At 33.5% G+C, this 72,089-nt stretch overlaps 7 protein-coding genes and 1 pseudogene across 12 annotated transcripts; 5 read left to right on the forward strand and 3 right to left on the reverse strand.

Moving 5' to 3' along the window:
• Positions 1-4,587: 4,587 nt before the first annotated feature.
• Positions 4,588-19,615, forward strand: LOC142518082 (lysine-specific demethylase JMJ27-like). 5 transcript variants are annotated; one of them, XM_075621010.1, is made up of 14 exons: positions 4,588-5,845; positions 5,937-6,052; positions 6,475-6,574; positions 6,651-6,792; positions 7,192-7,255; positions 7,334-8,162; positions 10,658-10,987; positions 11,142-11,858; positions 12,073-12,145; positions 12,237-12,322; positions 18,081-18,200; positions 18,612-18,687; positions 19,061-19,100; positions 19,298-19,615. In XM_075621010.1, the coding sequence occupies exons 1-14, from the start codon at positions 4,775-4,777 to the stop codon at positions 19,302-19,304; spliced, it is 3,771 nt and encodes a 1,256-aa protein (XP_075477125.1). In that variant the 5' UTR covers positions 4,588-4,774; the 3' UTR covers positions 19,305-19,615. The 5 variants fall into 5 exon arrangements, with proteins under 5 accessions (XP_075477125.1, XP_075476976.1, XP_075477193.1 ...); XM_075620861.1 differs by having other exon boundaries at positions 19,061-19,089; XM_075621078.1 differs by lacking the exon at positions 19,061-19,100.
• Positions 19,616-20,456: 841 nt separating this feature from the next.
• Positions 20,457-21,247, forward strand: LOC142520717 (germin-like protein subfamily 1 member 16). The gene is made up of 2 exons (XM_075624162.1): positions 20,457-20,585; positions 20,639-21,247. Exons 1-2 carry the CDS (start codon positions 20,457-20,459, stop codon positions 21,245-21,247), a joined length of 738 nt encoding a protein of 245 aa, XP_075480277.1.
• A 2,905-nt stretch (positions 21,248-24,152) lies between these two features.
• Positions 24,153-25,196, forward strand: LOC142516158 (germin-like protein subfamily 1 member 16). Its single transcript, XM_075619840.1, has 2 exons — positions 24,153-24,385; positions 24,501-25,196. The coding sequence occupies exons 1-2, from the start codon at positions 24,259-24,261 to the stop codon at positions 25,076-25,078; spliced, it is 705 nt and encodes a 234-aa protein (XP_075475955.1). The 5' UTR covers positions 24,153-24,258; the 3' UTR covers positions 25,079-25,196.
• Positions 25,197-27,534: 2,338 nt separating this feature from the next.
• LOC142518363 (uncharacterized) lies at positions 27,535-32,032 on the forward strand. 2 transcript variants are annotated; one of them, XM_075621157.1, is made up of 3 exons: positions 27,535-27,919; positions 29,421-29,492; positions 29,778-32,032. In XM_075621157.1, exon 3 carries the CDS (start codon positions 29,878-29,880, stop codon positions 31,930-31,932), a length of 2,055 nt encoding a protein of 684 aa, XP_075477272.1. In that variant the 5' UTR covers positions 27,535-27,919; positions 29,421-29,492; positions 29,778-29,877; the 3' UTR covers positions 31,933-32,032. The 2 variants fall into 2 exon arrangements, with proteins under 2 accessions (XP_075477272.1, XP_075477341.1); XM_075621226.1 differs by having other exon boundaries at positions 29,790-32,032.
• A 2,321-nt stretch (positions 32,033-34,353) lies between these two features.
• Positions 34,354-40,262, forward strand: LOC142518493 (uncharacterized). Its single transcript, XM_075621304.1, has 13 exons — positions 34,354-34,498; positions 35,623-35,684; positions 35,772-35,863; positions 35,942-36,065; positions 36,614-36,700; positions 37,336-37,417; positions 37,548-37,655; positions 38,501-38,601; positions 38,831-38,896; positions 38,997-39,088; positions 39,300-39,356; positions 39,676-39,739; positions 39,989-40,262. The coding sequence occupies exons 2-13, from the start codon at positions 35,649-35,651 to the stop codon at positions 40,121-40,123; spliced, it is 1,044 nt and encodes a 347-aa protein (XP_075477419.1). The 5' UTR covers positions 34,354-34,498; positions 35,623-35,648; the 3' UTR covers positions 40,124-40,262.
• Positions 40,263-41,472: 1,210 nt separating this feature from the next.
• On the reverse strand, positions 41,473-47,935 carry LOC142516175 (isoeugenol synthase 1-like). Its single transcript, XM_075619841.1, has 5 exons — positions 47,698-47,935; positions 42,462-42,621; positions 42,124-42,358; positions 41,800-42,003; positions 41,473-41,713 (listed from the first exon to the last, which is right to left on the reverse strand). The coding sequence occupies exons 1-5, from the start codon at positions 47,874-47,876 to the stop codon at positions 41,514-41,516; spliced, it is 978 nt and encodes a 325-aa protein (XP_075475956.1). The 5' UTR covers positions 47,877-47,935; the 3' UTR covers positions 41,473-41,513.
• Positions 47,936-51,403: 3,468 nt separating this feature from the next.
• LOC142544364 (amino acid transporter AVT1I-like) lies at positions 51,404-55,870 on the reverse strand (annotated as a pseudogene).
• An 827-nt stretch (positions 55,871-56,697) lies between these two features.
• Positions 56,698-58,743, reverse strand: LOC142516191 (amino acid transporter AVT1I-like). The gene is given in 4 exon segments (XM_075619842.1): positions 56,698-57,361; positions 57,364-57,760; positions 57,840-58,447; positions 58,540-58,743. Coding segments are annotated over 4 exon segments (1,266 nt in total). The 5' UTR covers positions 58,685-58,743; the 3' UTR covers positions 56,698-57,245.
• Positions 58,744-72,089: the final 13,346 nt, after the last annotated feature.

The raw sequence follows: 72,089 nt of genomic DNA on the forward strand, positions 1-72,089 counted from the left end.
AAAAAACATAAAGGGTTAAACATCTATTTATTTTTTACAGAGATTTATTTTTTTTTTTTGAAATTTTACAAGGGAGTTGTATGTGTTTTACCAAGATTTTTGAATAATGATTCATGGCCTCGATTTTTTATTTTTTATTTTTTAAGAAACAAAGGTAAATTGTTGATGTGCAATGATTAGTCCATGTTGGGTAAAACGTTCAAATCATAGAGCTTGGTCTCTTATGAAATTTAAAAGATTTGAGTTGCACCATTACCATAAACTATAGATTTTGATAAAGTGATAGACGCTTGGTCTTGCAATCGGTATAAGAGTCAAGGTCATGAGTTCGATTCACATTGATTGTGCAATTATTGAGATACAAATTATTGAGTGCAATAATTGTCTATGCTGGGTAGAGTGATCGAATCATGATGTTTGGACTATTGTGTGATTTAAAATTTTTGAGTTGTGTCATTACCATCATATATATCTTTCGGTATAATGACAAATACTCGGTCCTGCAGTAGACAAAGACAAAAAAGCTCTACAGTCCCTCAATGTAATAGTGTCAAGCCCAAATTAGGGACTGTCAGGTAAATATCATGCTTTTGTACAAATGATTAAATATATAAATTATGAAAAAGTGAGAAAAATTAGAAGTTGGCAGTTTTTGAAAATAAAAGTTAAATGTGAAATTTTTGTAAGGTAAACTATTTGATAAATAAACAATTATTATTGTAACATTTTAATAAAATGACAAGAATACTTTATTAGATAACTCATATCTTTCCTCATTTATTATTTGAAAGAATGTAAAGTGAAATTTTAGTTTTAACAAAAAAATATAGGTAAGAATGTAGCGAAGAATTTCATTTATTTATCAATATATCATAATCACTTAATCAACACAATACCAATTTTGATATTTTACTTAAATTGATCAGAAACATAAATAAAATATAAAGGTAAGAAACACTAAAAACTGTTTTTTTTAATGGAGAATAATTTTTTAGTGACATTCACTTAAAATGATTTGCCCACATTAGTTCATGTAATTAGGAGTGTTCAAAGTTTGGTTTAAACTAAAAAAACAGTAAATTTAAATCGAAAAAACCGAAATTCAACCGAACTGAAAACCAAATTTTTTAATTCGTATATAAATTTTATAATTGGAGTTTCAAATTGATCTGATCAGAAAAACCAAAATTAAATTAAATTAAGTTAAATTAATAATTTTATCTATATTTTTATTTAGATTATATATTTTATGATATGATATTTTGTGAATTAATAATATTTTGTTGATTGTTATTTACTAAATTCATTTAAATGTTATATTTCAAAATTTTACCAAAAAATAACATATTATATTTTAATTACTAATTTAAATAATTATCAAAACTCAACCGAAATAACTAAATTGTTGTGTTAGAAAATCAAATCGAACTGAATAAAAATGTTTTAGATATCAGATTATATATTTTTTAAAATAAAAATGAAATAAAAAAAACCGAAAATCGAATCGAATCGAGCCAATCCGACCGATGAATTAAAATTTGGTAGGGTTTCGACAAATAAATTATTATAATACTAACTTTTTACCTTAATCACTTTTATAGCAGCAACGTCGATATCAATCTTTCTTGTAAATTGGGTATTGTTTGATTTCGGAATTCCACAATGCTTCTTCAGCTGCATTGCCTCAACCTCCTACCCCAACTAAGCTAGGTTTCATCTTTTAGTTGAGTGCCACGACCAATGGCACAGTTTTGATAGGATGTCGAGGCAGGGTTTGATGAGATAATGGACGCTTCTCGATTGGGGCGATCGTAGGGAATAGTGTTGGACGAATTATGGCTGCCAAGGCTTCTAAGGTTCATCATTCGGGGTCTGTGTTTGGGGGAGATGTGGATGTAAACAAACCATATGGTTCACGAGCTATTCTGAGCTCGACTCGATAAAAAATTCGTTTGAGTTCGTTTGTTAGTTATATAAAGTCAAGCTCGAAATAATCAAACCAAGTTCAAGTCTAAGGATATTCGACTAATAATCTCGCAAACATGTTTGTTAATAGGCTCGCGAGCTCGAGCCCAGCTTTTTTATTTGGCTCGTAAGCTCGAGCTTGGCTCATTTTTTGAGTTGACCTCAATTGTATGCTTTACGAGCTCAAAAACAAGTCGATCTCAAGCCAGACTTGTAAAACATGATAAACGAGCTATTAATGAACCAAGCTCGAGCCCGACTTGATTACCATAATAAACGAGCTTTTAACGAGTCGGACTCGAGCTTAATAATTTCAAGACAAGTCAAGCTCGACCCTGATAATAAAAGCTCGAATCAAACTCGAGCTTCTGTCAATCTTAAACGAGACAAGCTCAAGCCTAATACCGTTTAACTTAATTTGGATTGTTTACATTTAGGGGTGAATTATCAGTAATTCTTCATGGTATGTTGTTGTGTAACCAATGTGATCTCTTTTATATTTGGGTGTTTTCCGACTTGTTGGAGGCGATTTGAGCATTGACCACGCCATCAGAGTATCTTGGTTCAAAAGGCTAATTTTTTTTTTATCTATTATCAGAGCAGTGTTCTAAAAAGACTACCGAGTTTGCTAATTAGAAGTGTTCTAAAAAGCACGAAAAAACTTTGATTTGACGAAAACGTAAAAAAAGGTAACTCATTTAATTGACTATATTAAACGTGTAACAATATGATTTTTTAAACAAATAAACACTAAGCTTAAAAAAAAAAAAAACAAATAAACAATGCATTGAAATAAATTTTGTCCCTAACCATTTATTTCTTTGTAATAAAAAAATGACACTTAATCCAACAATATCGACAATTTACTCTCAAATTTGTGAATTTAAAGCTTATGTAGTTTGATACCACAATATATATTTATTGTAAAATTTTAAAAAGTCGTTTTGTATTCAAACTTGACTTTTAAAATCTCTACGAAAGTCTATAGATACTCAAAATGTCAATAGACTTTTAATTACTCAATGAAATTCTATCAAGCACAAGAATTATAGCATAAGGTACAACATTTAAATGTAAAAAAAAAATATTTGATTCAATCTAAAGATTTAGATGTACATTTAATTGAAAAATCATCCAAACTCACATACTCAATACAGACACTAAAATTTTCATTATTTTCTCATCTATTTATTTTATCTTGTAATTGTATTTTTTAAAACATATTTTTTTATTGTTAACAATAGTTTAAAAAATCAAAATTATTATCATCGTTCATTTTATTTTTAGAGTTCGAGTTACCAAACCGCATAAAAATTTAAAATTATATTTATTAATTTTTTTAAAAAATTATACCACTACATAATAAAAAAATTATAATATTTTATTGACATATAAATAAAAATAATAATATTTTTTAAAAATTAAAATTTAATTTTTTATTAATTATTATATAACATTTGATTTTTAATTATCTTCAAAATTCTTGCACATGATATTTTTCATTAACTTGAATGAGAATAATATATATATATATATATATATATATATATATATATATAAACATGTGATATTGATATATAATTTTATAAGTTTATCAACACACGTATATAAGAATAACTGTAATAAATTAAATATATTAAAATTTTATAAAGTTGCCCTAATTACAAATATTTTAAAATACTTATTATTTATTTTTTGATACAAATAATTGTCTTGTTTATTTTTTTATTTGACATATTATTTATATATTACAAGACTATTTATATTTTTCAAATATTATGTATATTATTCATGAGTTAATTAAATACACAAACATGATTTGATAGTTAAATATTTTTTTAGTGGATTATAGATATCTAAATCGACGTCAATTCTTGGCGTCTTTTCGAGATGTACATTATCATCTTCAAAATTTCACAGATCAAAGTCGTCACCTTGAAGAAGCTAAAGAGTTGTTCAATCTTCGTCATGTTTTTTTGAAGAATGCTATTGAGTGGACATTTGATATATTTAAATCACAGTTCAAAATATTCAAGATGACTCATCCATTTCCATATAAGACCCAAACAGAACTTATATTGGCTTGTGCTGGATTACATAATTTTCTTCGAAAAGAGTGTTGATTTGACGAATTTCAAACTGAACCAGATAATGAAGCTCAATTGTTTTTATTGACACAAGTTTATGAAGGTAACCAATTTGATCAGTTATTTGATACTCAACGAGCAAATGCTAATGCATTGAGGGATACTATAACTAATGAAATGTTGAGCGATGTTGATCAAATTGTCAATAATGATTGTATTTTTTTAATAAAAGACTACTCATTATTTTGATTGTTCCTTTAATAAAATTTTATTATGAACTTATAAAAATATTGTTCACTAATATATTGAATTTACATAAAGAATTGAAATTTTGATTTCAATAAACTGAATAGTTTATTCGTGGTTTTTCACAAATTAAAATGATTTAATTTTTAAGTAAAATTATATGAAATTAATAAAAAATAAATCACAAATATAAATTATAAAATTCTATAAAAAATTTACAAAAATTCATCATTTAAAAAAATCAATAAATACATTAAAAAATATAGAATGAATATAACCGTCGGTTTCAAAACAAACGGAGGAGCGTATCTGTGTGGCCCACTGTTTCAGGTGCAGGCAGGACCATCTGCGATTTTGAGAATCCCAAAGTCAGCACATATCAAAATTTCAAAACAGTTCATCCACGAATCTGTGTGAGTTTTGAAAAAAGTTCATGATGCGGGTTTTAAACGGAGTTTATTGAGAAGTGTGATAACATGGATTTGAATTTTCCGGCAGTAGTGGAGGAGGGGAAACTTGAGGCGGAAGAGAATACGGAGACTGTGACTAAAGAGTTAGAAGATGGGAATGAGGAGGAGCGAGAGGAAGAAAAGGGCGAAAAAGGAGGGAAACTCGGGGGGAGAGAAGAAATGGAGGTTGATGGAGTATCTGGGATAGTGGAAAGTGCGGGGAAAAGGAGGGGTAGGAAGAGGAAAGAAGAGGGAAATGCAAACGGGGTTGATGATATGGACGGAAGTGTGGTGAAAGATGGTGTTTTTAGCAAGAGGGAATCTTCAAGGAAGTGTAGTCTGCTGGCGAAAGAGAAAATCGTAAACTGGAATGAGGATGTGTACGACTTGGAATTTGAGGAGAAGCCGAAGAGGGGTTGTAAGAGGAAGATGAAGGGTGTTAGGAACGAGGAGATCGTGACACAACAGGAGAAGCCGAGAAGGAGGGGGCGTCCGGCAAAGATTAAGGTAGTCAAGAATAAGGAGAATGGTATTGAGACTGTGGCACAACGTGTAAATGAGGAGATGCCGGGAAGCAGTCATCCGGCCAAGAGAGAAGGTGTCAAGAACGAGGAGAATGGCAATGAGATTGTAACACAACAGGAGAAACCTAGAAGAGGTCGTCTGGCAAAGATTAAGGTACTCAAGAACGAGGATAATGGTTTTGAGAATGTGGCACAATTTGTAAATGAAGAGACTCCAGGAAGCAGTCATATGTCCGATAGAGAGGGAGTCAAGAATGAAAAGTATGATAATGAGACTGTGGCACAACAGGGAATTGTGGAAAAGCGGAGAAGGGGTCGTCCGGCAAAGAGGAAGGGAGTAGAAAACGAAGAGAATGATGGTGAGACTATGGCAGAGAGAAAAAACAGTAGCCAAATTCGAGGAAGCTGCAGAAAGGCAGCGAGAGCCGAAGAAGAGGAGGGAGACGAGGAAAAACGAGTGGGGGGAGTGGAAATTAATGGAGAAGGAATTTATTCATTTAGAGCTAAGAGGGCTAGACCTGATAATAAAGTCAAGAGCAAGGGTATGAAGAAGCTTGGTGAAGATGTAAACAAAGTTCTGGTTCCTTGTTAAATTCTTAGCAACTTGTGATATTTTACTAATTTTATTTACCGATTCTGGTTTGCTTTCGGATTTTATTTTGCAGCTTAAGGAGATAGAGCGTAACACGTGTCACCAGTGCAAGAGGAACGATAGAGGGAGGGTTGTACGATGCACCAAATGTGAAAGAAGGAGATACTGTGTTCTTTGCATAACTAGATGGTATGGAAGTTGTGATCATGTCTTACCAGTTATGTCTTCTATCTTCGAATTGGTAGCATACATCAATTGTATGTTGTGTGTTGTGGAATCTGTATGACAGACATATATCCTTTTAAAAGATTTCATTTTGTTGAACAAGAACGTTCTTTTCTAATCGAGGCATGAATTGAAAAGAGTAGCGGTGTAGCTACTGATATAATTGCATTCAATCTATTCAAACCATACAACATGGTTCCCTCTTTATTTGTTTATCTACACATTGTTTCTTAGTATGCTTATTCACCTACAAGTATAATGATACTACACATGATATTTAGCTGTGATTTTTTGTTTAGACGATATAGAAGTGACATGATCTCTTACTTCTCTCCTGCTTTCCTTAACCCATAAACTGGCATTGTCTCAATCTGGCACAATCATAGCTATCCGCTGTTGTCAGAAGAGGCTTTTGTTGAAGCTTGCCCGGTTTGTTGCAACAACTGTAATTGCAAGAGTTGCCTGCGGTTGGATACACAAATTGCGGTTGGTTTTTACTCCTTCCCCTTCTTTCTCCCTCCTCCTCCTCCTCTCTCTGACAATAAATGTGATTGTTTTATAGAGATCGAATAAATCGATGTTGACATTCAGTGATGAAGAGAAGATGAAGTATTCTAAATACATTTTGCGAATCCTTCTGCCCTTCTTGGAACAATTCCATGCAGAACAATTGGCTGAGAAGAAAATCGAGGCTAAAATACAAGGTATTTTTGTGATTTTGGGAGTGAATGGCTCTGTTTTTTTTGGCCGAATGTCTTTTCATCTGTGGGTTACATTTTGTATAGATAATAAAACAATTTAGTATCATATGATGTGAAAAATCATGGATTGTCTATTAATGAAGGATTGCGATGAGAACTGCAAAAGGGGTTTCTGTTTGTGTTGTTTGGAATGTGTGGTTCAAACAAGGGTCTCACTCAATCTGTGGATACTTTATATTTTCGTGAATTATGATAGCAGATGAATACACCTCTTTTCTTTTCTAATTAAATGTTTTATTCTCATCTGCAATATCAAATTCTATATCCCAACGATGTAAAGCTGATTTTATTTTCAACTTCCAATTTTTTGAAATATTTGACTATTGCAGTTTGTTTGAGCAGGGTTACCAGTGTCAGATATAAAACCAAAGAATTCAATTTGCCAGAAGAAAGAGAGAATATACTGGTAGATATTGGTCGAACTCTCTCTCTTTCCTTCATCCACAGTTTAGCGATGGACTTATTTTTGTATGAATCTATGCAGCAATAACTGCCAGACTTCCATTGTCGATTTTCACCGAAGCTGCCCACGATGTTCCTATGATCTGTGCCTCACTTGTTGCATGGAGATTAGGGATGGTTTTCTGCAAGGTGGTGATGAGGAAGTGGTCATGCAATATGCTCCACGTGGGTATCAATACTTGCATGGTGATTGTAATACTGCTTACACTACAACTAAGAATGAACCTAGTGGTGAAGTAGATGCAGTTGATGCCAGGGATCCTTTTGAGTTACGTGATACTACTTCACATAACAATATGACTTGTGGTGAAGTGGTTGACTCCATTGCTGGGGATGCTGCCGAGGCTAAATATGAATGGAGATCTACCGATGTAGGTGCCATTCCATGCCCGCCGCCAGGGGCTGGTGGATGTGGTGAAGGGATTTTGGAACTTCAATGCATTTTTCCCGATAATTGGGTCTCTGAGTTGTTACTGAAGGTGGAAGAAATAAACCGAAAGCAAGGCTTTAAGGATGTGCCCGAAAATTGTGAGCAGGAGTGTTCATGTTCGAAATTCATGGGTGAAAATTCTAACCGGGAAAACTCAACAAAAGTTTCTTCTCGAGAAAATTTATTAGAAGACAATTTCTTATATAACCCCGCAGCTAAAGAACTTCAGCATACTGATTTGAAGCACTTTCAATCGCATTGGTCCAAGGGAGAGCCAGTAATCATTAGTGATGTCCTTGAAACTACATCTGGTTTGAGCTGGGAACCCATGGTTATGTGGCGTGCTTTTCGTCAGAAAACTGGCAGTAAACATAAACATCTAGTTAATGTCTGTGCTTTAAATTGCTTGGATTGGTGTGAGGTGAGTTCACATGTTCATTTTTATTTTTGTTTTTTCAAGCAACTGAAAATTGAAGTCATACTAAAACAAGATTTAAGGTTGTTAAACTTCTAGGATTTTTATTGATAGATTCGGATTATTTTTTATGCAAATACTCTCAATTGGAGTGGCTGATTACTTTATGAACTCTTATGTACGTCTTTTCTCATTTGTTCCCATTAAGTTCCCCTTGTCTGATTCTTTTTTGTTGATTTTTTCATGCAGCGCCAGATTGCAAACTCCACTTCTTTGTTTAGTGCACCTTTGGGGCACTTGTTTTGTGCCATTATATAAACAGGAAACAATATATGAATCTAGTGAATTTTATTGCAATATGAAAATAGGGCTGTGTATAAAGGATAAAGAGTCCTTTATAAGATTAAACAGGAAAGTAATATCCCTAATGTAGAGAAAAATAAAAACTGATTACTAAAATCCTTTTTTTCCCTAAAATATTTCTACTAGCTAACTGTAAAAATAGCACCAAAAAAAAAGAAGAAGATATACAATGTTCTAATGAATCTTTCAATGCTCCCCATCAACCTGGCATCAAATATATTACCCACGGCAAGCTTGACAACCAAATTCTCATACCAAGCCTTAGAAGTCCTTTGCTGAGTATGCTGGCAACTTGACTTGTGGTAGGAATATTAGATATGCATATTATGCAACTCTCAATTTTTTTCTTTGATAATATGCGTATCCTAATTTACATGCTTTGTTATGTCACGTGGAATCAAATTACGAGCTATATAAATTGTAGCTTTGTTGTCACAATAGAATTTAATGGGTGTTGGTGTAGGAATATTCAATGCTTCTAGAAGTCTTTGAATCCATAACAATTTAAGGAATCCATGTGCAACAGACCAGAATTCTAGTTCAGCACTATTCCTTGCAACAGAACTTTGTTTCTTGCTTTTCCAAATAACCAGATATCCTACAAAAGGGCAATATTCTCAGGCAGAGCTTTTGTCAATGACATCACCCTTCCAAATCTCCATCTGTTTAGGCCTCTACTTGAAGATGGCCTCTATTCTTAAACAGGTGTCCTTTCCCTGGAGTCCCTTTTGAGGTATCTCAAGAGTCTAAACACAAATTCAAAATGAGCAGGTCCAGGTGCATGAATGAACTAGATTACCACCTACACTTATTGCAAAAGCTATTTATGGTCTATCATGTGCCAAACAGATTGATCTTCCAGCTAATCTTTGACAGCGTTCTTCGGAGTATCTGCTCTCTTACAACCAGTTCTTATGAAAAATGATAGGGCGAACATTTGTACCTCCTTTTATCAGATGCATAGCCAAGAAAAACACATTTTCAGCCTTTGGATCAAGTGTGGAGTCTCTGGACCAAAACAATTCGGTAAACAAAGCAAAATCTGTTAATTGGAGATTTGTAGTTATCTGAGATATAGGGAAAAACTTTTTTAAAACCTGTAAAGGTGTTATCCGAGATATAGAGAAAAACTTTTTTAAAACCTTGCCAAATATCACCGAGTTCTCATCTTCGCGAATTTCCCCAAGTCATAGGGTTAGCTCGTACATTTGGAATTTCTGTAATCTAAGTACATCTGTGAAATCTTGTCCCACAACTCCTTGGTTAAATAGCAGAGATAATTCACACTTGTCTCTGGCTATGGAATTGACCAAGTTCTGACCATTGAATTTTCTTCAGCATCCCATATGGCATAGGCCCGATCCATCGTTGACTTCTTTGTTTCTCCCGTGATATAGCTGGTCTTGCCTCTCCTCTTAATGTACATACCAAAAGATTGCGACCTTCAAAGAAATTTTTGCCTTTGAGTTGAATTGTAGTGATCTGAATGTAATGATTTTCATATGGACTCAGACGATTTAAGGCTCGGACTGAGATGGACAAGAAGTCTTGGACTGACCTTCGATGTTTTGGAAGCAAATTCAAACCCCAGGATCTTTAGCCTTGATCTGATACCATATATACAGAAAGCAATATATAGATCGATTGAGTTGGGTTGCAATATTAATGTACATCAGTACCTAAAGACTCCTTTTTGAAGATAACACAGGAAACTGATCTCCCTAATAAAGAGGGAACAAAAATTGATTACTAAAATTTCTCTGCCAGCTAACTATCTAAATATAGCACCAAAATATGATACATAACCATACAATATTCTAAAGAATCTTTCAACAGGTTCCTTTTTGAAATAAATGCAGACTGAATTTCTGCCGTGTATTGTATGGTTTATGTAGTAGTTTTATGTTTTGCAATGAAACTACTGAGTTACTGATTAAAATAGTGGCAGAATTTTGAAGCTTATAAGACTATAGGCTTTAGAATTTTCTGCTGGAAATTGCTTTGCGCTATGTTGTTCAAATTTCAGACTGTGTAGGCTTTTTCTTTCCAACTTACCAGCTATTAGAGTTTTTCATGCTTTTATCCGATGTTTAGAGGCATGAAATGATGGATAAATTATTAGCTGTCATTATGTGCAGGTTGAAATAAATGTTCGTCAATTTTTCCAAGGATATTCAAATTGTCAGTTTGACATTTATGGTTGGCCTCAGATTCTTAAGTTGAAAGACTGGCCTCCATCTAACTTGTTTGAGGAGCGGTTACCTCGCCATGGTGCTGAGTTTATCAGCTGCTTGCCTTTCAAAGAATATACACATCCTAGCTGTGGTTACTTAAACCTTGCTGTTAAACTGCCCAAGGACGCTCTTAAACCTGATATGGGGCCAAAGACGTATATTGCTTATGGGTTGGCTCAGGAATTTGGCCGGGGAGATTCTGTAACAAAACTACATTGTGATATGTCTGATGCAGTATGCTCTTTCCTTTAGCTTTCCGTTACTTTTGCTACCTGTTTATGTTAATTATGAAAGGAATTCATGAACTCCTTTTAGCTTCATAGGCTGGGGTTTTTATTTATGCTAACTCTATATCATGTAAAGTAATTTACCTGTTTTTGTCCGATAGGTGAATGTATTGACCCATTCTGAGTCAGTTAACCTTAACAATAAGAATATTTCGACTATAAAAGAACTGCAAAAGAAGCATGCTGCTCAGGATGGAATTGAATTGTATCGAAATAATCAGGCATCAACTGAAATGACACAAAGTCAGCAACACAGTGAAAATGGATTATCTAGGTTGAATGAAAAGGCTTTCTTACTGTCCTTTGGAAGGAATGATGCCAAGGGATTTAGAGCTCCTAATCTGTCAAAGGGAAACACACTAAATGAAAGACCTGATGGAAAAGCCAGCGTGGAAACTCACATGTCGGATCAGAAAGACGGTAAGGTTCAAATGCAGCTTAGCATAAAAAGTCATGAAGGTGAATCCTTAGATGGCCAAAATTATATAATCGAGACCAACAACTCCACCTACAAATCTGGTGGAAACTCTTGCATTGAGGTGGAAATGGTCAGTGTAAATGACAGGGAGATATTTAATGATGGTCGGAAGAAATTGTTGGAAGCTTCTGAAATTGTAAATGAGTGCCAAGAGGAAGACTATAGAAAGAAGGAAAATGACAGTACTTTTGTTTCTAGAAATGTGTTGGAAAATAGTGAAGAGATTGACGGTGGTGCTCTCTGGGATATTTTTAGGAGGCAAGATGTCCCGAAATTGGAGGAATATGTGAGGAAGCACTACAAGGAGTTCAGACACATCCATCTCAATCCCTTGCCACGGGTAATTTTAATAATGAAAAAATAAGCAATTTAAAGATTCATGAAAATCAGTATCTACTGTTTGTATATCGTGTTAAAGAGGAACTTACATAACTCACAATGTTATCATCATTTAGTATTGGTTAAAAAAATCAGTTAACCTTTGCCAGATTATGATAAGCTAGACAGGATAACACGTGAATTTTGTTCTTATTTTATGAGCTCATTTAATGCAGATTGTCCATCCTATCCACGATCAAACTGTTTACTTGACTATGGAGCATAAGAGGAGACTCAAGGAAGAATATGGTTTGTCTTCTCAGCTTAATGTATCTAATATCTGTGATTAATTAAAATCGTTTCTTTTGTATTCATTTTTTGCTTTGCTTTTTTTGCTTAGGAATCGAACCATGGACATTTATTCAGAAATTAGGTGATGCAGTTTTCATTCCTGCTGGCTGCCCGCATCAAGTCAGAAATTTAAAGGTAGATTAGTTTGTAGAAGTATTGTTATGTTATGAACTATCCATCTATTTATATTGATTTCATACTTCAACTCTCCATAGACCAACTGTTGGATGAGTTATTGTCAAACGAATAGGGTGAATGGGATAATACTTTAGAGATGCAAAAGGTGATCAAGGGGATCTGGTGTGCCAAAAAATAAAATAATCAACAGCGTAAGAAAATAAGGAGCTGAGTAAAAAATTGGCCCTTAGAGATTAGATTATGTTAAATGCAGTATATTTAGAAGCCAGAGTTTAGTTTTCCTCGCAAGGATTTTATCCTCATCAGAAAATAAGGAGCTGGGTAACAATTGGCCGTTAGAGATTAGATTGTGTAAAATGCAGTATATTTAGCAGTCAGAGTTTAGTTTAAAAGCCTCTCAGAGATTTTATTCTTAGCAAATTTAGGGGAAGAGTATTTTAGTGACTCTGAATGATGGTAAAATTTTGATTTTGTTTCCTACTCAAAATAATGACTTACATTCCTGCATGGATCTGAACTCGAGTCATGGTTTTCTAATTATGATACATAATCCCATCAATATGTAATCCGTATCAACTTGAATTATGTTTAATTTGAGTCTACTTGATGTAGGTTTGATTTGAAACTGCTAGTTTCACCTAGACTCCTGTTGAAGTATGAACTAACCCGTCTTTGATTTGCTAACACAGAGTAATTGTGCATAAATTGTCTTGTTTATCATACGAAATCAATTCCTTGCCACATTCACGTAAGTCACCGATCCAAGTGATTTATCCAATTGCGACCAGTATTCTAGGGGTAATTTTGTATGTTTGATAACAAATTGGGGTTAGAAAATACCCTATATTCATGTAGGATACTCTATAATTGAACCTATTCCGAACATAAATTCTATATGCGAGGCCTGACTGATTACACTTTCATTACTTGTTTGGGCTTAATTTTTCTGTAACATGTCTATTAGATGAAGAAGCCTATTGTTGGAATAAAAAAGGAAAAAAGAAGTCTGGGTCGTGCTTCCATCCATCCTCTTCACACATTTTAATTCAAACATGTCATATTGAACAGCACATCAATCAAGCTTTCCTAGGAACTTGCGCTTGAACCTTATTGAGCTAACTAGAGAAATTCGAGCATGAATTATTTTGTTGTTTGAGTTCAGCTCGAGAAAGAGTTGAAATTTGAGCTCTGATTGTATTGTTCGAGCTTGATGTCGGTTTAATAATCTAGTTATGGCTCATGTTCTTAGCTCATTTAATTGGTAATGATTTTACAAAATATTAATTAATTTATTAATTGATACGTGTACCTCGCAAGCTATCAACCATCCAAAATTATTTCTTGCTTTGTGCTTCAAATATATTGAATATATTTAAGCTTAGTTTGATTTCAATAATTTCAAATGTGTGTAACTCAAATCATTTGAACTTAGAACTGCTTCCACAATTAACTCAAACTTTTTGCCAACTAGTCCATTTACAATTAACTATAACTCTTTTCTGTGTGATATTTAAAAGTCATCTACCGAGAGCTATCCCCACCAAGATTGAGCAAAGAAATTACGCCAAGCAACCTACATGTATAGCCTTTGTCTTCCAACCATCTCATCTCTTCTACATTGCTATCCATGCTCGGCATTATGTTCGGAGCACACATCAAAGGAAAAGATTGACTAGTATATAAATTTTTGACTAATATGAAATTGTTCTAACCATAAGAATTATATTGCACATACCATTGTCATGATAAAAAATGTTTTCATCCTCGAGATGCAAAAGTAAAGCTTTCTTGAAGGTGATCTTAGTCTTGAGATTGGGAATTGCTTCATGTGAGGGTGTCTGTTTCGTTCACGAGCAAGAGATCCAGTTACGAGACTATTCATGGGGAATTGTCTACACGCAATGGTGTGAGGTGCTTATGGGATTTTCGCCCATGCCTCTTTATTTTGATAAATGTTGGTTGAGGCTCGTTGAAGGAGAACCTCACGATGTCCAAACTCTTTGATATAAGCAAAAAATTCAGATGTTTTATTTCCAAAACTTCCAACAAATAAACAAACGTCTCAGCAATCAAGAAAACTAAAAGGTAAAAATATCTATCTAAACCAAAAGATAAACCTCCTAGCAATTGAGATAAACTCTTATTTTAAAGAAAACAAATGAGAAGAAAATCCGAAAATCCAATCACTTCGAATAATTATCTAATCTGCAACTTTGAGTTTCCCATGTGTGTCTTCGATAAACGCTATCCTTCGACTCTGGTGGGCTGGACTCGCTGCTTGTTGCTTCCTGTGGGTTTGGGCTCGTTTCTGTATACTGCCGAGTCTTGACATTACACCTCTTTGGAGACATGTGATCGTCCTCGATTACAAATGAAGGAAACTCTTCGGCCAAAGTGGAAGCATCCTGCCAAGAAACCTCGGTGGGCGAGAGGCCGGCCCAAATCAACATCTCGCGGCATCCCTGCCCAACTCGAGAATCTATAATGGCTTGGAAGGTAGATGGTGCATTGGTTAGCCCGAGGGCATTACTAAAAATTCGAAGTGACCATGATAGTCCCGACTGCTGTCATGGGAATGCATGCTAGGTCCTTCAAAACTTGGCTGGTAACCTACTTGGAGATCGAGCCAGTAAAGTAACGGGCCCCATTAACCTCCTCCACCAACTCGTCAATCACTGGAATTGAGAATTGTCCTTCACGGTTCTCGAATTCAGAGTCCGGTAGTCCACACAGAACTGCCATGATTTATCTGTCTCGCTGACTAACAACATGGGTGAAGATAAAGGTGATGTACTGAGTCGAATAATTCCACGCCTTAACATTTCAGCGAACTGACACTCGATCTCATCTTTCTGTGCATGTCGGTAGCGGTAAGGCCGAACTACAACAGGATCTGTCCCTTGGATTAATAGAATTTTGTGGGTGTGTTGCCGTTGAGGGGGAAGATCATTAGGTTCCCCAAAAATATCTTCAAATTCGTCCAGTAGCTCTTGAAGGCTCGATTGTTCTCTTCCGTTGGATTCAGTTATTATAAAGGCAAAAGAGCAAGAATCCGAATTAAGATCTTCTCCCTGGAGGCTGATCGATCTTCCCTCGTATGGCAAATTCAATGATCATATCAGTGAAGTCCCAGTTATTGGCTCCAAGTTTGCACAATCAATTCACACCCAGGGCCACACCAAATTCACCCAACTATATCAAGAAGATGTCCACGGAGAGTCGGGCTCTCCCCAAAACAATCTGTACATCTCGGCACACGGACACCCTTAGATTTGGTCTGTTTTCCACTGATAACCGCAGCTTACTGGCTGCGAGTGTATCGATGAAGCAATGAGTGCTCCCTGAATCAATGAGTACCCTCAAAGTGGAAGCCAATAATCTCTCCCCAAATCTGCATTGTTTTTACTCCACAGGGACCTGATATCACGTGGATAGAGGCTCCAAATTCATCCGAATCTTCTTCGTCAGCGTGTTCATCATCGTAAGATGTGTCCTCTATTCCTTCCAAAAGAAACAAGTGTTTGCATCGATGTCCCGGTGCGTATTTCTCATCAAAGTTGAAGCAGATACCCTTGGATCGCCGTTCTTCCAACTCTGTTCTGCTCAATCATTTGATAATTGGTGTATGCTTCTGCTGCTGCTACTTGGAACCAGTGCGGAGCAAGGGTACATGCGTTTCCTCCCTCGGGGTGCGTGTCTCATATAATCTTGCCAGATTCACAAAAGTAATGAGAGTGGTTGGGTGGTCGACTTTAACTTCTATAGCATGCTCCTACACAATCCACTAATGAACAATTGGAATTCCTGCTTGGATGTTCAGGAACAAGAACTAGCCAGCAACTCCTCGAAACGTTCTTGATAATCATCTACAGAACTGGTTTGGCGTAGCTTGGACAGATCGCCAAAGGTATCACATTGAATGGGAGGCCAAAACCTAAGATCGCATTGTTCTGCAAAGTCGTCCCACTGAATTTCGGGCTGATCCTGTTTTAATTTGCGAAACCACAACTGTGCATTGCCGTCGAGGTGGAAGGATGACAACCCCACTTTTTTCTGCGTCGTGCATATGCTGATGTTCAAAGAAATGCTCGCAGTGATTTAGCCAAGCCAAGGGGTCCGACTTTTCATTGTAACAAGGAAAATCCAACCTGGTGTATTCGGGTACGAACTGTGAGTTGTCTCACCCTTCATTTGCGTGCGGGCTTGTAGAGTACCTGTCATGGGAGTCGTTGCGGCTGTTGTCTCCAATTTGGTAGTGCAAGTTTTCTGTTTTAGATGCAGCGACTTGGAGTGATAGCTCCTCCAATCGCGTGGTCACTCTCGCTGCCGCTAGTCACTCTCTCGCTGCCGCTGGTCACTCGCGATCCTGTCCACCTCGTCCGTGGCCATAAAGGCCTTCAGCTACTTTTGCATGACTTGCAAATCCCCCATAGCTCGTGGCAGCCCTGATGCTAAGTTGTTACGTTCACGAGCAAGGGACCTAGTTATGGAGCGATTCATGGAGAATTATCCACTCGCAATGGTGTGAGCATGCTAATAGGATTTTCGCCAACGTCTCGTTATTTTGATAAATGTTGGTTGAGGCTCGTTTAAGAAAGAACCTCACGATCCCCAAACTCTTTGATAGAAGCAAAAAATTCAGATGTCGTTTTATTTCCAAAACTTCCAATAAGTAAACAAACTTGAGAAAACTAAAAGATAAAAATCCCTGTCTAAACCAAAAGATAAACTTCCTAACAATTGAGGTAAACTCTTATTTCAAAGAAAACAAACAAGAGGAAAATTTGGAAATCCTATCACTTCCAATAACTATCTAATCTGCAACTTGAACTTCCCATGTGTCTGCCTTCGATAAACGGTATCCTTTGACGCTGGGCTGGCTGGGCTGGGCTCGGTGCTTGTTGCTTCCTGTGGGTTTGGGCTCGTTTCTGGATACTGCTGGGTGTGACGGTCGTGACAGTGTCTTGAGAGTTTGGTTCAATGCCACCATTTTCCATACACAGCTAAGCGAGCTAGATAACCAGCCTCCAGGTTGCAACTAGGAGGCAACGGGAGACATGGAGGAGTAAGTTTACCTCAAATAAAAAAGGTTGCCTGATAATGTTTTTCAAAAAAAAAAGTTTTGGCCTCAGAATTTTTCTACTTTATTTTTATATTCTCATCATGTTTAGTTAATTTTTTCGGTCATGTCCTAGAACTGTTTCATGTAAGATTAGTTTGTGAGGTCTCTAGTTTGAGATATGTGAGAAGCTAAAAATGTTTCCTAATTATATATTGATTAGCAAGTACTTGATTCTGAGGTTCATATTTTATCCATTGTTTTTCATATTTAGCTTCCGTTAGCTAACTTCGAGGATTCAGTTTCAGCCTCACATCGTCGGTTGTCTTGTGACCTTTCACCTTTGCATCTTGCTGCACTTTGGCCTTTATTAAGTATGAAACAGTGATTATGGATGTCAATATAATTTCAAAATTCTTTTAGTTATTGATATAAGTTATGATTCCTAGAAATCAAGGAAACATGTATCTTGTATTGCTAACTGAAATATGCAAATCATCTCTCTCCGTTTATTCAAACTGGTCTCTTTGACTTTCTTGAGGGATTTGTTTTGTATTTTTTTATGATTTGACATTGGAAATAGCTAGTCTATGGTCCATGCATATTTTCATGAGAAACAACTGTAGCTCATTAAGACAGGAGTTGCATCCTCTTTATTATTTCCCTTTTGGCTAAAACTGTTCTTCCGTGTAGCAGTCATGCATAAAGGTTGCAATTGACTTTGTCTCACCAGAAAATGTCCAAGAATGTGTTCGGTTGACTGAGGAATTCCGCATTCTTCCCCGGAATCACAGGGCTAAGGAAGACAAGTTAGAGGTATAATTTGTATGTGCATGTGTTTGGGATCTTGAGCCGTGCTTTTTTTTGTGCTTAAGAGAAGAAGCATTGTGGCACCACATATGGTTTGTTTATATTGATTGCAGATCCCTTAGATTCGCATCCATCTCACTTGTCTATGATCATATAGTGCATCCTTCTACGACTTTGAAGGCAATTGGCTTGCTTTGGTCCTCAAATTCCAACTATGGCCACTTTAATCTCATTCATGGGGTTGCATGTGGAGTTGTCAGTTGAAACACACATTTGACTTATATGATGCTTAGACGTGCACTGTCTAACACATTGAAAATAGTTTCTGACTGCTACGATTGCTTTGATATTAACGTATTATAGACCTGAAATTTGATTTTTTTGTGTGTGTGTGTGTGTGTGTGTGTGTGTGTAAAGGTGAAGAAAATTGTTCTTCATGCAATTGGACAAGCTGTTGAGGATTTGGGAGCACTTCCAAGTTCACCTATAACTGGTAGGTACTTTATTTTCACATGCAATATACTCCATTTTTTTATTGCTGAATCTTGTCCCTCTTGAATCTCCCAGCTCAATCATTTTGAATCCTTGTTAGTATGGTTTGAAACATTTACTGAGAAAGGATTGGTTGATAATAAAATAAAAAAATGGCGATTCTATTCCATCCTCTTAACAGTCTCTGAAAGTCCTTGTTATCCTCTTCCTTTTCCAACATACTGAAAGAACCAAATGTAAGATACCAATTATGTTACATTAAACTTTGTAGTGATACTGGCTTAACTTGTTGGTATTCGAGGTTTTTGGGATTGTGTTGCGTCATGTTGCCTATATTTGACTCTCACTGCTTGTATTTTTGTGTGCTGTGGCAGGCCCAACTCCATGTGGTGGTACTGGTAATGTATGTGAGAGGTTTGTGGTTGTTAAACTTTGTCTAAAAAAGGTTATAACTTATAGTAGATGATTGAAGTATAAGTTTGTCTTTGGAAAGAATGATATCTTATGTGAAGAGAGTGACATAATACTTTTCCTTTTAATATTTGGCATTTGCTGCTTTTCTGGGTTTCAACTAGCCACTCTTCCTTTTCCTTTGTTTTGTGTTTCTGCAGGCGTTAATGGGATGCCACCTTCTTGAAGGGTTCAAGCAAAGGAACATCGTTATTGTTTAACACGAATACACGATTCACCGGATGATACGTGTTACTCTTTGTAAGGGAAGCATATTTAACTCAGAGCTCTGTAAAATACCTGCCAATTGGTAGACTTTTGATGGTGTATGTTTATGTTATTTAGTTACCTTACTGATAACTGGTAGACATGTGAATGTATAATGTCAGTGACTAGTTTCTCATTACCATGTCATTATTGATGTTTAACGTATTAAAAGATTATAGTGCAATTTTCCTCGAATTTAATGTCATTTTGTCTCTTGCCCCTTAGCTTTTTGATGGTTTGCTCTCAACTCCCTGAACTCTGCTATTTGTATAAAGATGATTGTAAGTGGATGATAAGTCTATATTCATGCCAGTCGCTTTTCACACACAAATTTACATACATTCAAAACAAATATAGTTCAATTTTTTGTCCATATATGTATATATATGTGTGTTTGTGTATATATACGTGTGTATGTATCTGATAGATATCTACATGACTAGTATATTTCAGCGAAATTTGGACTAAATGTGAAAAAAAATCATTTGTTTGCACTAGGACTAAATTACCAATTTTAGAACTCTCTCATTTTCAATGTACAATAGTAAATAATTCGTAATTTTTTCAAATGTGTGCATCACTGAAACGCTGTTTTCCCAGGAAATGAAACAGATGAATCTCTTCATGAGCAGACTCAATAAAAATCCTAAAATAAGATAATATCCTCATTTTACATACAAATCTAATCTCACATGACTCTGTAGGATCGAAGTGTGCATTTGCAATACTAGAACTTTACGTTATCCTAAGTTGAAAGATTTGCGCCACCAATAATACCTATTAATACATTTACAAAGAAATCAAGCAATACGGTGAGGATAATTTACTTTTTCCTAAGATATATTATTCGTGTAATTAATTATAAGCTTATAATAATAATTTAACTGTTTAACTGACGATCAGTAGTTAGGCCTGGGTTTTCTTACACTAATTAACCTCGTACAGTTTCATAATGCCTACGATCTTCAAACTATAAATAGCCAGGTTTCTTGAATGTACTTGAGCAAATTAGACAAAGGTGAAAGTAATTTGACGGAGTGTTGCATGCAAAAAATGTTGGCCACTCGCATTGTGTTGTTTTTGGTCACCTTGGCTGTGGTTTCCTCAGTTTCCTACGCCGTCGATCCCGATCCGTTGCAGGACTTCTGCGTTGGATTCGATGACTCTAAGTCTGCCGGTAACGTTCTTTGATTCATCTTTTCATGGAACCTTGAAGTTAGATCGATATATGGCAGTCAGTTTGCTGTTTGATTTCCCTAAACCATCATGATATTGCAGTATTTGTGAATGGAAAGTTCTGCAAGAACTCGGAACACGTGACGCCCGAAGATTTTGTCTACTCGGGGCTCGACATAGTCGGGAACACCTCCAATCCTCTAGGATCAAAGCTCACCCTTGTTTTCCAGAACCAGCTACGAGGCCTCAACCATCAGGGAGTCTCGACGGTCAAAATCGAGCTCGCGCCGAAAGGCCTCAATCCCCCCCACGCGCACCCTCGTGCCTCTGAGATTATTTTCGTGTACAAAGGGACGATGTACGTTGGTTTCATAGCCTCGAATCCTTCGAACCCGAACCTTCCCAACAAGCTCTACGCCAACATACTATATTCGGGAGACGTCTACATGTTCCCGCGGGGGACGATACACTTCCAATACAATGTTGGGAAAACTAAAGCTGTTGCATATGCCAGCTTCAACAGCCAAAATCCTGGAGTCGTGACGATTGTGAGTTCGTTATTCGGATCAGAGCCGCCTGTTGATCCTGAGTTGCTTGCTAAAGCATTCCAAGTCGATTTGAAAAACGTGAAGTATCTCCAATCTCTAACCTGGACAAGGAACAACTAAGTATTGAATGTGTTGTGTTGCAGTTTTACATATATGTTGTATTCCCTTCGTTTCTATACAAATAAGTATGCTTGATTTTGTACGTGCATATATATATATATATATATATATATATAATATTTCCATGCTCAAGAATCCGTGGATCACATGGGACTGAGCTTACTGGAACGGGAAAGTTTCGGTGCCATAAATTGTGTATAGTGGGATATAATGCAGTAGTTGTACATTTATCTAACTCGCTTGAAAATATTTAGTTCTTCTTAAAAAAGAAAGAAAGAAAGAAAGAAAGAAAGAAAGAAAGAAAATAGTTAGTGTTAAATTTCAAAAATGCCCTGGGATTGTTTCTTTAGTGACATCATCATATTTATACGTAAGACAGTTAACACGTGTAAAAATAATGTAGCAAAATTATTTTTTTGATGATCACCAAAAAGAGTAGTTTGTATTTGTCATTTTATGGTTCACAAAAACTTTTGTGAATGGTCTCACGACTCTGATCTTTGAGTCACTCGTACATAAAAAAATATTATTTGTTATGTCAAAAATATATCTTATTTCATCAGTGCATTTGAGATAGTTTTTAATTTAAAAAATAACGTATAACCGCGTGTAGTATTCATTGTATATATAACATGACTAAAATGGGTAAGTAAACTTGAAACTCTATTTAAATATATATAAACTTTTTCGGGCGAGGAAAATTGGCAGCCTTGGAATTGAGCTTGCACAAGTGCCGTTGCACGATGAACTCTTTTAACGGTTATTTCTAATAATATAAGAAACAAAGAGAGTGAAAAACAAAATTATTATTATTATTATTAGTGCATGAATATTATTATTTTCCTCCAAATTAAAGTTTGCATGTTATCAACATTGAAGTTCAATGATCTTACCAAATTTTATTATTAACAATTTTGACTATATGTTTCTTGATTTTTAAACTTTAATATAAAAATATTTATCTGATTTACTATTAGGAAATTGAATTTCACATATTACATGCTTATGCTTCCCAGTATAATTTATTCTATAACAATTACATTCATTAAAATGAGTTAAAACTCGAACTCGTTCACAACTTAAAAAAATTGTATTTAAATAATGTGTAATTTCAATTTACAACTTTAACTTAAATGAATTTTTGTAGATACTGGTAATTATTTGCATTTTTACGTGAAGTTAAGTTTTGTCGTGAGCTCTCGAGGTGGGTGATGCTCCCGGTTTTTCATGTAAGGCGTGCGCTCTAATGCAGTGAAAAAGAGTGACCTTGATTGAAGGGCAGATAGTGTGAGGCCCGGGGCCGAAGAAGGCGGGGGGTGATCGCCGGTGCCATGAGGTTGCACGGACAATGAGCGGCTCTTGGCAGGCTTCTAGGTGGAGGGAACATGAATGAACCGATCCCACACCGGAATGAGAGGGATTCCGAGACTGTTCAATGCAATGGAATGTACAGTTGAAGAGGGCTTAAAAGATTTGATTGGTACTACTCATATCACTAAGCTGCATCTTCTTTTCGGTAGCTCATCACATAAGAACTCCAAAGTTAAGCGTGCTTGACTTGGGGCAATTTTGGGATGGGTGACCTCCTGGGAAGTTTCCCAGATGGTGGAACTTCGTTTGATGGGAGTATTGTTGGGAATGCAACCAAAGTCGCACATTAGAAGATCAAGAGAAAAATCACGAGTTAATATAAGTTGGAATATATCTCCGTTGGTATGTGACATTTTGTGTATAGTTTAAAAAAATCTATGGGTTTATACCCAAAGTGGACAATATCATACCATTGTGAATATATGTAACTTATATTGTACAACATATTCTTTCTATGAAAATTTAAATTAGTAAAATGAGAAAACATTGAAGTGATTATATAAATAGGGGGCGGATAATTTTTCAAGGAAAAAGACATGATTTTCATGAATAACTTCAACTAAACTTTTTTAGGGGTTAAGTACATACAATACTATCTCTGCGAAATACCGATATTGTTGAAAATCATATGTGCCTAATAATTCATCGTGCTTTCAAATCTTTAGCATAAATACCCCTGAAAACATATATGTATAAGGATGTGACTGCTCGAAGATTTGAAAACACGAATAAGTAATGTATCAAATTTTAAATTGGAGATTTTTTAGTAATTTTGTGATTTCATAAAGGTAGTTTATATATATAATTAATCCAATTTTTTTTTATTTCATGTATTTGGAGAGCATATTTTTGAATTCTTTATTCTTTTTAAATATATATATAAAATTGGAATAAAATTTTAATTGTATGGCCAATTTTTTTAGAAGCCGAATCGCATCCATGATACATTGTAGGACTCAAGCATTAATTATACAAGAATGCAAGTGTTTACAACCTTAAAACACACATAAGTGCGTCTCTCCTTATAAGTAGATATTTTTAAAAGCCCAATCACGTCCATAGGATATATTCAATATTTTTTTTATTAGCATGTGATTTTTTTTTTAAAAAAAACTTATTAAAAATAAGAGAATTTTTAATTTTACAAATTTAATTTCTATATTTATTAACAAAAGTATTTAAAAAAATAAAAAATCGAATATACAAGCACCTAACGCGTGTATAAAAATGTTAGTGTATGTATATATATGTATTAAAAAAATCTTGACTTGAAATTCAGTTGAAAGAGTTGAGCTAACCATAATATCTATTATTGTACAGCTACAAGAAATCAAGCAATGTAATGAGGAAAAATGACTTTTTCCTGTGATAGATATAATTTTTATCATCAGATTTTACTTGCGATTTAACTCTCTAACTAATGATGAGTAGTTTGGCCTGAGTTTTCTTGTATACTATATTTAGCCTGAAAAGATCAAAGCTAAGTGATTGCATATAAACTTTCTCCAACCTTTCAACTATAAATAACCCAGATTTCTTCGATAGATATGCAGCCAAGATTTGAGCAAAACAAAAGTTAGCAAAGGAGAGAAATTTCACAGATTCTCTCAGAAAAGAAAATAAACAGATTAATATATACCATGTCGGGGACTCGGATTGTGGTACTGTTCTTGGTCATTTTGGCTGTGGTTTGGTCAGGTGCTTATGCCGCCGATCCCGATCCGTTGCAGGATTTCTGCGTTGGATTCAATGATCCAAAGGCCGCTGGTTTGTGGCTATTTTTCATATTACAAATTTCTAATAAGATTCTATTATTCCCATTTTTTAACTAGTACTATCTTGTTTCTAATGTTATTCCATGCATGAATCATATGTATTACAGTGGTCGTGAACGGAAAGTTTTGCAAGAACCCCGAAAACGTGACAGTAGAAGATTTCATCTATTCTGGTCTCAACATACCTGCAAACACTTCAAATCCTCTTGGAACAAATGTAACCACTGTTTTTGAAGATCAGCTGCATGGCCTTAATCACCAGGGAATATCTATTATCCGAATCGACTACGCGCCAAACGGTCTCAACCCGCCCCACGTGCATCCTCGCGCCACTGAACTTATTCTGGTCGCAAAAGGCGTCCTCTACGCCGGTTTTATAGGCGCGAACCCTTTGGACCCGAATCTACCGAACAAGCTCTATGCTAAGATATTATATCCGGGAGACGTGCTCGTGTTCCCGAGGGGATTGTTGCACTTTCAGCTAAACGTGGGGAAGACAGATGCACTTGTGTTTGCTACCTTTGACAGCCAGAATCCGGGATTCTTTAACATACCGGATGCTTTGTTCGGAACCGAGCCTCCCGTCTATCCCGACGTTCTTGCTAAAGCTTTTCAAATGGATAAAGGAAGCATCGAGTATCTTCAATCACTGACCCGTATGAGGATCAAGGGAGAAAATTATTAAATCCCATGGTATTGAGATTAAATCATATGATATATTTTCTTGACTAAATAAATGAAGGACCTCATGTTGTATTGGTCATATATATATATTGTGGTTCATACATATTAGCTTATGGGTTAATTAATTTTTGCTTAATGCATGCATATTAGTTTTTTATCATTCGCTAACGACGATTATCGGGAAATCTCATACCTTCACGACTAATTGTAAAAGAATAACAAATTTACACTCCCACGCAAATTTGAGGATTTAATAATGAAATATGACTGAGAAAACAATTGATTAGTTTGGAATTATTTACAATTATTTATGTATATAATTGCACGAAAACTTTCATAATTTTATAAAATGAAGAGGTAGGCATTTTGAACAAGTTCAGAAAAAAATATTTAATTTGCACAATACATAATTCACCATATTTATATATGTAATATAAATATAAATATATAAAAGAGAGAATAATATATAATAAGGTGTATTGTTATTTAATATTCTGAACCATTTTATTAAATATATTTGATTGTATTAACGCCAGAAATAGAAAATACGAAATAGAATTTCGTACCTAAAATAACTTTCCGAATTTGTATTTATTTCTCCCTGTCGATACAATAATGGATTATCGACTTTTAATTAAAGCATTAAGAAACCAAAGTTTCTCTTTGGGACATCTCCTTAAATTTCCGGATGCAATCATTTGCAAACGTATATTTTTATTCAAATTATAATTGTTTTTTAGATTTTTTAATTATTAAACATGATTAATATTATAATATTTTTATTCAAATAATAATTATCTTCCTAAGTTTAAAATCATATATATCAGAATTATAAATGTTGAGCAATTCTGACGTTTTCAAAAGGCGAAAATATAAGACATTATTATATTTATTTAATTTAAATTAGGCCCATACTTGGCCCAAACTCAAATAAGTGCTTCAAGCCCATCAATACTAAATCTCTAAATAGACCATTCATTCACATTTTAAGGTAACCTCTCGTTCTAGTTCTTAAAATCTCCTCATTTTCTCTATTTTTGGGTAACGCTGACTTGAGGAGCAGATTGTTTTAGTCCTGTAATCATTGGCATTTCTAGTACTTTTTCGTGACACCGTTGACAATCTACTACTTATTTCTTTGTGTTTGTAGGAGTGACGTCTGCTTACTCAGAATCGACTCCCTGTTTTTATTTTACTACATCACATTTAGTTATAAATGAATTATAAATTTACTAACGAAGCATTTGAGTCAATTTATATGCATTTTTATTGTTTACCTAACTCAAACAACAAAAATTAAAATCTATTTCCCATTTAATTACTACACTATAATCATATTCATCACATTAAATTTCAAAATAACTCGATCTTAATGTAACATAAAGTAAGTGTTTATGGTGTATATATTTTAATAATAAAATATTAGTATTTAATTTATTATATATAATATAAAAAAAGGTCAAAACTATGGGGCCAACCGCCAAAGAATTATTGACCAACAGTTGTGAGTTGCACTCCATGCTCCCCACGCTAATTTATTGGCCTTCCCACTCCCGTGATCTGTACAGATGCAACTTTACGTGTAATTACCATTTACCCCCTCTATATTTTGTAAAATCCCACATAAGCCCCAATATATTTTATTTCCTATTTTATACCTTTCTCGAGGAAACAAAATCAACATTTTTAATGTGAAACAGAGGCCATGTGCATTTTTTGTATATTTTTAACATTTTTTTTCTTTTTGTTACAGACATTTTCTAATAATATTTTTAACACTTACAGCAATTGATATGTAAATACTTGAAAATTATTATTAAAATTACGAACTTTTACATGTAATATTTATGTATGATAATTACTTATAACTAGTTAGAATAACTTTTCGAGTCGGATTATTTGGTTAATTTTTTTAGGATTATCATATGTTAAAATAATTTACAACGATAAGAGTAAATTGACGTATCATAACACTAAAATTACTTATCTTAACATTTAATTTTTTATAATATACAATATAAGATAGTATAGATTGTATATATGACAGATCCATCGTATGTGATTTCAAAAACTTTGAATAAAAAAACTTTGCGTAAATTAGATCGACATCTCATATGAAAATTCAATAAAGTAAAAACCATTTGAGGAAAAATTGCATTAAAACCCTAAATTTTTTCAAAATCAGACATAAAACTTCATGAAAATTTAGATAAATCTGCTTGAGCTTTGAAAAGATGAAACGTGCTGTTTAAAAGACCATTGATTTTATGAAGGGGATTTTGTGATTGTTTGCGTTGGGGTGTCATTTCCAATTCCGGGAAGAACGTGAAGGGGCAGGTTGTTATTATTTGAACTTGAAGGATGCATCTGCAATTACCCAAACAAGATTGTCCCTTACGCAATGGCTCGCTTCTGCCCGATATATTCTACTGCATTAATAATGGTGAGAGCAGAAAGCGGACACAGAAGAAACATGAAAACCAACAGAGAAAACAAACATAAAATATTACACAGCAAGATTTATATAAAATTCAAAACGTCTTATTTAAGGATTTCGTGCGTTACATTGTGTAAAAGTGGCACACTCAACATCATCATTTATCCAAGTATAAAAGTATTAATCTATGCACTTTGTTTTCCACTGCCCACAATAATTTCTGTGCATCCCATGTTTTCCATCGCCGGAGCACTTTACCTTTTGGCCCATTTTGGTTTGTTGGATGTATGCGAGAAAGCAGTTGAGTTTCAAGAATGGGCTTTCCCAGTATGAGATGAAATCTTAAATACTGCGGGATTTTGTGGCAAAGTATCACCATTGGAGCAATTCTCAAGATGAGACCAGGTGGGTTTTTTTTTTTTTACTTTCGCACATTAAATTCCTTTTAATACTCTACACGTTATCTGTAATAGTGTTTGGTGGTTTTATTTATCGGGTCTTTTTTATTTTTTTCCCCTTCGCTGTTAATAGAAAGTTGGCATTTTTATTGAGAGTTTTGTGTAGAAGAGAGCAATATTTAGTATTATACAGAGAGTGGTGGTTGTTTAGCTCAGTCACTGGATATGTAACGGTAGAAGAGTGAGTTGAAGAGTAGGGTGGATTAATGGAGGATGGAGCTTTGACTTAGGAATGTGCTCGAAAAGAAAAAGGATGTACTTTTTCTTCATTATGCTGTATCTTGCACTAGTCTAGCTTGTTACCTTGAATTGAGTAATCATGGAGGAAGAAGGGACAGTCTTGTCCACTCAAGGCATTCACATGACTAGTAAGTGACTTGCATTATATAGGAAAAATTGCATAGAAAATTTGAAGTTGTGAACCAACTGCGGCGGCCTACACCTCTAGATGACCTGGCAATTGTGATGAAATAATATGAATATTCAGTATAGTTAACTTGTTTTTGCAATACAATATAAATCAACAAGGAAAGACAACCAAATCCACGGGATATGTAATCACCGATCTATGGAGAAAAGATGGAAGAGAACAACAACATATAGGCTTCCCTGACATACAAAATACAATTCACGTATCAAATATTTTTAGAATCTCCCAATATGCTGATTGTTCCAAGCTTGTGTGTCGTGTCCTCACATTGTTTTGGGAGGCCTTTCGCAAAAATATCTGCAACTTGCTTTTTTGTGGGAAATATATCATATACATACGCTTCCATATTTAAACTTTTCTATGATGAAGTGGCAATTAATTTGCTCATGCTTACATTAAAATCTCTTACATAAAGATACTATTCACATATCAAATACTTTTAGAATACCCAGCAGGAAATAACTTGCAAGTGACGCTGACAATATGGCAAGTTAATCGGTGCATTTACACTTTTTTGGTGGTCAGTCGGTCTTTATGATGATAGGAGTGGATTAGGATTTTAAACAATGAAAAGGAAGAGGAGTTTGTTTCTTTGCCTTTTTCTTTGCCATTTTCCAGTACCGAGTTTGTCTTTAATGAATTGTTTTGACATTGAGCCAGTGAGAGTAGCTAAACTAAGTGAACTGGATGCACAGTTGCTATAAAAGTAATACACCAGTGAGCTACTGGAGCTCATGTTTGCATTATAGATTTTGGGTCCTGACTATTGATATTACTCTTTGGTTAAAGTAATGAAAATTACTTAGGCGAGCTTATGCATGGGCATTCGGAAGAGAAACATATGAAATCTAAATATTGTAATGTGGTGATGAGGGTAACAAATTGGAGATTGTGTATCAAGAGTGCAACAGCTATCATTTCCATGGCCTTGAACAAGACACCTTGGGAATATCTGTTTATTTATTTACTCTTCAAGGTGTAGCATTCAGTTCACGGGTTGTGTTATTTATGTAAACAGGTATCCAGAAAAATGATTCTGACTCGTCCCCTGGGCCAAGTTTGGATGGAAGTTTTAGAAAGCTGGGATCTGGTTTGTTCTATTCAGTTGTTTTATTTTCATTTGCATTTACATTGAAAATTTTAGAACTTGAATCATTATGAAATTTGGAGTCTACAATCTTGCGTCTTAATTGATTTGAATGCGCTCTCTGGTATACTGCTTGAAACTTTAAAAGCTCTCTGGTATACTGCTTGAAACTTTAAAAACAGGAGGGAAAAAAGGGGGAAAATGAAAAGGGAATAACATTTTAATACTGAGTAGTTATCTTCCAAGTTTTATATATTATAGTTTTTCCTCTTTTCTAAATTATGGCAGATTTCACAACAGCAACAGCTTTTACGTGTTCAATCTCGAGCAATTCAAGCAAAGTTATACCAACTTCAAAAAGGGTGCATAAAGTCCTGAGGAGTATGCAATGAGGCTGGTTGATCCTAATCTATTTACCGAGTATCTTGAGGATTGGATTAGCGAGAATGTCTGTGGTAAAACAAGTTACGAGGAACAATGTTTTAGCTCTCCCTTTTTGATTGATGAACTGCGTACCTTCGATTTTGCGATGGAGGGTGTTTTATTTCAACAACTACTGCGGATGCCGTATCCACCTTATTCTTCCGACAATCTGAAAGAAGACGAATATCTTGCACTGGAGGATTTTATGCATACTGCCGCAGAAGGACTGTGGCGTGCATTTTGGCATAAGAATAAGCCTTTTCCATATTTTGTATCTTGTCCAAGTTACCCTGGATCGAAGTTTTATACAGTAGACAAAGCAATATCAAGGGGAAGACTCAAGGGGCTCTGTGGTGCAGCTTTATTGTCAAACAGTAATGGCAATTTAAATGCACATTGGGATGATGTTGTCATGCTCCTATTATTCAAACGAGATGTTCTGAAAGGTAATGAATTGGGGTTTTCTCCTTCTATTATTTGTGAAGCTCTTTTCTATGCTATTCACTTGCTGTTATCCAGGAGTTTGACCAAGTACGATAGTGTTACTGGTGATTATGTTTTTGTATCTGTTGTCGACTCGAAGTTTGGAGGTGTTGTTAAACTTGGTGGCAATCTTGGAAAACTTGAAGTGGACATTAGTAACCCATATGAATCTGTAGCGGAGTGGATCAAATTTCATGCAGAAGTAAGTATTTCCCCTGTAGACAAAATATGGAACAAGCTCGGAAATGTAAACTGGGGGGACTTGGGAACTTTACAGATTCTTCTGTCGATTTTTTACTCGATGATTTGGTGGAACGGGCCACCAAAAAAGTCGATGGCTTCCCTAGCAGAGAATCACAGTCGCCGACTCCAAAAGCGCCGAATGGAGAGTCAATTAAGTGAAAGAGAAAATGCTCTAGTAGCTTATAAACACGGTAACAACCACTATGGAGAAATCGTTGAACTAGACCATGAGAACAAACAGAACATGAAGATGACAAGTTCATGCTTAAAACTTAGACCGGGTGAAATAATATTGCTCGAGGATCGAAACCAGGAACTCAAAAGTTTCCAAATACAGAAATTTCTAGATGATAGGAGTGGTTGCTCATATATTGCTGCAGCTGCAGAGAATCCTGCTGAATTGTTGACTTTTTATGTTGGTGCTCATTCGTCTCGTCTGGAGCCATCTTGGGAAGACATGAATCTATGGTACCAAGTACAAAGGCAAACCAAAGTGTTGAATATCTTGAAACAGCAAGGCATTTCAAGCGAACATCTGCCTCAAATAATCGCATCTGGCCGAGTCATGCACTCTGGCCATTGTGAAAAGAAAAGCTTGAAAGGATGTTGTGACCATCCGTGGTGTGGAACCCCGATTCTCGTTGCATATCCAGTAGGTGAACCAGTTTCATCCATCATAGCTCATTATGGCCCATTTTCTGCTGAAGAATCAATACGCTGCTGCCGAGATTGCCTTGAAGCTCTGAGAAGCGCAAAAATGGCTAACATCATGAACGGTGATATCTCCCCGGAAAACATAATACACGTCGTTAACAACAAATATTCAATTAAAAGCAGATCATTTGTTCTCATCTCGTGGGGTCGTGCCATTTTGGAAGATAGAGACAGCCCTGCATTAAACTTACAGTTTTCATCAGCTCATGCCCTTCAGCATGGCAAGCTCTGTCCATCTTCTGACATAGAGAGCCTCATTTACCTCATATACTGTCTTTCTGGTGGATCAATGCAGCAGCAAGACTCGATCGAATCAGCATTGAAATGGAGGCAGCGATGCTGGACGAAGCGTTTAATACAGAAGCATTTAAGCAAGGTTTCGCCTCTCCTGAAAGCGTTTGCCGACTATGTGGATAGTATATGTGGAACACCCTATGCTGTTGATTATGATGTGTGGTTAAATAGACTGAATGGGGCTGTTGATGGATCAGTTGAGAAGGGGAAAATGGTTGAAGAGTCGCCTAGATCGAAGGATTTCGCAGAGTCTTCTGCAACTTCAGGTGGTGTGAATTCATCATAGAGAGCATTTTGAGTTCTTGTTTTGGTTGCCTTGATAATGGAGTTGGCCATTTAATTGACATTTTGGATTTGGTTGATTCATCTTATTTTGTCTTTGTTTAGATTTAAATTGGATTATTTGTATTAAACATATTTACTAGTTGTAGTTTAATTGTGCACAAATTGAATGAAAAGTAAATAACCATAAAACATTTCCTGTAAAATCAATAATTAAACTACAACTAGTAAAATCAATAATTTTTTAAATCCTATGCGTTTAAATCACAAATATAATATCCTTCAAAGGTTGCGAACAGCTCTCGAAATATCTAACAAAATAATTTGATTAAAAAAGTTCGAAATATTCATTGATGATTTCGAATACAAATTAAATATTCTTCTGACCGAATAAAAAAACTCGATTGTATCGATTCGAATAATCTGCACCTCGTTATTTTTTGAGGGAAAAATCTTTGGTAGTAGTTATCTATAATTTATTCGTTTCGACGATTGTAGTTATCACGTAACGGGCATGACGAACAACTATGACAACTGAGAATATGTGAAGAGTTGAAATAAAAATGGGATTAAAATAATTTTCTTTGAAAATAATATAACACTTTAATAATAATAATAACATGAATAAAAAAATGAATTTTACAATATTTCGTTTTAATTGTGGTAAATGTTTCGAGAAAATATATTGCTAAATGATCTCGGGAGTAAAAAAATAGGTTTAATATAGCAAGAAGATAGTTTTTACTATAGTATCAAATCTTTAAGATTTTATTTAGTAATATTATTAAATCATGCTTGAATTATATTTGCGTGGATGATAATTAACGCGAAACATTTTAAAATTTTAAATATAACGTGTTTGATGAAAATAAATTATATATCACTCTTAATTAAGAATTACCTTGGTTATCAATTATGGAAAAAAAAATCTTTTGTGCCTAAAATAATTTTTTTTTTCAAATTTTAAAAAATAAATAAAATTGAAGCACCATTTCGAGTGCACAACTTTTTTTGAAACAGTGTTGGAAGTTTAAAATCCTTCCGAAGCAAGTTTTTGTTATTGTTACTATTATTATTATTAGAATAGATTTACTTGATTGATTTTTCGGCAAACTTCATCCTGGCTCTACATAAACAGCCTTTCAAGAATAATACAAGTGGACGGTGTTTGCAGAATCAAGAAGAAAGAAGAGAGAATGGAAAAAGGAGAAAACTCAAGGGCCACCGCCTCCGGTGAAGATATTTGGGCTAAACTGGGTAAATTGATAAAGAATAAGAAGCAAGACATGATTTTTTTTAATGTTTTTTTTTAAGTTTAAAAGACTAAGCTTCTTGTTTCAGTCTTCTGTTTTTTATTGTGGGCTTTAATCTTTATCATATTGAGTCAACTCTGCGATTTGTAGAGTTTCTGGGTCTATGGAAATTTGATTATTAGAGTAAGATTGATCAAGTACTGTAGTGTGTCATGTGTGACCTTTGCTTGGCATAACGAAAGGTGTGTAGTGTTGTGTTCCTTGTGATTTTTTTGGTTGAATATTTCTTTTTTCAATTCAAATGATTGCCTCTTTTTGGGAATGTTAGCAAGCTGGAATCTTTTTGTGTCCCTTGTACAATTTTGGATTTTTGCTGGTGACTTAGATTCACTCTTTCTCTACTTTGGCCTTCATAAAATATTTGCTTCCATCTTTCTTCAGTGCCTTTGGACTCACGCTATCCAGATGTAGAATTGAGATCTGATAATGTCACTGTCTTATCGGAGATCAATAGTTCTTCAAGTGAAAAGCAACAGTGGTGCAGGATAGAAAAGAACAAGGATCAAGTTTCTGCCTTGATAAAGAATATTGTGGTTTGTGATTTTTTTAAAAAACTTGTGTTTACTGAATTTTTCTCTGATTTGTGTTAGTTTTGTGAAGAGTTTTTGTTGTGATAGAATTGTATCTGCTCAAAACTGAGCCATTATCTTTCTGAAAGTTTGTTGGAATGATCTTTAAATCATCTACTAAATTGCTGAATAAAATTTTTGCCTTTAACAATTGAAGATTGCTGTAAAACTGCTGCTGTTGGTCTTGAGAATGAACTCTCTTTTTGAATAAAACATGATGTTGGGGAAGATGAATTGGCTTCAACCAAAAAGTTAATGTCATTGATTCTTGGTTCAAATTTCATTTATTTGCCAATGGGGAATATTTGTTTTAGTTTTAATGGTTTTAATAATCTGATACTCTAACAAAGAATAAGTGTTATTAAAGTTTGGCGACAAGATCTGTCCCTTTGAAAGGTATCTATGTGCTGTGCATTAAACTTTGGTCTACAACACTATCATTTGCTTGACATTTGATACTGATTGAAATTTTTAGAGAAAGACAGTTGCATGTTTGATTCCTTTTGAGGTGCTATATATTCTGTTATAGATTACAATGCGTACTTTTAAAAATCTCCAAGCACTTGACAGCTATGTTTTTTGCTAGCTAGTTCTCATTCGATACTTGTTGATGACACGGTGATTCAAGGTGATGATACAGCTGCCATCACTTGTGGCAGCGAAATAATCCTGGGTCCTGAGGCTCAAGGTAAGAGTTAATGTTGGTCATTTCAATTTTTTAGTTGGTAATGCGTTTGACTCAGTGTGGATGTCATATTATGGAACTCTTAGTTGGTGGTAAATGTCTAACCACCTCTGTAAGTGTTGTAGCTGATCCTCTACAATAGCAACTAGTATTCATGCCTACTAGTTATTTTATTATAAGAAAAGCTGCAGGGAATAATTAACTATTATGATGAAACGGAAGCTGAGTTGGTGCAAAACAGAGAGAAAATCTGCAGAAAAAAACATGTATTAGAATGAAGGAATAAGTGTATAATCCGTACTCATCGATGTCTTTTGTTTGAACCTGTTCTTTTACCTTCTTTTCTTCCCACCATCAGCGTAACACTACCCTTCAGCTTTGTTTAGTTCAAACATGTGATACATCGCCAACGAGCATTGGAGGAACTTTACCACTAAGTTGCTGTGAATGCTTGAGATATTTTTACGGAATCTAATGTTCAAGGAGAATCACATTCTATTTGCATCTCTCTCCATGTGATACATCCCAATGAGCATCGGAGGAACTTTACCAGTGAGTTGCTGTGAATGCTTGAGAAATTTTTATGGAATCTAATGTCCAAGGAAAATCGCAGTTTATGTGCATTTCGCTCCATCTTGGTGTCCAAGCATCTGAAGCACTTTTCAGGACGCCATATAGTTGAGGCTCTGCTTTTTCAATTTCCAAAGTAGCTCATATTATTTTTTTCAAACACTAATGATGTTGGCTTCACATGTGTCTATCTTTATTATACACTGTAGAGTTGAAATGCATCAGCCATCAGTTATTCAGTTAATTAAAAAAATTACTTGAAATGTGATAAGATTGAAGTGCAGTAGTATTTGGTATAATAGCAACTAGTTCATTTTTTAGATTTCTTTACCAGCTGGTCAATAACAAAGCTTTCTGAAGTGTATTTTACAAAATTTCTCTGATGTTTGTAATTATTCCCCCAAGACCATTAATCTGTTAGAATTCAATACCTCTCCACATTTGTAAGAAGTTTGTTTGTTTAATCACAAACGATTGATGGTTACTTAAAATAATTAATATTTTATAAATTTCATATAAATGGGGGACTTAAGTTACCCATCTTTTAATGCTACCAGGGTTTGTGAAGTACAGATTTAAAGTAATGCCAGCCGAGGAAATTTGCAAGAAACAGCTGCAGGTGACAGAATCCGGCCTCAAGCGTAATCTCTGTTATCTCTTAATTTTGTTGATACAGTTGACATTATTGTAAATTTGTCTATGCCAGATAGTTCTTGATCCCGAACATACAAAATGTTCTATTTGTTTAAGTGTTTGGCATGACGTTGTAACTGTAGCTCCCTGCCTTCACAATTTTTGGTATGTCTCTTAACCTCCTCCTATTCCTATCAATTTCCATCTCAGATTTTTTTATCAGTTACCTCCTGTCTCATCCAGCAATGGGTGCTTCTCGGAGTGGTTGAAACAGTGCCAAGAGAAACATTCTAGCATTTTATGTCCTCAGTGTAGAGCAGTTGTACAATTTGTTGGAAGGAACCATTTTTTGCATAACATTGAAGAGGTAAGGGATTTTCCGCAGCCAGTATTGTATATAGCTGTTTATTTGTTATTAACTCACAAATTCAATCAGAGAATGTTTTCTCCATCTTGTCTGACTTTCTTAAATCTTTTAATAGTCGGTCACTATTTTCATCTGTGTTGGATTTTTTGTTCTTCTTTTAGAATTGTAGCAAACTAGAATATTTTTTGTCAAGCATTTTCCTATTTACTTTCTTGTCGAATTTCATGTTGTCAACTATAACAGCACTTTTTTTATTCCCTTGATCATGCAAATATGTAGGCAGATAGATGCCGGTGGGTTGTTTCCATCCAGTTCTTTGGTGAAAATTTGGTAGTCCATTAAATTAATAAATATGAATTTTTGTATTTTGAACTTAATTTCGGTTGAGAAAAGCTCAGAAAATATATTCATGGTGTTAAGTTCCATAAAGCTAAAGTCCAAATTCCAATCACGTAGAATGCACTCTTGCATCAGTTATTTGGCCTTTTGGAATGAGAGGGTATGGAATATAATTCTTTATGTCTTAAATTCTTATTTTATCTGCGCAGGATATATTGCAAGCTGATTCTACTCTTAGGCGTTCAAGTGAAGACATTGTACTTTTAGATTCACATGCGTCAATTAAATCTCCCCTTGTAAGTTGTATATTTTGTTGGCCTGATCAGAAAATAAGTCAGGCTTAGGCTGCAACTGAGGGATGAATTTTTAGCATGGTGAACTTGAGAATTCGTTATTTCTTTTCTTGTGTCATTGAAGTTATATTATTTGTTTGTATGCTTATCTATAAACCTGCTGCCATGCTTGATTTTTGCTTTGTGAGTCATATATATGCATTTATAAAATCAATGATAAAGCATTTAACGTTTTGTTTCTTCTCTCCTCTAAAGGACACTATAAGTTATTGAAGGACTACTTTGCACTGTGTGTTCAAATGTTTTAAGTAACTTACTTATACTATTCATTCTTCTGCATATACCCCATCCCACTAAATAGAGAAATCCTAGACCTTCCCATCCCACTTTCCAATTATCCACCAAACAACTTTGTAATCGATTCACTTCGGAAGCATTTGGATACCAAGTATTTTCTAAAATTTCTGATCGAGTTGAACATGGATGATTATAAAAAGCTCTCTAACCATATTTCTAGATGCCTTTTACGTGTGTTATGTCTAATTTTTCATCTTACACATCGTTTTAGGTTCATTAAGCTGTCAGAATTTGGTACATAAATTTAGAGTGACTGCTGACTGCTAATGTTTTTTTTATAGGTAATCAGCAGCGGAAGGAAATTTAGCAGGAAGAGAGCACGTGCTCCACCAGATGAGGAGAATGCACCATGCCCTCAATGTGGTAATCTTGAACATTTTATGACTTGAAATGTGAAAACTCTGGCTAATATTTTGGAGAAGGCAGATATACACCACTGTATTTTCATTGCAAACCATTAGCTACTTGTGAAATTGTCATGCATGTATCTCAGGCAACGAGTATGCTGGTTTCCAATGCAACCAAAGCACAATTCATCTTCAATGTCAAACGTGTGGTGGGATGATGCCTTCCAGATCAAATGCCAGTGTACCACAACACTGTAATGGTTTCCTTTCTTTGGGTTGGGGGGTGGAGGGCTCTGCAACTGTTGTTAGAACTAGGGCACTGGCAAAATTTTGACGTATTCTGATTGTAAATTCTGAATAGTTTTGTATATTTCTTACCTGTATCATATACATGGTTTAATTTATTAGGTTGAACAAACCTGAAAGTTTCAACAAAAGCCTCCTACATGAACCCTAACCACTAATTAACAAGAAACAAGTAAAAGAAAGAAAGAGGAGGGAGGAAAAGGAAATTGGTCATGGACTATCTAAATTTAGTTTTCCTTAATACTCTTTTGGAACGTTAAATAGGCATTTTCATTGTAGGTCCTGACATCACTGATGCAATACTTCAGAGTGAAATCATGTCCGAGATTATTGGGACTGAAGATGACCTTCATGACTATTTTCATAACATGGCAAAAAAAAAGTCATTTCCTACATTTTCATTTTTAAACAGATATTCTTAGGACTAAGCCTAAGCAGTAAACTGTCAAGAGTTTTTAGCACATAGTTGAAGTATTGTTTCATTACTATGGTTTGTGCCTTTGCCCATAAAAACCTTCCATTCAAGTGTTATGTTACCTTGATGATGGTCAGGTTGTTATTTACTTTGTAAATGATTATACATGTGACTGGCATCTCTGTTCTTCTAGAAGTAAGTAGAATCTAACTCGGAACTACCATAAATTGTTTGTATGTGAAAACAATGTGCACTGGTAGGAAAACCATTTGTTATGCATATATTTGCTCTGTGGTGCACTGTTTCGGTGTTAAATTGTATTTTCACCATATATTTCAACAAATCTGTACGAGCTTCAGAAGATTCCTTTCTTTGAAGGTTTAGGATGTGATCGTGCATTTTGTGGTGCCTATTGGCATTCCCTGGGGGTTACAGGAACTGATATCCATCCTGTCTGCAGTCGTGAAATTTTAAAACCCGTAAGCACATTGTTTTCTCCTGATGCTCATGCTCATTGATCATTAGCTCAGTTGCTGGTTGAGTGCTTATGGATTTTGTCTTTGACTTACTTTAATGTGTCTTATCATTTTGGACAATTGCGAAGTGCGGAGTTCCTTATCTTTCATCTTGTAAATATTGTTGTTTTTTTGTTGAGAACTCCATTTTCTATGTTTTTGTTTTTTCTTCTTGATGAATATTATTCTGCAGATTACGGAGCGGTCTGTCTCTAGGATACCCTTTTTGGTGCATGAAAAGAATAGACACGAACAAGACGTATGGAAAATCTTCATACTTCTCTTTCTTTACTTTGTTCTTTTCTTTCTTTTTGTTTGTCTTCAGGTTTATGTCTTCACATACTCTTTTCTCTTCGCAGATAACTGAAAAATGCTTAAGGCAGATGGGAAGATCATTGCAGGATGTCCTCTCAGAATGGGTCACGAAAATGAATAACCGAGAAATAGGCAAGTCCTCTTCACCACTTTTTTGATCATTTTTTTCATTTTTTTCCTGAACTAAGACAAATATTGTGCCTAATGTCTTCTGTAACTTGACACGTCTTGGATATCCTTGATGTCACTCTGGGTTAGTTTAGGATTTTAATTGGTGTGCATCTGCTTTGGAAATAAATACTGTTGATTTAAATATTTTGTTTTGGTTTTATCTTCTTTTCAGACAGGACAAGGCTACCATTGAATCATTCTGAGATGATCAATCCGCAAACATACGTCTGCAAGTAAGTTATTCTGTACATCACTATGTTATATATGTCTGCTTATATGCAAATCCAGTCCATGTCATATTTTGTAAACCCGAAAAAGTATTGAGAACTTATCGAATTCTGAACTTGGAATTTACTGTTTATTGAATATAATTAGACCTCTTAAAGTTTGTTAAAGATAATGGCTGCCACCGTGCTATTTACATTATCTTCCATTAAATCTAATTAGCACGCATGATGATCAAAATTCTATAACTCTTCTTGTCATAACTCTATTTTTACTTTGAGTCCAAGCACAAAGTAAATCGTTGTTTTTGTTTGTCCCTAAATGCAGTGAGTGCTACGACAAATTAGTCTCGTTTCTCTTATACTGGTTCCGAGTCACATTACCAAAACATGTAAGCTTCTGCTTCCTTGAGCAATTTTCAATTTCAGTGGCTCATGTTTATAAACTTGTATTAGTTAGACATCGAGTGGAATAGTATAGGCACGTTTTTTAACAACTTTCTTTCTGATTGTAGCCTAGCAATTTTTGACAACTTTCTTTCTGATTATTTTAACTCGTATCGGCGATTCTTCATATATCATTTCACTCATCAATAATTGTCATTTCTTGATGTTTATTTTCCTCGTGTAAATTTTTGTAGTACCTACCTCCGGAGGCACTACAGAGGCAAGACTGCTGGTACGGATCAGCATGTCGAACACAGCACCATAACGAAGAACATGCTCGTAAGAGGAACCATGTATGTCGCCCGACGAGGGGGGGTGCCCATATGTAGTAATATTTTCACTATGCTGTCCTATGTAGTGAAATGCTATGCAAAATCTGGCAAAACTTTACCAGTTAATGTTACGTTGTTGATTGTATCCTTTTATGTTACTGCAATAGCCATCATAATCTCACTACTTTTATTGTGCCTTGGGTTTCCTAGGCATGTAAATGAATCTAATTGGAAATCAAATAAATTTAAGATTTTGAAATCGAGCTCTTAGAACTTATCAATAATTTTGTAAGTTTCTTGATGTTTATATTAATAATCATATTTTACATATGTTTCCTAGTTATACAAGTTTGTAATTTTAGAAAAATTTTAATTTATGATATTGAAAGAGATCATGGTTTTATACATTGGTATTCCAAAAAATTATCATGTTATTAATTAATCAAGTCTAAGCCGGGATCGAAAAAAGTTTTTATTTTAAAAAGATTATTAATTTATCGAATATTAATTTATAAATATTCTATGGCATATATTTGAGATAACTAACATATGAAAAGAAGTTTATATAATCGAAATGTAAAGAGTATAAATATAGATTACTTTTTAAAAGTGTATATATATATATATATATATATATATGATATATTTCACAAAAAATTCCTATAAAAGTATCTCACGAGTCGATTTTATAAAATAAATATTTGATATGATCTTGTCTATGAAAAATATTATTTTTTTGTTATAAATATTATTATTTATTATATATATAAATCGAATCTATCCGTTTAATACATGTAAATACTTGATATCGTCCCAAGATACCTGTATAATGTAATAATGCCAAATATTTGTTCTCAATATGATTTCTAACTTCGAGGCAAACAAATTAATTAAATGGAAAGTAAATATGTGTCCAAAATTAATTGGTGACGTGTAGTGAAAAAACTAAACCACTCTCGTTTTGTCTGACTGTACGCTACACTCAAATTTGATTTGCGGGATTGGTGAGTTCTTTTAGAATTTTTATTTTGGGATTTTTCGTAAAACTCTTTCCTGTTTTATTCGATTAGTTGTCTTTCGTGTTTGTTATTATTTAGAATAACAGCCACTTATTGACAAATCTATATATAAACGACAATCAAGAAAAAGAATATTAGTCAACAAAACAGTTTCCCCCAATGAAAAATACAAATATAACGGACTAAAACAAAAAATTTACAACATAGGTCATCAAAATCGGAAATAGAAAAATATAATCGATAAAATTTGTAATTTTCCATTTTTAAAATAAATATCTCAAGCGAATATAAAACCAATCATATATAAATCAATTATGTCTAAAACAAATCCAAACCTTGTATGGATCAATTAATTGCTAAAATAAAGAAAATGATCACACACACATACACACACACGCGCGTAACTCCATATGCATAAAGTTGAGTAATTAAGCAAACGTCGCCAGTTTAGGCTCAAGTGGACGGACAAGGCAACGATCAAGAAGATCATCAACTGAAGTATAATTGTATTCAGGGTACAATGCCGACGCTTCCAAGTCATCCTCCGTTAACTCGAAATTCATCTGACATCCTTGGATGAATATATTATGAACGATCGAAACCGGGACGTTGTCCGGAAATGGCAAATCTGCGTCCATCATAACCAAAAATATGTTTATATATATATAAAAAGTTTTGATTTTTATTCCATGTATCAGCAGTGTTTAATGTTACTTCTGGAAAGATTGATGATTTCGTGCTCGGGAACATGGACCCTTGTTATGGTACGTCCCGTTTTGTTCTCCCATGCATCCACCAAATCGAGCTGGGATACGATGTTTTTTGGGGGTAGACAGATAATGACTCGATTCGCCACCCTCGGGTCGGTTGCTGCTTTCAACGTGTACGCCGCAACGTCTTCTTCATTATTCAACACCGCTGCACAAAAAGAATATATGTATCATATATATGACATGGGACATATATCTGTGTTTTACGAAAATAGTTACTGGCTTTTGATATATCTCTCACGGTCGATCGACGTGGGACGTTTCGTACCTTTGGCATCACCATTTTCATATAGAGTAACTTCATGGGAGTTTTCATCACGTGGATGAAGAAAATAATCAACAAAGTATGCTGCAAATGAATTTGCAGAAACATACGTAAAGGGGATCCCGGCTTCTTCGGTCGCCCTCCTTATTTTCTTCTTGTTGTCGAGCAATTTTTGGAATGGTGGCAATGCACCACTTACTCGATCCACTTCATTCCCATATTCCGATGGAACAAATCTCTGATTTTTTTTTTTTGGTAATAAAAATAAAACCCATTATTTTCATGCAAAATTGTAATCAATATTTAGCAATTGAAGGAAATTAAAAATCAGAATGAATCACCTTTACATTGCCTGCCTCTTTCATGGCATTGATAATCTTGAGCTGTTCGAGATGTTGAGGAACAGCAAGTGCGGATATCACGATATCCACCTCTTTCACCAATGAAACGAGCTTGTTGTGCTCGTCGAGTCCACCCTTTTCGAAAACAAAAAAGAATTTACTTGCAGATATTAAAAATTGAGAAAATAGTTAAATTTGTCTGCTGACCTCATTTTGATTTTAGTTCTATAAGTTACGTGTCAGTTTTAGTGCAATGACTTTGATCTTGCTGCGATTTGTCATTTTTTCCGAAGGATGACCAAAACCAAAATGAGACCAACTTACATGACCCATCAATAATATTATAATTAGTTTCCCTTAAACGTTTGTATTTATGAAAAACAATTATCTTGTATTATCAAGCAAAACATGTTTTTGCTTGTTCCTTGTTAATCTTTTCTTATTTTCCCATAAGCGTGTTTTTCATTTATCAACGTGTTTTTCATTTCTCTCTGTATTGATATAAAAGAGGCACATGACGGTTATTGTACTTACTTCTTCGAGACTTCCATTTTGGGTATTGAATGAAACCCCATTTCTTCAGCTTTCGCCATTCTTTTCTTAATTTCTGATATGGTATCAGAGCTTGAATTTCTAAGCTGAAACTCTGATTATCTTCAATGGCGAGAGGAAATCAAGTACCAATTTCTCAAGCTACGAGCTCAAACAACTCAGGTGGTCGAGTATCTTACGAAGACTCGAGTAGCCCATTCTATCTGCAAAATGGCGATCATCCTTGTTTGGTCTTGGTTTCTCATTTACTTGCAGGTAGCAACTATAATAGCTGGAGTAGAGCAATGTCAATGGCTTTGACCGCTAAGAATAAACTTTTGTTTGTTGACGGTACGCAATTACGCCCTCCATCTGGTGATTTGTTATATGCAGCGTGGATCCGATGTAATAGCATGGTGATCTCGTGGATTTTGAATTCCGTCAGCCGAGAGATTGCGGATAGCTTATTATACATGTCCACGGCATATGAAATTTGGAATGATCTAAGAGATCGATTTCATCAAAGTAATGCTCCGAGAGTTTTTCAAATTAAGAAACTCTTAACTGGACTACACCAAGGCTCAATGGATATTAGTTCATATTACACTAGAATGAGAACTTTGTGGGACGAATTGAAAGATTTCCAGCCGATTTCCGTGTGTCACTGTGGTTCGATAAAGGAATGGCTGGATTATCATAATCAGGAGTGTGTGATGCAGTTCTTAATGGGTTTAAATGAGTCATATGCTCAAATCCGTGCTCAGATCTTAATGATGGAGCCACTGCCAGTGATTTCGAAGACTTTCTCTTTGGTAGTTCAGGAGGAGAGGCAAAGATCGATACATCATGATGCTTCTGTAACTCTGCCAGATCAATCACTAGCCTTCAATACCTCGAACGTTGCAGCTGTAAGAGGTGCTCTTACCATTAAGGGGACTAAGTTTGATAGGCCTGTTTGTTCACATTGCCACTTTCCCAATCACACTGTTGATAAATGTTACAAATTGCACGGATATCCTCCGAGTCATCCAAGGTATAAGCAGAAATAGAATGAAGGAAAAGTCCAGATTAATCATACTCGTAGCTGTTCTGATGTGCCACTGCCAACTACTGGTGAAGAGAGTGAAGGAAGAGTCCATGTTAATAATGCTCGCAGCTATTCTGATGCGTCACTGCCAATTACTGGTGAAAATCTGAATCCAGAACATTTCCGGCAGCTTATTGCATTTTTAAGTTCGCAACTTCAGCTTGGTAGCAATACTTTGGTTTCACAGCGCCAACCTGATACTGCACTTTGTTTCACCGGTACATCCTCATTATTCACTACCTCTACTTCTGCCTTTACCTTATCTTGGATCATAGACACAGGTGCCACACACCATATTTGTTGTTCTTTGAAGTCTTACCATGCCTTCAAACCGTTTTATTCTAGTGTCACATTGCCTAATAATTCGATTGCATCGGTTACCCACATAGGGACAGTTAAGTTGTCACATGAACTAATCCTGAAAGATGTTCTTTATGTCCCTCATTTCAAATTTAACTTGTTGTCCATCAGTTCCTTAACCAAACAAATTCCTTGCTCAGTATCTTTTCTTCATGATTCTTGTCAAATCCAGGTTCTCAACCAGGACAAGATGATTGGGATGGGTAGAAGAGTGGGCGACCTGTACATTCTATGTCATTTTCCAGCTTCTACTACAATTTGTAATGTTTCCCTTTCCAAGTCTCAACTTTGGCATTATAGATTTGGACATGCTTCTTTTCCCAAGTTATCTGTTTTGGGAAAGGCTTTGGACATTAATCCCATCAATAACAATGATATATTGAACTGTGAAATATGACTTTTGTCAAAACAAAGACGATTGCCATTTATTTCCAATAATTCATTGTCCGATAGTCCTTTTGATTTGATTCATATTGATGTTTGGGGTCCTTTTAATCCTCCAAGTGTTGATGGATTCAAATATTTTCTCACAATTGTTGATGACCAATCTCGATACACGTGGATTTATTTGCTTAAGTCTAAATCCGATGTGCTCCATATATTTCCTTCCTACTGTCGGATGATTCGTACACAGTTTGACAAAAAAATAAAGTCAGTTCGATCCGACAATGCTCCCGAACTTCGGTTCTCTGAATTTTTCAAGTCCGAAGGAATCATTCCATTTCATTCTTGTGTGGAGCGTCCACAACAAAATTCTCTCGTAGAAAGAAAGCACCAACACATTTTGAATGTGGCCCGGGCCCTACTTTTTCAATCTCATATTCCTTTAGTATACTGGAGTGATTGCATTCTCACATCCGTATATCTTATTAATCGTACACCTACATCCCTTTTGTCAAACAAATCTCCCTTTGATTTACTTTTTCATAAAAGTCCTTCATACTCTCATTTAAAGGTGTTTGGTTGCCTGTGCTATGGTTCAACTCTCCTTAGCCATCGTACCAAATTTTCTCCCCGCGCAATCAAATATGTTTTCCTCGGTTATTCCCCTGGCTACAAAGCATATAAATTGCTTAATCTTCTCACAAATGAGATTTATATATCTCGAGATGTAACATTTCACGAAAATGTTTTCCCTTTCCAATGTAAATCTTCCTCTTCTGTGGACACCACATTCTTCTCTGATTCTGTTCTACCAACCCAGGCTCCTCTTTCTTCACAGCCTTTAAAACCTCCGGCTGCAAGCTCCAATAACGATGTTGCTGCCCGTCCACATCTAGTTCCCACTAAACCTGCATGGTTGACTGAATATCAATGTTATGCCACTGCATCTTCTTCTCATTCATCCACAGCTCATCCTTTATCTTCTGTTCTTAGCAACCATAAACTTTCCATTCCTTACCAAGCCTTTGTTCACAACATATCTTCCATTGTTGAACCCAATACTTTTCTCCCAAGCTGTTGTGAAACCAGAGTGGCGCGAAGCCATGGATGCTGAATTGCAAGCTCTGGAAAGCAATCGAACTTGGTCTATTGTTCCCTTACCACATGGGAAGAGTGTTGTGAGGTGTCGCTGGGTATATAAGGCTAAATTTCGAGCTGATGGCACACTAGAAAGGTATAAAGCACGGTTGGTTGCCAAGGGATACACACAACAGGAGGGGGTGGACTATTTTGAAACATTCTCACCTGTGGCCAAGATTGTCACGGTCAGAACATTGCTGGCGTTGGCTGCAATCCGTGGTTGGTCTCTTACTCAACTTGATGTCAATAATGCTTTCCTACATGGTGATTTAGATGAGGAGGTGTACATGTCCTTGCCTCCAGGATATCAACAAAAGGGGGTAAATCTTCCCATGAATGCAGTTTGCAAGCTCCACAAATCTTTGTATGGCCTTAAACAGGTTTCACGTCAATGGTTTTCCAAATTTTCATCTACATTGCTCACCATTGGTTTTCATCAGTCACATGCTGATAGCTCTTTGTTTACTCGAACACTGGGTGATGTTTTTTTGGCATTATTGGTTTATGTGGACGACATTGTCATTGCCACGAATAATGAGCAGGATGCCTTAGACTTGAAGATGTTCTTGAATAGTCATTTTAGACTAAAAGATTTGGGCAGCTTGAGGTACTTTCTGGGGATAGAAGTTGCAAGATCTTCTCGTGGCATCTCCATTTGTCAACGACACTATGCACTTCAACTACTTACTGAGGCGGGTCTCTTAGGATGCAAGCCTCGCACAACACCCTTGGATGTCAATTCAAAGCTAAACACTGAAGATGGTGACTTATTGAGTGATCCTCCTTTATATCGACGGCTAATGGGAAAGCTCTTGTATTTAACCATCACAAGACCTGATCTTGCCTATTCAGTCAACAAGCTAAGTCGGTTTGTGTCTAAGCCTCGAACTCCACATCTTCAAGCCGTATATTCGGTACTTAAGTATGTGAAAGGCACGGTTGGTCAAGGTCTCTTTTATGGACAATCAACCCCACTCAAACTTAGTTTTTTTTCTGACTTGGATTGGGCAGCTTGTCAAGACACTCGGCGCTCAGTTTCTGGATATTGTGTTCTTCTTGGTGAGTCCTTAATATCGTGGAAATCCAAGAAACAACAAACCGTTTCCAGGTCATCCGCTAAAGCAGAATACAGGTCGATGGCCAATGCTACTTGTGAGGTGATTTGGCTATTATCATTGTTGAAGGACCTCTGCATTTCTTGTGCTGCACCTGCCGTGTTGTTTTGTGACAGTCAATCGGCTATTCACATTGCATCCAATCCTGTTTTTCATGAGAGAACGAAGCATATTGAAATTGATTGCCATATTGTGCGAGAAAAACTTCGCAGTGGACTCATCAAGATACTACATCTTTCAACGCATTTGCAGCTTGCTGATTTGTTTACCAAGTCACTACTGCCGACTCGCTTCCGCATGTTATTGTCCAAGATGGGGATTCACAACATCCATGCTCCATCTTGAGGGGGCGTATTATCAAGCAAAACACGTTTTTGCTTGTTCCTTGTTAATCTTTTCTTATTTTCCCATAAGCGTGTTTTTCATTTATCAACGTGTTTTTCATTTCTCTCTGTATTGATATAAAAGAGGCACATGACGGTTATTGTACTTACTTCTTCGAGACTTCCATTTTGGGTATTGAATGAAACCCCATTTCTTCAGCTTTCGCCATTCTTTTCTTAATTTCTGATATCTTGTATCTGAAGAAACACGATTATCTTACTTGGAAAACGATAACTCAGCTCCCATGGATTCAAAATCTTTGACAAGTTGAATCTTCGAAGGATCGGAGTTGGACTCAACGGGGCGAATATAGGCATAAGTAGGATGGCCCGAAGAAATGCTTGCCTTGATCAAGTATTTACCCAGATAACCAGTAGCACCAAATATCAAAACTTTGCTCTTCGAAATTGCCATCAAACTGTAAGTTGAACTCTAAATCCCTTGATATTTGTTCTAGGTTTATGCCTAACAATCGATTTTAACTTATATTATCAAATTATCGCATATCCTTTATTGGTTCAGTTGTATGGAACTAGAACTTAACAGCATAGGCCTTTTTATAATAGAAGTCTCTATCAAATAATTTTTTTTTATGACGTAGCAACCCATGGCTGCTACCTGTCGATAGCATTGAGTAAATATTCGAGCTGACATGATAACATGCAAACTACATTAGTCGGATAAACTTCACTCGGTAAACCCTATATGACAAATTCGTCTGAAAAAAGTGTTGGTAGGAAGAGGGGATAGACCGATCATTTGGTCGGATGGCGTGCCTTTTCTTTTTCTTTTTTTTTCTTTTTCCTTCGGTCATTTTATGATTTTTTAAATTATGTATTTTTTAATTGTTTTTGTTTTTGTTTTTTTCACAAAAAATAAACTATATAAGTATACAACGTGAGCATCATGTTACTAGTATATATTAAACCACAACTTTTGATTGTTATAGTCAAATTACAACAAAGTAAAATTATCCTTATCTCCCCAATTTTTTTTTTGGATTAAAAATTGATATTTATGTTTAAAAAATTATTAAAAATAGAAAATTTTAATTTAATTTCTACTTTTTTAACCGATAATACTTATTAAAAAAAATCAATAATACATGCACACAACTCAATGTGACGATGCAGACCAAATCCAATACGCAATTAATATAGGAAGAGCAATACGAAAGAAGAAATGGTTAACGACGACATGATAAAATTTATTTAAATAAAGATGAAGATTTAGTGTAACGTCTCGGATTTGACGATTGTCTCCATGACAACGGCGATCACCATCGCCCTCTTCGGCTCCGGGCATCACATGCCCACCATCTTCCGCTTGGTTCGTCCTCGAACCACACCGTACTAGGAGAGGTCGACTCTGATACCAACTGTAAAATCCCGGATTCGACGACTGTCCATACTGTACCAAGACGAATCTTTCCAGCGTGATGATGTCCTTACTCACATGCACCCTAGGAAATTTCTCAGGAGGTCACATATCCCAAAATTGTCCCAAGTAATGCACTTTTAACTTTGGAGTTCTTATGTGATGAGCTCCCGAAAAGAAGATGAACCTTCTTGATATGAGTAGTACCTATCAAATCTTTTAAGCACTCCTCAGCTGCACAGTCTCATGTCTGAACAGTTTTGGAATCTCCCTCACTCTGGTGTGGGATCGGTTTATTCATGTTCCTTTCGCCTAGAAGTCTGGCAGGAGCCGCTCATTGTCCGTACAACCTCATGACACGGTGATCGTCCCCCGCCTTCTTCGACCCCGGACATCACATTTAATATGGGATAAAACACAATGACATAATAGGAAGATTCATAAAGTAACCTCACTTAGTAGGATAAAGATTTTAATGGTTGTTTTTGTAACAAGCTGTTAAAATAATTTTATGATAAATATATATAGATCGTGTGTGTTCCACGACTCGCTAGTTGTTATGTATATCTTACATATAAAACAAGAGGGCTTTAGACTAACTTTGGTGCAACATATCTTATTCACCTTAAAAAAATCTTTTTAATTTATAAAAGTATTTATTTATTTTTTTATCAATTTATATCGATAAATTTTTAGATATCATTTATAATTTAAAAAATATACAAAAATCAATAATAATTATTCTAAGTGTGTAAACATGTATTGCCTGCTCCGAGACACTAGTAAAAGTGTAAGACATAAAAAATGTTTGACACATGTTTATTAAGTTCAATATGTGTCGTGCAACACCTCATTTTGATGTACAATATATATTTTTGGAAAGATAGTTTAAAAACACGACGTCCACAAACATTGAAGAAACTAGCTAGCCTCCACACTATATTTATATTATAATTATAAATTCTAATTAATGGTGGTTTATTTTATAAGATTGCATAAATGAGCTGAGATGGAATATTTTTTGGATAGTTGTAATTAATAAATGTTGTAATAGATAGATTATGCATGAACGACTTTAAATGTTTATCTCTAGAATGTCCTACCATAATTTCCCATCGAATTAAATTTTTCACACGCATAAAAATTTATCTTTTTACAATATAATACTACTTCGTGTCTCAATTATATAGACTAGGATTTATTTTTTTGTCCCAAACATAAACCATATTTAACAATTTTTTCTACTGTTTTACTAATATATCGATATTTACTAAATCTTGAAAAACGTGTAGTATTTTTCGAATAAAATAATAAATTTGTTTTTGTTTTAATGATTTTTCTTAATCTGTGTGTGAAAACAAACTATCTTATATATCTAACGACATGGAATGTTTTATGTTTGTATTTACAATATCATCGTCACGATTATTGCATTCAAAGTTGTAAGAGTTCAAACATTCGAGTATGAAAATTAGGTTGCATGACATGAACATGACAATTATTAAGATTTATGGCCACAAGAGTCTATTCTTAGTTAAGTCAAGTCCTTTACTCCACCTCTTGTGCAGAGATATTAGTTTGATTGTTTTGCCTATGAAATTTCTCTTTACGTTCACAATGATAATACGTCTGTAATGCATCGTACGCCTCATGATAAGCCTCGGAGTACAGTGATTTATTGAAAAATAGATATTCATCAAAAAATAAAGATAACAAAATTTGTATTTGGTCTCTGCTATTTTATAAATGACAAGCCACGAAAAAATTGTTTCGAGTGTTATTTTATTTTATTATTTTGTTGAAATGAACTGAAATTTTTCATTAATAAGAAAGTCTAATGTTTTTAGTGTTATGATTTGATTTGATTGAGGTATTTAAAATACATGCTCTGCAGTTAAAAGTTAAAACTTATATTACATCTAACGTACGTGTGTGCAGATATTCTAGTATTATATTAAAGTTTAACCCTATGTATTAAATATACTCATGTGTTGGTGACGTCTTCTATAAATATCTTTATAACTTCCAATTTCCAACAATTTCAACTCTTCAATCCCTCCTTTTGTACAAATTATTTAATACTTAACAAATTTATAGGTATTTCTATATTTATATCATTTTTTATTTCAAATTATTAATTATATATGATTAAAAAATTGTAACAACAAAATAATATTTTATGTATACAACTTTATATTGTGTTCATCCAACGTATGTGTTGACGGCTGGTATATATGATATATGAAACTTTTGTTGCCATACTTAGACATTGGAAGAATTTTTTTTGCCGTTAATATAATTACCAAAAAATTTAAAATAATAATAATAATAGAAGACCAAAGAAAAAAAATAGTGCGGCTACGTAATTATAAAATTCTCAAATTAAATCTTTGATATACACAACCCGATCGATATCTTTTTAATATAATATTTTCATGTAATTTAATCTTTTTGCACATGTCGTTGACGTGTCCAATGTCATTTAAATACTTTTGTAGAAGAATGACTAAAATGGTAAAACAAACAACCAAAATTTCAACAACAAAAAAATAACGTAGTACTAAAACTTAATTTTGACGATATAATATACTAAAATCGCTGAGACTTAAAAATAAATAACCATGAAAGCAATTTTCCCTAAAATTGGGTATCGCGTCGTGCCAAATTGCCAATATATAACTTTTGGAGCCTACACAAATGAAAACTATTGGGCCATTACTCAGCCCAGAAAGAACATAGATTGGGTCCTTTGCTCCTCGACAATATATAAAACAAACAATGATATTGTGCTGAAAAATATGTTAAATTGTTTAGGATCTCAAAAATCCCTCCAAATCGCCCACACTCACAATTCAAGAAACCCATAATTTATTTTCGAATTTCAAAATATTCGAATCTTTCAAATGGTTAGAAATTAAATGAGATTATTACTCCAAAAGTATGTTGTGAAATGAAAGTCACGTATCTCCACACTAGAATGATATTGTCCACTTAGAGTTTATGCTCTGTAATGAATTTGATTTTGGTTTTTACCCAAAATTTCGCATACCAATGAAGATATTATTCTATCTTATTAAGTCATGTTCTTCTTTGTATATTTTTAACATGAGACTTTGGTTGAGATCTCAACAAATCGATTGCGAATTTTTTTCGATAAATATAAGATTTTTGAATAATCGTGATAATATTTTGTAATTTAATGGTAATAGGATTTGTGCAATCTTCGGGTATCTATCTCATTATAAGATGTAAGATCTGCAAGATTATCTAAAGTTGAGTGGATAATTTTATCGTGTAGAATATTTTGAGCTCGAGATTTGAGATAATATTGTGCATATATTTTCGAACTTATGAGCAGATAAAGATCTAAGATTTGAGATGATATTAAGATATCAGGATAAAGATCAAGCAAAGGATAATACGATCACTAGAGTTCGAATTCATGGATGTATTTAATGTATAATTTCGAAATATTCAATGGATGGGGATGTAGATTCGAAATGTTACCCAATATTACGGTTAAAAATTGATAATTATCCTAGATTTAACTTTGATTCAAAAATTCAAGCTCAAGGATAATACACGATCAGGATAGCAGTCAATCCCTATAAATAGGAGGGCCCTGGAACTCGAAAATCACACCTCAAATTCACTCAATATTTTCGAGTTTCTCTCTAGTCTCCTTAGGAATTTTCGAGACTTTGCTCTCGTGGTTTTGCCAAGTATCGAAGCGTTGCTACAGTCCAAAGCCGGAGAAGGAATTCGAAATTCCAGTGCAAGAAACCCCCCACTCTTTCGACGTTTTTTTCATCAAGAATTAAGGTAGTGAGGCAAGTGAGCTTGTTTTCCAACAGTAAATCGTTGTGTTTGTTATAACAAACTGATGTTACGTGTGAAAGTTTTATTCCTTGTATTTAGTATAAACGTAATTAAGTCTCAGATACAAAGTAGGTTATGGAATACAATTCTTAGATTTTCTCCTCAGTTTCTTTAATTTGGTATCAGAGTCATAAGAAATGGCTGACGCCTCTCTTGATCCTGGCTCCATCTCATCATCGAGTGTTGTTTCCACCAACCCAAATCTCCTACTCGTAAATCCAGCAAATCAGATCAACTCCAACGATGATGTTGAGAAAGGAAATGGAGTTCTCAAGACCGACGGTGCTTCGTTTTTCGAGACAACATTCAATGGATTAAATTCCTTATCAGGTATGTAGGCATGTATATGTCCTCTCTTGAATATCCCCCAACCTTCAAAATTTTCATTTAGCAAACTAAAATTTCTACGTTTTCAATGTTTAATTGGAGACATGAACACTATATTGCATGCGATTTACTGTTGGAAAATAAGATATAAGCGACATTCATCAAGAAAAATAGCACCGGGTGCCTTAAATATGTAACAAAAATGAATAGTTTTGACATATTCTGATTTTAAATTCTGAATAGTTTTGTATATTATCTTAACTGTATCATATACATGGTTTAATTTATTAGGTTGAACAAACCTGAAATTTTCAACAAAAGCCTCCTACATGAACCCTAACCACTAATTAATAAGAAACAAGTAAAAGAAAGGAGGGAGGAAAAGGAAATTGGTTATGGGCTATCTAAATTTAGTTTTCCTTAATACTCTTTTGGAACGTTAAATAGGCATTTTCATTGTAGGTCCTGACATCACTGACGCAATACTTCAGAGTGAAATCATGTCTAAGATTATTCGGACTGAAGATGACCTTCACGAGTATTTTCATAACATAGCAAAAAAAAAAAAAAAGTCATTTCCTGCATTTTCATTTTTGAAAAAGGACTCAGCCTAAGCAATAAAGTGTCAGAGTTTTTAGCACGTAGTTGAAGTATTGTTTCATTGCTATGGTTTGTGCCTTCGCCCATAAAAACCCGCCAGTCAAGTGTTATGTTACCTTGATGATGGTCAGGTTGTAAATGATCATACATGTGACTAGCATCTCTGTTCTACTAGAAGTACGTAGAATCTAACTCGGAACTACCATAAATTGTTTGAATGTGAAAACAATGTGCACTGGTAGGAAAACCATTTGTTCTCATGCATATATTTGCTGTGTCGTGCACTGCTTTGGTGTTAAATTGTATTTTCACCATATATTTCAACAAATCTGTACGAGTCAAACGCATTACCAACTAAAAAATTTAAATGACCAACATTAACTCTTGCCTTGAGCCTCAGGACCCAGAATTATTTCGCTGCCACAAGTGATGGTAGCTGTATCATCATCTTGAATCACCGTGTCATCAACAAGTATCGAATGATAGTGTTATAGAGCAAAGTTTAACGCCCAGCACATAGATATTTTTCAAAGGAACAGTTCTTGTTACCAAACTTTTAATAACACTTATTCTTTGTTAGAGTACCAGATTATTAAAACCATCAAAACTAAAACAAATATTCCCCATTGGCAAATAAATGAAATTTGAACCAAGATTCCATGACATTAACTTTTTGGTTGAAGCCAATTCATCTTCCCCAACAACATGTTTTATCCATAAAGTGACTTCATTCTCAAGACCAACAGCAGCATTTTTACCCCCAGCTTCAATTGTTAAAGGTGAAATTTTTATTTAGCAATTATTAATAGAGGATTTAATCAGTGCGTATTTCGCTAAAGGAGTGACAAGGGCAGTGTAGATAGCCACTTTGGAGCTAATATTATTCGTTGGGAGTTTCAGTGTTATCTGGGATTTTACCTCTGAACCGAACATTAGGTATCCCGAGATTGCCATGCATGCACTAGTAACCGAACAAAAGAGAAAGCATACAAGCAGAACCTACAAAAAATTATGAAACGTGTCAGCTTTAGGACTCGACTATTTGAAGAAGATCTAGTGTTTCGAGAACTGAATTTACCCAAAAGAATTGTCGTCGGTTTCGCATAGAATTGTACAATGTAGGGAATACAGCATGAGCACCGTAACTGAACATGTACAAGCTGAAAGCCGTAGGGGTTCCTGTCCAATTAATAAGTGTTCCCTTTTTATGAAACCCAATGTCATCAGATGTACCGACCCATAGAACCGATCAAATAGTCACAACACAAGCTAGAACTCCAGTGGCGGATACATATGAAAGAGCTCACATATTGTTGATCCAAACAGTAGGCATCAATATTAGTGTCACGATTATGACCAAACTTTGTCTTCCGCCAATGTTGATGCCATAAAAATCGAGTTCCAACCTCGCTAATAAGTCGTGCAGATTATCCACAAGAATTATCAGGAAACCTGTGGCAACCAAGTACAGTTCAATATGCACGAAAATCGAGACAACCATTCGTCCTCTGGTGCCAAAAGCCTTGTCTCCTACATCGGGATAGGTTCGTATATTCGGGTCAAAATCCATACATCTTTTTATCAACAAGCTTAGGCACCCGCCATTTGACAATGCATATGGAATCGACAAGGAATTTAATCCATTGAAAGTTGTCTCGAAAAACGAAGCACCGTCGGTCTTGAGAACTCCATTTCTTTTCTCAACATCATCGTTGGAGTTGATCTGATTTGCTGGATTTACGAGTAAGAGATTTGGGTTGGTGGAAACAACACTCGATGATGAGATGGAGCCAGGATCAAGAGAGGCGTAAGCCAATTCTTGTGACTCTAATACCAAATTAAAGAAACTGAGGAGAAAATCTAAGACTTAATTACGTTTATACTAAATACAAGGAATAAAAGTTTGTTATAACAAACACAACAAATTACTGTTGGAAAAGAAGCTCACTTACCAACATCAGTTTGTTATAACAAACACAACAATTTACTGTTGGAAAAGAAACTCACTTACCTCACTTACCTTAATTCTGGATGGAAAAAAGGAAAGAGTGAGGGTTTCTTGCACTGGAATTTCGAATTCCTTCTCCGGCTTTGGACTGTAGCAACGCTTCGATACTCGGCAAAACCACGAGAGCAAAGTCTCGAAAATTCCTAAGGAGACTAGAGAGAAACTCGAAAATATTGAGTGAATTTGATGTGTGATTTTCGAGTTTCAGGGCCCTCATATTTATAGGGGTTGACTGCTATCCTGATCGTGTATTATCCTTGCGCTTGAATTTTTGAATCAAAGTTAAATTTAGGATAATTATCAATCTTTTAACCGTGATATTGGGTAACATTTCGAATCTACATCCCCATCCATTGAATATTTCGAAATTATACATTAAATACATCCATGAATTCGAACTCTAGTGATCGTATTATCCTTTGCTTGTTCTTTATCCTGATATCTCAATATCATCTCAAATCTTAGATTTTTATCTGCTCATAAGTTCGAAAATATATGCACAATATTATCTCAAATCTCGAGCTCAAAATATTGTAAACGATAAAATTATCCACTCAACTTTAGATAATCTTGCAGATCTTACATCTTATAATGAGATAGATACCCGAAGATTGCACAAATCCTAGTACCATTAAATTACAAAATATTATCACGATTATTCAAAAATCTTGGATTTTACAGGGTCCTTTGCTCGTTGACAATATGTAAAACAAACAATGATATTGTGCTGAAAAATATGTTAAATTGTTTAGGATCTCAAAAATCCCTCCAAATCGCCCACACTCACAATTCAAGAAACCCATAATTTATATTCGAATTTCAAAATATTTGAATCTTTCAAATGGTTAGAAATTAAATGAGCTTATTACTCCAAAAGTCATGTTGTGCAATGGAAGTCACGTATCTCCACACTAAAATGATATTATCCACTTAGAGTTTCAGCTTTATAATGAATTTGATTTTGGTTTTTACCCAAAATTTCGCATACTAATGAAGAAGTCATGTTCTTCCTTGTATATTTTTAACATGAGACTTTGGTTGAGTTCTCAACAAATCGATTGCGAATTTTTTTCGATAAATATAATCTATACTGCGAGGATATCATTTGTAGCACATTTAAATAATTTCTTCAAACTCAGGGGAACGAAACATGAACGTCTCTAAACGTTCGTTGGTTAATGGCCTTTGAGATTTGTGTTGAACTGTCTTGACTCCTGGAACTCGATGATCTTGGCCTGGATAGAGAGTCCGTGGTTTTGCGATTCGACTGAGGTTTTCATTAAATGGCGGGCAGCAGGATCGAGCTAGACCGGACTACCATGGTCTTTGGAGTATTGATTTCAATGTTTAATTGGAGAAATGAACACTATATTGCTATGCGATTTACTGTTGGAAAATAAGATCTAGATGACATTCATCAAGAAATATAGCACCGGGTGCCTTAAATATGTAACAGAAAATGTATATACTACTCGTTTTCTATTAATTATTTTATTGCATTTGAAGTTCGTTCGGGACATGAAAAACACTTGGGGGTAATAATTTTCCCTTCACAATGCGTAGTGTGGATAATCGAAAGGTTATATATATATTTATAGGTTTTGGATTATTTGTTTCAAAGACGTGTAGGTGCCGGTAACGAGGATAACAAGACCCATCAACACTATGAATCCGATGATCGCCACTTCGACGCCCAGTTTTCTAAAGCACCTGAAATCTTCAAGTAGCAAAAGCATGGAAGTAATATCGAAGCTGTGACGTTCAAAAACGCTCCAACGAGTGCCATTAGATACCCGAAAAACGGTAGCGTTGAGGCCACAATGGCACTGCTGATCACCAAGATTGTCCTGACAAAGAAACCATAAGATTTCTTCCCACGATGAGACTGTATCAGATCTTCGATTCCATCAACAATTGGCCTTAGCATCAGTGCGTATTTCGCTATCGGAGTGACAAGGGCAGTGTAGATGGCCACTTTAGAGCTAATATTATTCGTTGGGAGGTTCAGTGTTATCTGGGATTTTACCTCTGAACCGAACATTAGGTATCCCGATATTGCCATGCATGCACTAGTAACCGAACAAAAGAGAAAGAATACAAGCAGAACCTACAAAAAATTATGAAATGTGTCAGCTTTAGGACTCGACTATTTGAAGAAGATCTAGTGTTTCGAGAACTGAATTTACCCAAAAGAATTGTCGTCGGTTTCGCATAGAATTGTACAATGTAGGGAATACAGGATGAGCACCGTAACTGAACGTGTACAAGCTGAAAGCCGTAGGGATTCCTGTCCAATTAATAAGAGTTCCCTTTTTATGAAACCCAATGTCATCAGATGTACCGACCCATAGAACCGATCCAATAGTCACAACACAAGCTAGAACTCCAGTGGCGGATACATATGAAAGAGCTCTCATATTGTTAATCCAAACAGTAGGCATCAATATTAGTGTCACGATTATGACCAAACTTTGTCTTCCGCCAATGTTGATGCCATAAAAATCGAGTTCCAACCTCGCTAATAAGTCGTGCAGATTATCCACAAGAATTATCAGGAAACCTGTGGTAACCAAGTATAGTTCAATATGCATGAAAATCGAGACAACCATTCGTCCTCTGGTGCCAAAAGCCTTGTCTCCTACATCGGGATAGGTTCGTATATTCGGGTCAAAATCCATACATCTTTTTATCAACAAGCCTGTATAGAAGGTTGCATTAGCAACCATGAATAGAAGAATCAAGCTTAGCCACCCGCCATTCGACAATGCATATGGAATCGACAAAATCCCAACACCTGGAAACGAGAAAACGTAGAAATTTTAGTTTGGTAAATGAAAGTTGAAGGTTGGGGGATATTCAAGAGAGGACATATACATGCCTACATACCTGATAAGGAATTTAATCCATTGAAAGTTGTCTCGAAAAACGAAGCACCGTCGGTCTTGAGAACTTCATTTCCTTTCTCAACATCATCGTTGGAAGCTAGGAGAGGAATGATGGTAGAGCTGTGATCTTGTTCCTTTGGGTTCATCTTTATGTTTCTTAGTTCAAAATTTGAAGAGTACGTAGGAAAGCTGGAGTTTTTGTCTAAAACAGGCGATAACTTATAGTATGCATGCTTTCATATATAGTTGATCTCTGACATTTATAAATATGATTGTGTACTAGATGATGATGCGAGAGATCTTTGACTGTAAAAGAATGGAAATAAAGCGCTTGTAACTTGTAAGTTCACATATTTTAAATGCATGATTCGAGTGTATTCTAAATGATTGTGGTTTTCGTAGCAATAATTTTTCTTGAGGCCATTTCTCAAGAAAAAAAAAGCACAAAGAACTGTGCTTGTTTTCGTGTGTGAGAGGAGACAGTGGGGGGCTGCCGTCACCGTTTTTTTTTCATTTCATTATTTTCTCAGACTTTTATCACAATGATACAAATTATCCCTCATTTTGTCAATTTATCAAATCATCATTGGTGTGGAAATTTGACTTTTTTTTATTTACATGGAAATATTAAAAAAATTTATGAATTTTCTTTAAATTATAAATTTTAAATAATGTGACAGTAGTTTTGCCTCTTTCTGTGGTTTTTTTGTAAACTTACTATCTTATTATCCTCCTCTGTCATTTTTTTTTGGTTGAAAAAATTACCTATTAAATTTGCTAAATTATTACTATCTCAATCACACCATCTCTTAAGGATCAAATCTCTTTGCCCAGATACCATTTTCGTGCACAGATCAAATAAATAAATGTTTGAAAAGGCGGGGTGTTGTGTAAAAAGCTAGGTGAAAATGAGTTCTTTATTGGGCAAAAGTTTAGTTAATTCTACCATTCTAATATTTTACGACACGTTGTGTGTGTGAAATAGTTGATGGAATATAAATTGATATATTTTAATTCACATTTTTTTTCACAATTTAAAAAAAAAACGTATATATATTAGAAAGGAACGAAAAAATTATAAATTATTCGTTATTTTAAATAATTTATCGAAAATAATTAATAACTTTTATCCTGCTCCGTTAAATAGGAGCAGAAGTTTAAAAATCTTAGAATTATTCCTAAGTAAAACGAAAACAAACTTATCAAACACACCAAACCTTTAAGGATTTTTGAGCCAAACTATTATTAGAAAACCTATTATTAGAAAAATCACCAACTTTTTCTTCCAATATTAAAAAAATTTATGAATTTTCTTTAATTTATGAATTTTAAATACTGTAAAGTGACTATAGTTTTGCCTCTTTCTGTGCTTTTTTTTGTAAATTTACTATCTTATTCTCCTTTGTCAATTTTTTTTTTTGAAAAAATTACCTATTAAGTTTTAAATAAATTTGCTAAATTATTATTATTACTAGTAATAATATATAGATACTTAAATATAATTTATATTTTCAAATGACATCAAATTCAAATTTGAATTTTAAAAAAGAAATTTGACTTCACATTTATATTTATTTTTATTTGTTTTTAAATATTTAATATGATAGGTATATAAATTAATATTAATAAATATTTTATTTTATACTTTTTTGCGAAAACTTTCTAAATATAATAAAATAGATAAATATATATATATATCATGAACTTCAACATACAAACAATGAATCAACACAATATTAGGTGAGTTTTTTTTATTATTTACTTTTACTTTTTGTTTTTGTTTTTAAAAACGAAAATCGACGATCTAACATTTCTATCTGGAGTGAGAAAACTTCGAATTGGAAACAATAATTGCAGAAGGAGATGCAAAAGAAATATACCTTTCTTCAAGAATTCAAAAATAAAATAAATGTGTACTTTCTATTTCAAAAATCGCAAATATTATTATTCTGACATAGATAACTATGTTGTAATAATTATCTTTACTGAAATCGAGACACGTGGTGTCCAATTATTAAATGACATAAAATATTAAATATATAAATTACCAAAGCAGGTAATGCCATAAAAATATATATTAATTGATTTAAACCACATTGAAATCCACTGTTGGTTCGGTCCTCCGTTCCAACCATCTAAAAATTGTCCACCACAAGACCAAACCCATTTTTTCCACCTCCTATTTTCACATCAAAGTTCTTCACACACACTTAGTTTCAATATTAGTTACTCTGCATACGTAGTGCGTGTGTATATAATCTTTTTTATAATTATCGAGAGACTAAAGTTAAATTCGACAAATTATCGAAGGACTAAAAGGCTATTTGAATGGTTGAAAAAAAAATGTTTGCCGAAATTAAAAACAAAAACAAAAAAAAAAACAACATTCTAATATTGGTATCACATAAAGACAAAGTTGGATGAAAAAATTGGTGTCCATTTTTGTCTCTATTAGGCTCAATCTTTATATATAGTATAGATAAAGTGTTATTTAAATTGTTGAAAATTAAAAAAATAAAAATAAAAGTGTTTGTTGAAATTTAAAAAAAACAAAACAAAAAACAAAAATATAGTATTGATATATATCACGTAAGGACAAAATTGGAAGAAAAAGTTGGTGTTCATTTTTATAACTATCGAGAGACTAAAGTGAAATTTGACAAATTATCGAGGGACTAATATGATAATTAAATTGTTGAAAATTAAAAAATAAAATAAAAGTGTTTGTTGAAATTAAAAAAACAAAAAACAAAAATATAATTTTTTCTTCAACTTTAAAATTGGAAAAAATATGAAATTTTTAAATTTTTTTTATAAAATTAATGTCTCACCTACTGTATTAAATATTTAAAAACAAATAAGAAATAAACATATAAATAAACGTTAATTTTTTCAATTTTTTTAAATTCAAATTTGAATTTGATACTTTTGAAAATATAAACTACGTTTACATGTTTACATTGATTATGTCATTCATTTAATTTCGGTTTTGGCTTTGAGTTTTGTTATATTTTTATATATTTAGTTCAACATACTTATCTAAAATATTAAATATAATATAATTTCTTATATAATATTAAATTTTCAAAAATTTTGATGAAAAGTGTTATCGCGAATTTTTGGTATATTAATTGTCCATAAATTGATATTATTATTATTATTATTATTATTATTATTATTATGCATCATAATCAGAAAGTTAATATATTTTTTATCCTATGTTATAAAAAAATTAAAATTTTAAATCATAATTCATTCATCTAAAAGTTGGGTCCTAATAGAGACAAAAATGGACACTAATTTTTTCTTCCAACTTTGTCATTATGTGATATCAATATTACATTTATTTTTTTTGTTTTTGTTTTAATTTTCACAAACAAATTTTATTTTTATTTTTTTTAGTTTCGACAATTCAAATAGCACTTTAGTTTATCGATAACTATAAAAAAAATTGTACACACATCGCGTGTGTAGAGTAACTAGTAAATATTAAGCATGGAGACTCTATGTGAGTGTAAGTATGAATTTTCTGACTGAATCAAAGTGTAACACAACACACAATATTTATAGATAAACCTTGGTGGTTAATATATGACCAGAGAAATATTTAATAAAGCCGGATCCAGATCTGATTGAATATATATGGTTGGACTTGAAATGATATATATTACTTGATTGCGTATACATTACTATATATTCTAAAATAATATATCAATATTAATTCACCCAAATTGACTCACGATTTTTTTTCTAATAATAGTTTGGCTCAAAAATCCGCTCCGTTTGATATATATGATAGGATAACTAAAGGATTAGTAATTAGAGTGATTAAAATATGAGAGATAGTGATAAATAACATAATGAAATAAAATATATGATGTTTGGTATGATTTTAAAATAGTGGATTAATTTTTTGTATTATCTTGAAATGACCAAAATATCATCACTATGTGTATATAATCACCATACCTAAATATAATAAACAATAAACAAAAAATAAATAAGAAATTACTAATTCATTTCATATCATTCATTATTATCTTTTTTTTCTTGTTAATATTTATTATATAATTATTTCTTTTTACTTACAATGACTTTGTTTATTATACATTGATTATTTCTTATTATTTTTTAACTAATTCATTTTTATTTTACTAATTATTCTTCTTCCGACTCGTCACTGTTATTATTTATCAAAAAATTATTTCTTAATTATTATTTATTATTAACTTTTTTGGTTATACAAATACTGATATTAATAGTAAAAAGTTTATTATTCAATAATTTCTTATTAGTTTAATTAATTTTTTTATCATTATTTAATTTTTTTTATTATCGATATTAATTTGTATCTTCTCATTTATTATTATTATTATTTTACATCTTATTATTTATTCATTTATTATTATTATTATTGATTTGAATAATATAATTTGAAAAATAATTAAAAATTAAATAGTGAGTAGTAGTAAATCCGTAAGCTGTGTTTAGGACGATTTTTACAATTGTACAATTAAACTTTTATATTTTAATATTTATTTGGAATTCTTATCATAAATATTATTAAATTATATGTATAAATTTAGTTCATACTTGTTATTATTTTAAATGATAAAACAGGAATTATACATTATTGTCCTTGGGTTGTATAAAGAATCACATGGACAAGCTGTGATGGTTCATCTTCCATATAATATGTACAGTGCGGGCCTTGCACGGACCATGTGAGAGCCCACGAGATAATTGAGAGTAGCAAAACTTGTACCAAACGTGTGATGAAGAATGATTACTCATCAATCACTCTGTTATCATGCCAACCAAACTAACCCTAAAGAGTTTGGTGTGTTTGATAAGTTTGTTTTCGTTTTACTTAGAATAATTCTAAGATTTTTAAACTTCTGCTCCTATTTAAAGGAGCATATAAAATGTATTAATTATTTTCGATAAATTATTTAAAATAACGAATAATTTATACTTTTTTCGTTCCTTTCTAATATATATACAGTTTTTTTTTTAATTGTGAAAAAAAAAATGTGAATTAAAATATATCAATTTATATTCCATCAACTATTTCACACACACACAACGTGTGGTAAAATATTAGAATGGGAAAATTAACTAAACTTTTCACTGTAAACCAAAAATAGAAAATGAAATTAAGTGTCTAATTTATTCATCAGGTGAAAAGACACGTACAAAGAAAGTAAATAAGATGAAGAATTAAGATTATAATTGACATTATATTTTTTCCTAGACTATAAATTAACTTGAAATAAAATGAACAAAAGACTGTGTCGTTTTCTTTTTATCTAAGACACCATTTGAGCTAGTACTTGCATTTATATGGAAGAAATTAAAGTAGCCCCCGAATTAATTTCCAATATGGGAATTTGAAATTTTTTTATGAAACCAAAGACAGGATAATGTTTTGTAGAAATCTTTAATATTGTTGGTAAAACACACTTGAAAAACATGATCCTATTGCCAAACATTAGGATACACTACAAGAAATATGACCTATCGCGACGCACCGAACGTTGTCTTATGGCACCATTTGGCGATGCATAATGTGCTCAGAGCCAAGATCACGGGTTCGATTCAAATTGATTGCAAAGAGTGTAATTATTGAGAACGAGATTATGGTGCAAAACTGTCTTTGTTGGGAAGAGCGATCGAAACGTGGTGCTCGAGCTGCAGTATGGTTTAAAATATAAGTTGCATCGTTACAACCAGCTATAGCTTATGGTAAAACGACTAGCACTCGATCTCATGACACCCTTGTTTTATTAATTTTTGGGCGAATAATAAGATTTCAGTTCAAATATCAAGCGTATGACTGGGGCAAAGTTTTACAACTATGATTTATCAGTTTTGTTCTTTACTTGTACATGAGATTTCAGTTCAAATATAAAGTGTATACTTGGGGCAAAGTTTTACTTTGATTTCTCAGTTTTGTTCTTTACTTGTACACACTGATGAAAATCGATAGGGATATTTTTTGTAAAATAAAACTATTATAATAGAATCAAAATTGGAAAACACGTATAAGATTTTAATATATTGATTTTCTCAAAAGTAATATATTTAATGTCTATAAAGAAGATTTGAGCTAAAATTGGACATCTATCAAATAGAATTTAACTCAAATACGTATCTAGCTACCTATCAAATAGAGTTTGATAAAATAATCATAATTTTTTAATAATAATTAAAATAATAATCATATAATGAAAAAAAAACATAAATGATTTATTTAGTAATGAAGATGTTGGGTTAAACATGTGTGAGTAAGAGTAGTGCTGGTATGAGTGATCTCTTGGGAAGTTCTCATAAGTCAAGCTGATGAGGTTGTATCGCTTGACTTGGTTGGCTAGGTGGGCCGTAAAAGAGTGACGTCAAATCTTAACGGGTAATAATGTCTCTGCTGGAGACATTGTCGATGCTGAGAAAATGGTAAGATTGATCTTTAAGGAAAATAAAACAACACCAGTACATAGACACGCACAATACCTCCAAAATCATGGGCCTAAAAGACTGACTCATTAGCACCCAAGTAGGTGCACTATGCGCTGTCACAAGTATAAATAAATAAAGTTTTATCTTGACTAACATCTATAATTTTTTGTCAAACGGTAAGTGTTTGATCCTAACATAAGAAGACAATTATAATAATAATAATCATAACAAACATAATAATCTGTATTTTATATTATAAAAATGTGAAGTGAAGGAAACTTTAATTTAAATTCAGTTTTGGAATCATTTACATATACTTTAGAAAATCCAAAGGGTTGGTTTTGTAAAGATTTTATAATTAGGTTATAATTGAATAATTGAAAAATCTTCACTTATATTATTTGTTGATTTACTGTAGCTATTACCATATAATACATTAACATCATATACTAATTATATTGAGTCATGGTGTAGTTTTAGCTTTTCTTAAAACATCATTCACCTTATAAAACTAACTACATGGTTTTACTGTATTATAATATCATGTTTATTTATATTTTATTTTATCTCATAGCATTTTAATTTCAAAAAATTATAACTTTTATTTTAATTTTTTTTAAAAAAATTCGCCACTCTTTATTTTCTACAGAACATACACATCGCGTGTGTCACGATCCGCTAATATTTATTATATATATCTTGTGTGTATCACAAAAAAGCTCAACTCAAATTCCATGAAAAGGGTCATGGGTTACAACTCCTCCAGTAGATCGATATTGTCCGAGACTTATTATGGACAAAGAATGTATTACATGCACATGGCCGAGTGTCCGCATAGATTAAACGTCACGTTTTGGGGTGCAACTTTATTTTTGTAGTTACATGTTTGAACTTCACTTCGATTGCAATAATGTGAGTCACGTGACTGATATTGTAAATACAGACATTACATGTTGTACAAAGTTAGCCAACCCTTTGGATTTCCTCAAGTATGTGTAAATGATGGCCCAAAATAACAAAATTGAAAAATCTTCCTATATTCAAATTTTTATAATATAATATAGATGTTTGTTGTTGACATATTGTGTGCAGATTAATCGTTTGATGTTTGACCAAAAGTTATACATGGTGGTTACGGTGCAACTCAAGTCTTTAAACCATGAGACCAATAGTTCAAGCAACACGTTTCAATTATTCAATCCAACAAAAAAATTATTCATGTATCTCAACAATCTATCTTCTTATAATTACATTTTTTGCAATTAACGAAATTCGAATCTATGAGTTTGACTCTTGTACAAATTGTAGAACCGAACGTTTGCTGCTTCACTCAAAGCTACAAATAGTGATAACAATGCAACTCAAATCTTTTAAACCATATATCAGCTCAATTTCACATTTCGATTGTTTTACCCTGCACGACAATTAAATATATTATTCTGAGAAAATTATTGTATAGTTGTTGGGTTAAGCGTGCATGAGTAAGATCAATGTTTTTATAATCGGACATGTGATCGAATCAGTTTAGCTTGAAAAACTGTTCAATCGGTCAGACCTGTTAAACCGAAGGGCATACTGAAAACCGTTTTATTATATAAAATAATAATATAATATCATAAATAATATATTTTAAATTATTAATATTTTAAAATGTGTGTATAAATGTTAAGATTGGAACTTGGACCTAACTCAACCCCAAAAGCTAGCTCAAGGGGGGAGGATTGTCCAAGCCCATATATACAACTCCCAGGTTATTTATCCAACCGATGTGGGACAATTAACACACCCCTCTCACGCCCGGATATTGAACATCTGGAGCGTGGAGTTTACAAATGACCCAATTATGGGCAGAACAGGTGGCCTAATTATAGGCAGTCCAACACATAACGGTGGAACCTGGCTCTGATACCATGTTAAGATTGAAACTTGGACCTAACTCAACCCCAAAAGCTAGCTCAAGGGGGGTTGATTGTCCAAGCCCATATATACAACTCCCAGGTTATTAATCCAACCGATGTGAGACAATTAACAATAAATAATAAAAAAGATATAGTTATCCAAGTTTAAAATCTAAACATAAGTATAAAATATATATAAGTATACAAAAAATTATGTTTACCAAAGTTTAAAATTAAATAACTATATACATATATTCAAAATATCATTTATAGTTATATATTTTTTAAAAAATAAAAACAATAAATTACAAAAATTATATTTTTAATGAAGTGCAAATTCCAAATAATCATATGTATTTATAACGAAATATTAAAGTTAAGATTTAAAAAATTAATTTTTCAAAAAAATAAAAAAACAATATTTGAAAAATAGGTTCAGCGAGTTGAACTAGTTTTTCGATTCATGCCGATTCGTTCAATTTTTGACCGGGTTTGATCGGTTTTGACCGGTTTGATCGTTAAAACGGTTTTTAGGTGTTTCGGACCATACTCGTGACTGGTTCCTGGTCGGTTAGGTCAGATTCTGAAAACACTGACTGAGAGTAGTTCTGAGATGAGTGACTTTCTGGAACGTTTTCGTGCATCAAGCTACTGACGTTAAGCCGCTTTGTTTGGTTGGCTAGGTGGTCCATAAAAAAGTTATGACAGATTTTAACGGGTAATATTGTCTCTGCTGGGGACAGTAACCGGTGGTAAGAAAATGTTAAGATTGATCTCTAAGGGATATAAGAAAAAGACAATAACACTTCAAGTAGATGTACTTTGCGCTGCCACAAATATATTAAAATAAAATTGCGCCTTGACTAACAGCTAGACTAACAGCTATAGCTTTTAGCCTAATAGTAAGTGTTCGAGTCTAACAATTGATATCAGAGCGAGGTCATGTGTTCAAACCTCCCAATAAGCATATTTATATACTTATTGGGGGAGAATGTTGGATTAAGTGTGCATGAGTTAGAATGGTAATGAGATATGTGACCTCCTAGGAAGTTCTCGTAAGTCAAACTGCTGACGTTGTATCGCTTGATCTGCTTGGCTAGGTGGTCCGTAAAAGAGTGACGCTGAATCTTAACTGATGATACTATCTTTGTGGAGGACAAGGTCGACGCTATGAAAATAGTAAGATTGATTTCTAAGGTATATGAGAAAGGACCAGCAGATAAACACATATCTCCCCGAACACATGGGCCTAACGGCCCGATCAATTAGCACTCAAGTATGTGCACTCTGCACTGCCACGAATTTAAGAAAATAAAATTGTGTCTTGATTAACATATATAGATTTTGGCCTAGTGATAAGCGTTCGATTATCATTAAAATTAAAATTTTCTTGAGCATTTTTGTCATAAAAGAACATGCATACTTGTGGCCGTGGGTATTCCTACATCTCCTCTAACCATTGTTGGGGGTCATTCTTATCATTTCTACAAAGAATATTAGAGGTTTTCCTCATATTATTAAATGATTTCATTTTTTTAATCATAATTTTAAAATTATATTTATTCTATTTTTATGTGTTAAAAAATATATCGTTGCTAAAAAAAATATTTTATTTGATTTTGCTAATATAAGTTATATTTGCTAGAAAACTTTGTTATTATGGTTAATATCAAAATAAGCGGTTTTAGTTTGTCTGATTAATTTACTTCAAGAAAAAAATTATTGATAGTCTTGGTTTGATGAGTCAACTTTGGTTAAACCAGGTTTTTTGCAATTTTAATGACTATCATATTTGATTGTCTCGAGCAGAAAATGGAAAAACTCATAGTAAAATTGGGATATATAGAATTGCTATTTTAGTCTCTTTTTTTGTCTTCCCGTAATTTTAATATTTTATATTATCATATATTTCTGAATTTTTGTAATATAATTTAGGAAAAATATAATTTTGGTTATTTATATTTGTCTCTGTTTGGTCATTATCTATTGTCAAATTTTAGTCTTTTGAGTTGTATTCGTTAAAGAGATTTGTTGATTTTTTTAAAAAATAATAACTTTTGTGGAGTTGATAGATTTATATGACTTTTGTAGAATCTCACAAATTTTTTAATATTTTCACAGAATCTTGTAGATTTATTTTGCAGGTCTTTTATTGATATTTATAAATTTTTCATAAAACCATATGGATTTCATGATTTATGATTGTTTTAAAATTTATTTAGACTACCAGTTGAATATGAATATTTTTTATTTATTTAAAATATTTTTATGTATCAATATAAATATATTTTACTTATTAATTTAATTTATGAAAAACTATAAATAAGTAAATACTAAATTTATTTAATTATTCAAATCAATTCAATATATTTATTTAATTAATCAATATTATTTCAATATTAAAAAATAATCAAAATTAAAATATTTTCATTCATTTTAAGCAAATTTTTATATGAAAAAATAAGTAAATTTTGTTTTTGACAATATGTATAACAAAAAGTAAACAAAACAATTATTTATATATGAAAATAAAGAATCAATATGTTAAAATATTTGCAACTGCAACTTTATAAAGTGTAGATAATTTTTTATATTCAAGTGCATAAATTTTTTTATTCACTATCATATCTATGGAAATAGAGAATAAATTATGTTAAAATATTTGAAATGTAACTTTATAAAATTTTAATATATTTAATTTATTATAATTATTTTTATGTATGTTTGTGTAAATAATTTTTTATATTCAAAAGAATAAATTTTTTTATTCACTATCATATATGTGAATTTTGAGTTATATTAAGATTTAGATTAAATAAATTATAGAAAATAATTAAACATTAAATTTTATATGATACTTAATAAAAATTAAAAAAAAAAACTAAATTTTACTTATTAAAAAATTATTATTATTTTTAATTTGTGAGTCAATAGAATATTATATTTTTTGTTATATAGTGTAATAAATTTTTAACGAATATAATTTTAAATTCCGAGAGTTTTTGCGACTAGAACTCAGAAAAAAATAATTGATGTTAATAATTTAGATTTAAAACTATTGTTAACAAAAAAATATATTTTTAAAAAGTCAAAGAAAATAAAAAAAAAACATATGTATTAAAAAATAATGAATTAATTATTGTTTGTATTGATACTGTTTTTAATATAAATGAAAGTGAGTACGTGAGTTTGAGATATTTCTGAATTAAATGTCCATCCAATTCTTTATGTTAAATCAAATACATTTTTTGACATTTTATAGTTGTATCTTATGCTTAAATTTGTTTACTTACTAGAATTTCACGGAGTCATTAAAATTCTATTGAAATTTTCAATACATTTAGATCTTGGTAAAAACTTGTGTGTGACGGTCTCACAAGTCGTATTTTGTGAGACAGATCTCTTATTTGGGTCATACATGAAAAAATATTACTTTTTATGCTAAAAATATTACTTTTTATTTTGAATATCGGTAGGGTTGACCCGTCTCACAGATAAAGATTCGTGAGACCGTCTCACAAGAGACCTACTCCTAGATCTTTTAGAGTTTTTAAAAGTTAAATTTAAATATCACGTGACTTTTTAAAACTCTAAAAAAATTTACTTTGAATATCATTAAACTTTTATAGAGTATATAAAAGTCTACATTTAATGTGTCTACACTTTAAAACTCTACAAAAGTAATTAAAAACTTAGAATCAATAGTCTTCTATAGTCGATTTTTGGCAATTTTAGTTCTTTTTATGTTGGAGATCATGTGAGTGTCAAATCAGCGTCGCTTCAAAAAAATGATTAAAATAAAAAAAAAAAACCAAAGATGTAGGACTAAAACTAAAATTCGATCAAATGAACGACCAAAATCGTAAAGAGACAGATATACAATATCAAAATTAAAAAGATTCTTGTGATTTTATTCATTTTTCCATGTGACGACCGATGAGTCCATCATCATGCAACAACTGCTATAGAAATGTCTAACTGGTAAAATAAATATCAAATTGCCCAAAAAAAAAATTTGAAAAACACATTACTAAAACTTAATTTTGATAAAATTCCGTAGAGTACACATAGAAGGTAAATTTTCCCTAAAATTGGGGAACTGTTTGTTTACATACATTCGTCTTCTCATCGTGCCAAAATATAATGTTTGGAGTCCACACAAATGTAATTGATTGGGTTCATTTCCCATCTCAGAAAGAACTTTGGTTGGGCCATTTGCTCCAAAGACATTACATAAAACAATAATATTGTGCTGAAAACTATGTTAAATTGTTTATGATCTCAAATATTCCTCCAAATTTCCCACACTCAGAATTCAAGAAACCAATAATTTAAATTTGAATTTCAAAATATTTGAATCTTTCGATTTGAGGTCTGATTGAGAGTACAGACACTCACATTGAAAAAAATCTTTTAAACCGGGCAACATGCTCAAACGTCATGGTTCGATCGCTCTACCCGACAAAGACAATTATTACACATCAACAATCTTCCTCTCAATAAATTACACTCATTGAAATCAATGTGAATTGCACATGATCTTAGCTCTGATACCAATCATAGGACCGGGTGTTTGACGTTTTACCAAAAGTTATAGCTGATGGTAATGATGCTATTCAAATATTTTAAAGCGCACAACAGCACAAACGTCGTGGTTCAATAGCTCTGCCTAACAGAGACCACACTGGATATGGACCGAACTATCTTACTACTATCCGTCGTCAGTCAAAATGAGTAAACTTGAACAATTATTGTATACCTCAACAAAAATCTAAATGTTTGTTTGTTTTATTTATAGACTTGGAGATTTGTAGTTTTTTTCTATATCAAACATTAAATTATAGCCTCCTAGTTTAAAAGCTTCGAAAAATTCAAAATACTAGTGTTAATGGCTGAAATTTACGTCGGTCTTTAATGTTTTTAGGTGTGATTGATTGAACCAGTGGAGTGGGCTTTCATTAATTTATACTGGAGATAACGTTGTGCAGACAAGTGGTCTCATATATTTAATATATTATTAATTATTATTATTATTATTATTATTATTATTATTTCAAATTTCAAACGAATTGAATAAGAGACATCACCGTGTAGATATTTCAAGAATATAAATACATATATAGAAATACTTTCTTTGTTATTTTATTATAATTTGTTAAATAAAAATATAATTTTGTTTATCAATAATTCCATATAT

The sequence above is a fragment of the Primulina tabacum genome, chromosome 1 (genome assembly GCF_025594145.1).
Source record: "Primulina tabacum isolate GXHZ01 chromosome 1, ASM2559414v2, whole genome shotgun sequence".
NCBI classification, from domain to species: domain Eukaryota; kingdom Viridiplantae; phylum Streptophyta; class Magnoliopsida; order Lamiales; family Gesneriaceae; genus Primulina; species Primulina tabacum.

Bases quoted from the DNA above. Each gene is read 5' to 3' on its own strand.
- LOC142516175 (XM_075619841.1), bottom strand. From the start codon at position 47,876: ATGGCAATTTCGAAGAGCAAAGTTTTGATATTTGGTGCTACTGGTTAT. The intron at 42,622-47,697 runs GTTATCGTTTTC...AATATCTGCAAG, and splicing joins TTTGAATCCATGGGAGCTGA to TAAATTCTTTTTTGTTTTCG. The intron at 41,714-41,799 runs GTAACATTAAAC...TGATGGACGCAG, and splicing joins AATCATCAATCTTTCCAGAA to ATTTGCCATTTCCGGACAAC.
- LOC142520717 (XM_075624162.1), top strand. From the start codon at position 20,457: ATGTTGGCCACTCGCATTGTGTTGTTTTTGGTCACCTTGGCTGTGGTT. The intron at 20,586-20,638 runs GTTCTTTGATTC...GATATATGGCAG, and splicing joins ACTCTAAGTCTGCCGGTAAC to TCAGTTTGCTGTTTGATTTC.
- LOC142518363 (XM_075621157.1), top strand. From the start codon at position 29,878: ATGAGGCTGGTTGATCCTAATCTATTTACCGAGTATCTTGAGGATTGG.
- LOC142516158 (XM_075619840.1), top strand. From the start codon at position 24,259: ATGTCGGGGACTCGGATTGTGGTACTGTTCTTGGTCATTTTGGCTGTG. The intron at 24,386-24,500 runs GTTTGTGGCTAT...TATGTATTACAG, and splicing joins CAATGATCCAAAGGCCGCTG to TGGTCGTGAACGGAAAGTTT.
- LOC142518493 (XM_075621304.1), top strand. From the start codon at position 35,649: ATGCCAGCCGAGGAAATTTGCAAGAAACAGCTGCAG. The intron at 38,897-38,996 runs GTATGGAAAATC...TTCTCTTCGCAG, and splicing joins AGAATAGACACGAACAAGAC to ATAACTGAAAAATGCTTAAG. The intron at 39,357-39,675 runs GTAAGTTATTCT...CCCTAAATGCAG, and splicing joins CCGCAAACATACGTCTGCAA to TGAGTGCTACGACAAATTAG.
- LOC142518082 (XM_075620782.1), top strand. From the start codon at position 4,775: ATGGATTTGAATTTTCCGGCAGTAGTGGAGGAGGGGAAACTTGAGGCG. The intron at 6,053-6,474 runs GTATGGAAGTTG...GCACAATCATAG, and splicing joins GTTCTTTGCATAACTAGATG to CTATCCGCTGTTGTCAGAAG. The intron at 10,988-11,141 runs GTATGCTCTTTC...TTTGTCCGATAG, and splicing joins ATTGTGATATGTCTGATGCA to GTGAATGTATTGACCCATTC.